We start from the raw sequence: 72,089 nt of genomic DNA on the forward strand, positions 1-72,089 counted from the left end.
TCTATTAACAACATTCTGGTATACTCAAATTCTGAGTGGCCAGGGTGCCTATTGATTATGGGGGAAACAAACTTAATGGGAAATTCTTGATAATAGGGGCAATGTAATAAAACGTTCTATAGTTATAATTTCCCCTAAACTGCAAGGACACACAACCTATCTTCCATCCAAACCTTTTTGTATCGCCCCTTTAGAACTGCAGAGAGGAGGGTTTGATGTCTTGCAAATGAGAATGCCCTCCTATGAATGGGTACCTCCAGTTGAGATAGATAAGTGGCCAGAGAGACAGACTACATACCTAGCAACTCTAGATTATTCTATGGGCCAGGTGAGGGGATTCCAAGGACCAGTGCTGCATCCACCGGCAAGAATTCTCAGGACATCACCTTCCCTAGATCCCCACTGGCTATAGAAATAACTTGTGAGTTGGAGAGAAGAAAAACAAACACCTCTTCTCTATGACCAGTGCCCTGTTCTTTGTTTCTCCCCACAGTAGTTGCTTCCTAGCTTGAGCACCGAGCCTGCCCTAGGTCTCGACTAGGGTTGCCCATTTCCAGGCAGAACCTGGAGTTCTTCTGGAATTTTGGCTAATCTCCATTTCTGGAGAAAAAGACGGGTTTGAAGGGCAGACTCTATGGCATCACGTCCTCATGTAGTTCCTCCCTCCCTTCCCCATACTCCACCCTCCCAAGGCAGTGCCTATAAATCCCCAGGTTTTTCCGAAGATAGAGTTGGCAACCCCAATCCAAAAACCAGAGTGGCCCAGCTATCAGCATCTTGGACTAGAAAATGTCTCTCTGTCTGCTCTGGTGACCCAGTTCCTAGCACACAAGAGGCAGAGAGTCTCTCTACACAAGACACCTCCATGCATGTTCATCAAGTGTTAACCGAGAAGTGTAGTTTTAATAGAGCCAGTGGACATTGCTCTTCAGAGGGTTGGTTAATTTCATCTTTGCCTCTGGAAGGCTTTGTCAATTTCACCTCTCCAGTCTAGAACTGTGTGGGATTGCAATCAGAGGGCAGCAAAAAATGGAAATAAGCTGAAGCTGTCTTCCAGAGCCAGGCTTGGACCTGGAGAGGTTATAATGGACTGGTTTCCCTTCTGGCATTTCACAGCCCCTTCACACAGCTCCAGTGTATAGCAAAGCCTTTGCCCTGCTGCCGGCTCTGTTTTAAACTACCCATCCTGACTAACAGTACATCTCCTGACACGTGTTCTTCACGTGTCAGATGTCTCATGTAGAGAGAGTTAGGCACAACATCAAGATGGCTAGAATATTATTAACAATTATCTCAACTGGAATAGGAGAGGAAACTTATATCTCTGGCATTTGAATTACTCTCCATTCACATGAATATTCAAATACCATCTGCACTTTGTGTTTTATTTGTTTCCTCCTAGCCTATTATAATTTTTATAATATGAAAGAATCCCCTTGCAGGCACACAGACAAACATGAAATCTGTCTTCCCCAGAAAACAGTTCCCCCCAGCACTAATCCATTACACAAGAGGACATCCAAAAGAATAAAGATCATTTTTACAATGATATGGTGCCTCATCTAAGATTAATATTTCAGATAAGTAGATAGAGCACTGGATGAGAACATGGTTCAAACAAAGGTTTCTGTTTGCAAGGAAAGGTGAAAGACAGATGGGTTGTTAAACATTGCCAGCATACTTCACCGGAGCCATTCAGCGGTCATTGCTAATGTTAACAGAGAGCATTGTGAACCAACCCCATTTACTAATTTAAGTTAAGCCAAAATTGAGGGAGGGGCTGTCTTTCTTGAATATTTTCACTCCTGTAAAAAGTGTCCCCTCCTCTGCAGTTTTTCAACAGAGCATAGGAGAGGGATAACACGTTTGATTCCACGCCCCTCCCCCAACACCCATCCAGGAAGTACTCGTTGCCTTGCCTGGTACATTCAGGTACTAGCATCTCTTCTCAGTTCTCATCTGCTGACACCATCTCACCACCTTTCCCTTCTGGCTATGTAAAGTCCCCATAGCCATTGCCCTCGCTGATGTTACTGCACATCTTACAAAGTTGCATAGTGGCCTGGAGGAAGAAGGCCAATTTGAAATTTGAAAATGGCACTGAAGTAGCAGAAAACTGATGCTACAAATAGGCTGACAATAATGTGAGTGAGGCGGTGGGATGTCAACTGTTAGGCCCACTTTCATGTCAAATATGTTTGGCTCTGACCATTCAGCAGACACCAATTAATTTCAGCTGATTGTATATAGTACTGTTAAAAGTGTATGTGAGAGAAAGAGAGAGAGAGAGAGAGAAAACACCTAAGGAATAATAATAATAGTATAATAACATATGATTTATATACTGCCTTTCAAGAAAAATTAATACCTACTTAGAGTGGTTTACAAAGTGTGTTATTATTATCCTTACGACAATCACGCTGTGAGGTGGGTAGGACTGAGAGAGCTCTGAGGGAGCTATGACTGACCCAAGGTCACCCAGCTGGCTTCAAGTGGAGAAGTGAGGAATCAAACCCGGTTCCTGCCACTCTTAACCACTACACCAAACTGGTTCTTGATATTTTCCAAGATTTGGATGTACATCTGCTTGCTTTTAATACCCTTCACCTAAAAATATATCTGAAGTATTCGCCTTTCAGGAATTATAGATGCATGAGTTTTCAAGTTAGCAATAAATAAACCTTCATGTGTGACACGGGGCCACAGTCAACATCAGAATCTCAGTTTGGGTTTTTCTTCCTCACTGATGTAACGTGCAATGGCATGATAAGGCTGATCTCATGCTGACATCTGAAAGTGGCAGCAAATACTGTGCAGTGGCAACAGAATATGGAGGTAATGGAATGATGTCAAGACATAGGCTAGTTTGTCGACAATGTTTTACACTAGCATAAAGGGTGTGTGTGTGATTTTTCTCTGATTCTCCCTTCCTGCTGCAGATCACTGATTTGCTCCTCATGCTGTTCCAGGGGGAAGGGGGACAGCACTGCCTCAACAAATGCTGGGGGATTGGATGGTGCCTGAGGAGGGTAGAGTTTAGGGAGCGTGTGCCATCTCTTCCAGGTAAAGTTCTAGGAATTCCCCCTAATCTCTATGGTAAAGCCCATAGAGACATAGGGAAATTCCCAGAGCATCACTATGCAGGCCATTTTCAGGCCATTGTTTCTCCCATTTTTCAATTTGTTGAGGGTGGAGATTTCCTGTCCCAAGCAGGCAAATGGCAAAGAACAGCATTTTGGGGGGATCAGTAGACTGCAGTGAGAGAGGGAGCCTGTCAGACTGTGGCTAGACAATGTCCTTCCTACAGGTTCTCCTCTCCAAGCAAACAAGAGTCCATTGTTTGAATAAGGAAACTTTACTGCAGAAATGGTTCATTATAGTCCACTGTCCTGAATAGGAGATTCAGGATGGTACAAGAGCATTGTTACCAATGAAGGGCAAAGCATGAGGTACAAAGTAACAGTTCCCAGCTGAACCAGCCTCCCCCCACAGTTCTCAAAACAACATCTTTCAGTCTTGGGAAGCTGGACTCTCCCAAGGCCAATCCTGGGTAGAACAGTGTTAGACAAAACAATCTCGTCCGGTGAGAAGTCTGCTTGGGAACGGGTGCACCTGTGGGGAAAGCACTTGAACACTAGAAGCATTAGAAAATGGAGTCAGTACAGTTCATATACACACTGAACCTGACATTCTGCCCCCCTTAAAATAAATCCCCCCCAGGTTTAGATGGGTAGCGAGTATGAAAAGCTTTGGTTAATCTAGGAGCATGAACATGTACAGAGTTCACCCACTCATCGAACCCAGAGTCAAAGTCCTTCCATCTGATGAGGTAAAACAGCTGATTGCGTTTGATTTTAGAGTCCAGAATTTGCTGTACCTCATAGTGTATTTGGTCATCTATCAATGTTGGAATGGGTGGAGCTTTGACATGCCATTTATCGTCTGATGGAGCCTTCTTCAACAGACTGACGTGGAATGTATCATGAACATGGCGCAGATTTTTGGGCAAATTTACAGCAACGGTCACTTTGTTGATCACTTTGCGCACTGGAAAAGGTCCAAGGAACTTTAATGCCAGTTTGCGGCTGATTTGTGCTAGTTTTAAATTCTTGGTGGAAATATAAACATGATCCCCAGGTTGTAAATCCCATTCGGCCGCACGGTGGCAATCGGCATACTTTTTGTAATCCTGTTTGGCTTTCTCGAGGTGTTTTTTGATGAGAGTCCATTGTTGGGCTGCCTCCCCCCACCATGAAGAGACATCTGGCGACGTTGAGGAGAAGGAAGGGGGAGCGTCCAACGGAAAAGGGTTAAAGTGGGCCCCATACACAATTTTGAAAGGGGCCTCTCCTGTAGAAGCATGTACGCTGTTGTTGTACGAAAACTCTGCTAGAGGGAGGAGGTCCACCCAGTTATCTTGTTGGAAGTTGATGTAGCAATGAAGGAATTGTTCTAAGATTTGATTAGTTTTTTCCGACTGCCCGTCGGTTTGAGGATGGTGACTTGAACTGATTCCTTGTTCAATATTTAACATTTGCAAAAGCTCCCGCCAGAAGTTGGCAACGAATTGTCCGCCGCGATCCGAAATTACCTTGGACGGAAAAGAATGTAATTTTACAATGTGTTTTAAGAATAGATCTGCCAGTTTTCGAGCGGTGGGGATAGTGGTACATGGAATGAAATGGGCTTGTTTGGAAAACAGATCTACGACTACTAAAATGCAGTTATGTCCTTTGGAAACTGGTAAATCGGTGATAAAGTCCATGGAGATCGTTTCCCAAGGTCTGCTGGGCGTTTCCAATGGTTGTAGTAGACCCGGAGGTTTCCCCTTGCGGGTTTTGGCGCTGAGGCAAATGGGGCAGGAGGCTACGTATTGGGAAATGTCTTTGCGCATGCCCGGCCACCAGAATTGCCGTTGTATTAAGTGTAACGTTTTCAAGTACCCATAGTGTCCGGCGGTGGGGGCATCATGACACCTCTGTAAGACCTCTATTCGCAGACTGTTGGGTACATAAAATCTGTTTCCTGATAACCAATCCCCCTGTGGGGATTGTTTCAGTTTGGATTTGGGCGCCTTATCCCCCTCCTTCTCCACCTCAGCCTTAAGTTTCGATTTCCATTCCTGGCTGTGCGGAAGGGGTTGGCTTGCGCGGCTGCGTGTAGTTACCACGCCTCCCAATTGCGTAGGTGAGAAGACTGTATCTATAGTCTCCTCCCGTTTGCTCTTATGTTGGGGCATGCGCGATAGGGCGTCCGCTAGAAAGTTAGTTTTGCCCGGGAGGTAATTCAAAGTGAAATTGAATTTGGAGAAAAATTCTGCCCACCGCAATTGCTTGGCATTCAATCGGCGAGGGCTTCGGAGGGCCTCTAGATTTTTATGATCTGTCCAAACCTCAAATGGGTGGCGTGCCCCTTCCAACCAATGCCGCCAGTTCGTAAGGGCGGCTTTTACTGCAAAGGCTTCCTTCTCCCACACATTCCAATTTCTTTCCGCATCAGAAAACTTTCTCGATAGGAATGCACAAGGCCGAAGCTTCCCGTCCTCCCCCTTCTGCAATAACACTCCTCCAATTGCAGTATCGCTGGCGTCGACCTGCACTATGAAGGGGTAGTTTTCATCGGGGTGGCAGAGAATGGGTTCTGTTACGAATTGCTGTTTTAAGCCTTCAAAGGCTGTTTGGCACTCGGGTGTCCATAGCAATTTGGAGGAGGGTTTTTTCGCTTGGTCCCCTTTATCCTTGGTTTTTAACAATTCCGTTAGGGGAAGCGTGATCTGTGCGAAATTTGCAATAAATTCCCTATAGAAGTTGGCAAATCCCAAGAAAGATTGCAATTCTTTACGGGTAGTGGGAGTTTGCCATTCTTGGATCGCCCGTATTTTGGCTGGATCCATTTTTAAGCCTTCTTGGGATATACAATAACCAAGGTAAGTGAGTTCAGTCTTATGGAATTCGAATTTAGACAGTTTGATGGGCAGTTTGTTATTCATTAAGGTTGCCAGGACTTTTTGAACCAATTGTACATGATCCTCCTCTGATTCTGAATAAATTAACACGTCATCAAGATACACCACCACTCCTTTATACAGGAATTCATGCAGTACTTCATTTATCATGGACATGAATACAGATGGGGCTCCAGTTAATCCAAAAGGCATAACTAAGTATTCATATTGTCCGAGGGGTGTATTAAACGTGGTTTTCCACTCATCCCCAGCTTTGATACGAACATGGAAGTAAGCATCTTTCAAATCTAATTTTGTAAAGATCTTACCTTGGGCCACGACGTTGAGAAGATCTCGGACGAGTGGGATGGGGTAGGCATTGTTGGTCGACACAGCATTAAGTCCTCTAAAGTCCGTGCATAGCCGAAGTCCTCCGTCTTTCTTCTTTACGAAAAGTACTGGTGCTGCGTGGGGACTATTGGCTGGACGGATGAACCCCCTCTGGAGATTGGTGTCGATGAATTTTCTAAGTTCTTCCCGTTCATAAAGACTCATAGGGTAGAGACGGCCTTTCGGTAGTGAGGCTCCCGGTAAAATTTCCACTGCACAATCGGTCCGTCTGTGCGGGGGCAGGGTATCGGCTTCTTCTTCAGAGAAAGCCGGTAAGTAGGACCAATAATATTCGGGTATTTGGTTTATTTCTTCCTGTGTAAGGAGAGCTTTCTCGGTGTGGATTGGATTGGTACCCCAGTTTTGATTCCATTGATGGTTTTCGCAGTTGGCGTGGCTGAAGGTGATGCTTCCTTCTGCCCAATTTATATAGGGGTTATGATCGCATAGCCACTTACTGCCCAGAATTAACGGGTATTTGGCCGTGGTGCTAATAACGAAAGATCTTTTTTCCCAGTGTTGGCCCATGCCCGTCACCACCGGGATTGTTTCCGTGGTGACGGGGTTCATATTGGTGCCATCCATTTGTTCGAAAATGACTGGGTTTTGTAATTCCCGCACTGGTAATACTAGTCCATTGACCAGGGCTGGGGCAATGATGTCTCTAGAGCAGCCTGAGTCAATTAAGGCTTGTACGCGGATGTGCATCTTCCTTTCAGGGTTTAACAAAGTCACTGGTATGAATAATATGGACCCGTGCGGCCGGTCCCTAGTTGGGACGGGTCGAGAGTGGATCTGCCGTTTGGGCCCTTTCACGACAGATCCATTTCGTTTCCCGACTGGGGGCTTTCCGGACTCTCTTCTACATTTAAGGTAGTGGGGTCGTATTCCATGAGTTCTTCCGCTTCTAACCCTCTGTCTGGGGCATTTCGTTGGGAAGTGCCGCAACCCCTACCCGATCTGGGAGCTGGTGTTGGGCGTTGCGATGTGGGAAACGGAGCAGGGGTTGGACGCCGTAATTGGAGCGGAGGTCTTTGCACAGGCCTGTAAGGGCATTGTGCTGCAAAGTGGCCAGCTTGCCCGCATTGCAAGCACAAGCCTTGTTGCCATCTAGCATCTCTCGCTCCTCGGGTAGCATATCCAGCGCCTCGTCTTCCCTTCTGCAAAGTCAAGGGCCGTCTTTGTCCTGATTGTTGTTGTTGCTCAACTAATCGGACTTCTAATATACGATTCTCAACTTCGCAGGTTAGTTGAATCCATCCTAACAGCGTAGGAGGATTGTCTTGCATGAGAGCCCTGTCCAGAAGCCTCGGGTTTAGCCCTTGTTTAAACAGTATTATTTTGGTGGATTCCTCACACCTAGGGCATTTGGCGGCCAGCTGTCGGAATTTTGTAACATAGTCTCTTGCCGACATGCTGCCTTGCTTAAGAGCTTGCAATTCTGTTCTGGCTCTGGTCTCTTCTAAGGGGTCTTCATATTGCGCCCTTATAGCATCCACCAACCCTTGTAAGGTATTGAGTTCTGGGGCCCCAACATTGTATAGTCCTACGTACCAGTCTGCCGCTTTGCCCTGAAGCCGTGAACCGAGATGTTCGATCTGGCTGGCCTCATTTCCGAATAGATGTCCCCATCGATTGAAGAACTGTACCACTTGTACTAGGAAAAATCCCAACTTGGAGGGATCTCCGTCAAAAGTGGCTTCCAGTTTCACCCAGCCCATCGGAAGATCTTGCCTTGGGGCCGGTGTAGGGTAATAGTCCAGCGGAGCATTTAATTGGGGTTGCGGCGTGATAAGAGGTTGCTGGGGTGGTGGGGGTAGTTGGGGCCAGGGTTGCGGCGGCAGTAATGGCTGCCCGGGACCCCCCGGCTGCGGCGTCAGATGCGGGGCCGGTTGTATTGGAGGGGGCCTCACTGGTTGGGTTGGCGGAGGTATTACCGGTTGAGCTGGCGGCGGCCGTACCGGTTGGGTTGGGGGTGGCCGAACAGGTTGGGCCAGAATTGGCCGCTGGGGCGCGGGTCGGTGCGGTCGAAGAGGGGGAGGCCTTACCGGTTGATCGGGAGGTGGTAACACCGGCTGTTGTGGAGGTATTTGTTGAGGTCGGAGCGGGAGGGGCCGCTGCGGCGAGGGCCTGATCGGTGCTGGGCCGCGCGGGCTTGCCCCTCCCGGCGTCGGTAATCTCAGACCCGGGAGTTGTCCTCGGGGTACGCTCTGCAGTGGTTGATCCCCCCCTGGGGGTTGTTGTACAGGAGTCGTTGTCGGCGGTTGGAGTGGTGTTTCCCCCCTTGGATGAGCTGGAGGTTCTTCTAGCTGATCCGGTTGGACGACTATCGGAGAAGTTGGAGGGGGTATTACCGGAGCTTCTGTCGGGCGGGTTGGCTCTTCTCCGTTCCCTCTTGGGACATCGGTTGGAGTGTCCCCGGGATCCGGGTCTTCGTCCGTCTTAGGGATCTCCTTTGGAGTCTCTCCAGGGCAGGGCTCCCCCTCTTCCTCCAATTCTGAGGCATCGTCAGGGCACTGGCTATCGGAGCAGGAATCCCCTTCACCTCCCGTCCCTGGGTTGTCCAAGGGCTGCGGCTGCAATGGGGCGGGCTCCCTCGGGTTAGAAATAACGCTTTGTAAGGTAGCTATTTGTATAGCCATCTCTTCGGGTGATGGTCTCTCTCCCGCCACCATTAATGAGAGTAGATGTATAGCATGAGCTAGGCTTTCTTCCATATCGACTAACCTAGCTTCTAGCAATTGCATTCTGCTTGGACCCGGTTGGTCCGTCGTGGAATCCCCGGCAGCAGCAGCCAACGGGGTATTCGGCCTCCAAGGTGGAGGGTCTCCTTGATCGTCTTGTGATCTCGCCGCTAGAATTCCTTTGGCCAGTCCAGTAACTGCCGTAATGCCGGAATCCACAGCCAGGGTACGGGTTTGCATCTGTACCCAACTTTGCTCGGAAATCTCTGGTTGCTCCGTCCACGGAGTGAGTTCCGAATAATCCCAACTTAGGACGCCGCGACGGGATGTTTCCCATTCTATCTGTTCGGTCGTCCTATTCCAAAACAGCCAGGGTTGGCTACTGTCCAGTTCAGGGACTGTTTCTAGGCTTCGGCGCCCATCCATGGGTAACGAATGGAGCACCCCACTGGCCCTGCGCTCTCTCGTTTCTCGGGGTCTGGGTCCCCACTCCGAGGGTGTGGGTACCGAGAACAAAGGTAGGGTGGTGGCCGTCGGCTTTTCACCTACACTGTCGAGATCGATGAGAGGAGGGGTGGTAGTTGAAGCTCCGTTCCCTGCTGGTGCAGGGCCTTGAGGTTGCAACTGTTGATCGCCGGGAGAAGCATACGGATCAAACAAAGGATCCCTGTTCGGGACTGCTTTGGATTCCGATGAGCCCGGCTTAGACATGATTGGTAACAAAATGTCAGACTGTGGCTAGACAATGTCCTTCCTACAGGTTCTCCTCTACAAGCAAACAAGAGTCCATTGTTTGAATAAGGAAACTTTACTGCAGAAATGGTTCATTATAGTCCACTGTCCTGAATAGGAGATTCAGGATGGTACAAGAGCATTGTTACCAATGAAGGGCAAAGCATGAGGTACAAAGTAACAGTTCCCAGCTGAACCAGCCTCCCCCCACAGTTCTCAAAACAACATCTTTCAGTCTTGGGAAGCTGGACTCTCCCAAGGCCAATCCTGGGTGGAACGGTGTTAGACAAAACAATCTCGTCCGGTGAGAAGTCTGCTTGGGAACGGGTGCACCTGTGGGGAAAGCACTTAAACACTAGAAGCATTAGAAAATGGAGTCAGTACAGTTCATCTACACACTGAACCTGACAGAGCCAAGGAATTCATTACTCTAACAGAAAGCCTTCCATTGGCAGAAATCATCATCAGGCTCCAGCCCATAAGATAAGTGTTCCTAAATATCACTGGGGAGAGAGGCAGAACTCAGCACTGCTGCATCATCCGTTGCCACCCAGAATGTGACATCCTGGCCCAAGCAAAACATTAAATCTCTTATGCTAAAGACATGACAGATTTTTTTTAAATGTTTTTTTTTACAAATTTACCAAATATAAACAAAAACATAAATGAATAGTTAACCAACTGAATAACTATTTACATGAATAACTATTTACCAGCTTACAAGCTGGTTGAGAAAGCATTAGTAAGTTGTGAGTGGAAGAGTCAGGGACATTCTTTTGGTTGTTATTGCATAGGTAGTCCAAAATGGTAGCCATTGTTCATAGAATCATAGAATCATAGAGTTGGAAGGGGCCATACAGACCATCTAGTCCAACCCCCTGCCCAGTGCAGGATCAGCCTAAAGCATCTCTGACAAAGATTCATCCAGCCTCTTCTTCAAAACTGCCAGTGAGGGGAGCTCACCACCTCCCTAGGCAGCTGATTCCACTTTTGAACTACTCTGACCGTGAAAAAGTTTTTCCTAATATCCAGCCAGTACCTTTGTGCATGTAATTTAAGCCCATTGCTTCAGGTCCTACCCTCTGCTGCCAACTGGAACAGCTCCTTGCCCTCCTCCAAATGACAGCCTTTCAAATATTTAAAGAGAGCAATCATGTCCCCCCTCAACCTCCTCTTCTCCAAACTAAACATTCCCAAGGCCCTCAGCCTTTCCTCATAGGGCTCAGTCTCCAGACCCCTGATCATCCTCGTCGCTCTCCTCTGCACCCTCTCGATTTTGTCCACATCCTTTTTGAAGTGAGGCCTCCAGAACTGCACACAATACTCCAGGTGCGGCCTGACCAAAGCAATATAGAGAGGGGCTATGACCTCCTGCAATTTCGACACTATGGCCCCTTTGATACAACCCAAGACTGAATTAGCTTTTTTTGCTACCGCAACACACTGACTGCTCATATTTAGTTTGCAGTCCACTCTTACCCCAAGATCCCTTTCACATATACTATTGCCCAGAAGTATATGTGAAAGGGATCTTGGGGTAAGAGTGAACTGTAAACTAAATATGAGCAGTCTGTGTGATGCAGTTCTAGGGGTGTTTGTTGGTGTTGGTGTTGTGAGTTGTCCAAATTGATAAGGTAGTTAGAAATTTTGTCCATAATGAAGAAGTCCCATAGTTTCTTGATCCAGCTTGACAAGGGTGGTAGATATTCCTTCTTCCAGGAGGAAGCTATCAGAGATTTTGCAGCAGAAAGCATTGTTGAAATGAGATCTTTCTTTATGATAGGAACCATGGGGTCTTCCCATAGGCCTAAAAAAATTATTTCTGGTTGCAAGGGTATGGTGTAACTAGTTAGAGATTTAATGCACAAAATAATTGATTTCCAGAATGATAGGATTTGGGGGCAACTCCACCAGCAATGAAAGAAATCTCCTATTGTGCCACATCGTCTCCAGCAATATAGTTGAAAAAGTTGGGTTGATGTGGTGGAGTTGAAGCAGGGTCATATACCACCTGGCTATGATTTTGAAAGGTTTGGTTTTGATGTTGATTACCCTGCTTTGGAGATTTTTGCTACGCCAGATCGATTTCCACTGGCTGTTTGTGAAGGTGGTATTTATGCCATTTTTTTGATACGGTAGAAGTGGGGGCATTGCTTTGGAGATCAGGGATTGGTAGATAAAGGAGACTAAGCCCTTACAAGGTATGATTGGTTGTTTTAGGAGAATTTCAAAATTGGTTAGGTCTCGTTTTAGAGCTTCTTTGATTTTAGGTGCTTTAATTGAAAAGATTAATAGATGCTTTAACTGAAAGTACTGGAACCAGGGAATTTTAATGTTGGTATTTCTTTCTATTTGTGATTTGGCTAAAAAGGCACCTTGTTTGCTAACGTCCATTAATCTTGTTTTCTGAATGGAATTCCATATTTTAGAGAAATAAGGATCCTTGCCAGGAAGAAACCAAGGTTGACCAAGAAACGAAGATAAAGGAGAGATTTCTGGGGCCAAGCGCTTTCTAGTTTTGTCCCAGATTTTAAGAGTAGTACTTAGGTATTCATTTTGCATTATTTGAGTGGGTCTTTCTGGATGTTTTAGCCAAATTATGTCACATATGTCTAATGACTGGATGTGAGCTGTTTCTATGTATGCCGAATCTGGGACTCTTCATTTGTTTAGTAAGGTGGTTAAGTTTACCAATTGGGAAGCTTCATAGTAGGATTTTAAATCTGGAATTGCCATACCATCTTTACTTGAGGGGGATTTCATGACCTGGTAGCTTATCCTTGGGCATTTATTTTCCCGTATGAATTTATTGAGGAGATTTTACCAGGTTCGTAGTTCAGAATTTTGAATTAGAATTGGGAGCATTCTAAAACTGAATATGAACAAGTGGGAGGATGATAGGTTTAATTAGATTGATATTTTCAGCTCAGGTTAGGGTTAGCTTCAGCCAGTCTTTAAATGAATTATTAACTTTGCTGATGAGCTCTGTGTAGTTACTGGCTTTAAGGTTATTTAAATCAAGTGGAATTGTAATACCTAGTTAGTACCAATGATTGGTTACCCAGCTATAGTCAAATGTAGCTGTGATATCATTATATTGACAGGGAGGAATTTCTATAGAGTATAATTCAGATTTTGTTGTATTAATTTTGAAGCCTGAGTTTTGACTGAAATGGAGTATAGTGGATTCCAGGGCTTTAAGTGAAAGAATAGGTTTTGTGACATATAGGACCATGTCATCTGCGAAGAGGCTGATTTTGAATTCATGACCATTTATATTGACTCCATGTATGTTGGAATTCTGCCTTATGGATTCTGCCAGTGGTTCTATAGATAAAGAAAAGAGTGGAAGGGAGAGGGGGCAGCCCTGTCTGGTGTCCCTGGTAAGTTCAAAGCCCCTGGAGCTTAGTCCATTGAGATTAATTTGAGCTTTGGGGGTTGAGTAGAATAGTTGTATTGCCTGGAGAACGTTTGGACCAAATCCCACAGCAGATAAGAGGTGCAGGAGATACTTTGGTTCAAGCCTACCAAAGGCTTTTTCTGCATCAAGGGAAAAGATGGTAGATATAATGTAATTTAAATTACAATATTTAATGATATTAAGTATTTTGTGAACGTTGTTGGTTATGTTCCTATTAGGCATAAATGCAGTTTGGTCATGGGAGACATCAGAACCTTGTAATTATGGGTGACTTCAACTTCCCGGATGTGTGCTGGGAGACAGGCTCAGCAAAGCATCACGAATCACGCAATTTCCTGACCTGCCTGGCCAAAAACTTCCTTTTTCAAAAGGTGGAGGAAGCTACAAGGGGCTCGGCCATACTAGACTTGATATTAACCAACAGGGAAGAATTGGTAGATGAGATGAAGGTGGTGGGGACCTTAGGGGGAAGTGACCATGTCCTCCTTGAATTCCAGTTGCTGTGGGGGGCCAAGGAAGTTCATAGCCAGACTCGTAGGTTAGATTTTCGTAGGGCCAACTTCGATGAACTCAGAGGCTTGATAAGAGTCATTCTGTGGGGGAGTGTGCTGGAAGGGAAAGGAGCGAGTGAAGGGTGGGCCCTTCTCAAACATGAGCTTTTGCAAGCTCAAGCCCTCACTATCCCAGCAAGATGGAAACATGGTAAGGGCTCCAAGAAACCGATGTGGATGTACAGAGAGCTCCAGAATAAGCTAAGGGAGAAAAAGGAAATGTTCAGGGAATGGAGAGAAGGACAGACCTCTAAAGAGGAGTATATGAGGGTTACTAGGTACTGCAGATCAGCCATCAGAGAGGCCAAAGCTCAGTACGAGCTGGGTCTGGCCAGGAGGGCTCGCTACAATAAGAAAAACTTCTACAGATACATGAGAAGCAAACGCAAGTTAAATGAGGCAATTGGACCGCTGTTGGGAGTAGATGGAGAAACTCTGATGCAGGACAGAGAAAAAGTAGACAGGCTTAATGACTTTTTTGCCTCTGTTTTCTCCCTGAAGAACTCAGGCACATCTAGAGATAGTAGAAAATGTGGCAGGACACCTGAGTGGCTAATTGACATTGACAGAGAGGTTGTGGAGAGGCATCTGGCTGCACTGGATGAATACAAATCCACTGGGCCGGATGGGGTGCACCCAAGAGTGCTGAAAGAACTTTCTAGAGAACTTGCAGAACCTCTGTCCATCATCTTCAAGGCCTCCTGGAGAACTGGGGATGTGCCACAAGATTGGAGAAGAGCGAATGTTATCCCAATCTTTAAGAAAGGGAAGAAGGATGACCCGGGAAACTACAGGCCGGTCAGTCTGACTTCTGTTGCTGGGAAGATATTAGAACAGATTTTAAAGGGATCTATCTGTAAGCATCTGAAGGACCGCTCAGTGATCTGGGGAATTCAGCATGGTTTTGGCCCTAACAGATCTTGCTAGACCAACCTGGTTTCCTTCCTTGATCGAGTGACCAGCTTACTGGATCGGGGGAGCTCTGTTGACGTGATTTATCTGGCTTTCAGTAAAACTTTTGATAAGGTCCCCCATGACATTCTGATGGGCAAACTGGAAGACTGTGGAGTGGACTATAGGACAGTTCAGTGGATAGGGAACTGGTTGGAGGACCGCACTCAAAGAGTGGTGGTCAATGGCGTTTCATCAGAATGGAGGATGATGTCCAGTGGGGTGCCGCGGGGCTCAGTTTTGGGCCCGGTACTTTTCAATATTTTTATCAATGATCTGGATGAAGGAGTGGAAGGGCTGCTCATTAAATTTGCTGATGATACTAAATTAGGAGGCGTAGCAAACACCCCAGAAGATAGAATTAAAATTCAACAAGACCTGAATTCTCTGGAGAAGTGGACAGCTGTGAATAGGATGCAATTTAACAAAGACAAGTGCACAGTATTACATCTGGGCCACAAAAATGAGAAGCACAAATACTGGATGGGGGATACACTTCTGGGCAGTAGTCTATGTGAAAGGGATCTAGGAGTAAGAGTGGAGTGTAATCTTAATATGAGCAGTCTGTGTGATGCGGTGGCAAAAAAGGCTAATTCAATCTTGGGATGTATCAAAGGGGCCATAGCATCGAAATCGCAGGAGGTCATAGCCCCTTTCTATACTGCCTTGGTCAGGCCACACCTGGAGTATTGTGTGCAGTTCTGGAGGCCTCACTTCAAAAAGGATGTGGACAAAATCGAGAGGGTGCAGAAGAGAGCAATGAGTATGATCAGGCGTCTGGAGACTGAGCCCTAAGAGGAAAGGCTGAGGGCCTTGGGAATGTTTAGTTTGGAGAAGAGGAGGTTGAGGGGGGACATGATTGCTCTCTTTAAATATTTGAAAGGCTGTCATTTGGAGGAGGGCAAAGAGCTGTTCCAGTTGGCAGCAGAGGGTAGGACCTGAAGCAATGGGCTTAAATTACATGCACAAAGGTACCGGCTGGATATTAGGAAAAACTTTTTCATGGTCAGAGTAGTTCAAAAGTGGAATCAGCTGCCTAGGGAGGTGGTGAGCTCCCCTCACTGGCAGTTTTGAAGAAGAGGCTGGATGAATCTTTGTCAGAGATGCTTTAGGCTGATCCTGCACTGGGCAGGGGGTTGGACTAGATGGTCTGTATGACCCCTTCCAACTCTATGATTCTATGATTCTATGATATATTTAGTTATGAATGAGTTTAATCGGTTTGCTAGGATGGCTGACATTATTTTTGAATCTTGATTTAATAAAGCAATAGGTCTGCATGAAGACGGGCAGGTTGTGTCTTTGCCTTTTTTAGGGATGACAATTATTGATGACTAGAAACAAAGCCTGTTGTGGGAAAAAATTCAACGGGCTCTAGAAAGCGGAGAGTGAGCAGGCAGGCATTCGCTCCTCCTCTGTCACTGATCCCAGCTGGTGAAGGAGTGGGGTGGGCATTGCCACCTCATCCAGACATGATCTCAGCAACATGAAGGGGTGGTGGGCTTTGCTACCTGCTGCACATCTGATATCCAGCACAGGCTGGGTAAAGGGGGGCAGGCATTACCACCTGCTCCATTCCTGATCCCAGCTGGGAGAAGGGAAAATGGGCATTGCCCACTGATTACGGCTGGGTGAAGGGGGGCAGGCATTGCTGCCTTCCCCAAGCCTGATCCCAGCAAGATGAAGGGGGGGGTGAGCATTGCCAACTGTTCCCTGCTGGGTGAAGGGAGGAGTGAGCACTACCTCCTGCTCCTCGCCTGATCCAGACAGGCAAAAGCAGGCAGTAGGCTTTGCTACATGCTGCGCTCCTGATACCAACTGGGTGAAGGGGGTGTAGGCATTGCCACCTTCTCTGCTACTCGTTCTGGCAGGTTGAAGAGAGGTGGAGATTGCTGCCTGCTTGGCGCCTGGGTGAAGATGGGATGGGCATCACCACCTGCTCCGTGCCTTATTCCAGTAGGTTGAAGAAGGCGGGCATTGCGACCAGCTCCAGTTCTTGTCCCAGCTGGGTGAAAGGAAGAAGGGAATTGCCTCCTGCTCTGTGCCTGATCCAACCAAGGTGAAGGTGCTGGGTGGGCATTGGCACCTGCACCACTCTTGATCCTAGCTGGGTGAAGGGGGCAGGCATTGGCACCTGCTCTGCTCCTGATCCCACTTGGGAGAGGGGGGTGAGCATTGCCACCTGATCTGCTCCTAATACCAGCTGGCTTAAGGCAGAGAGTGGGCACAGCCACCTGCTCCGCTCCTAATACCAGCTGGGTTAAGGCGAGGGGTGGGCATTGCCACCTGCTCCACTTCTACTGTCAGTTATGATAAGGTGGGGTGGGCATTGCCACCTACTCCACTCATAATACCAGCTGGGTTCAGGTAGAGCTGTGGGCATTGCCACCTGCTCTGTTCCTAATACCAGCTGGCTGAAGGGGGGTGGGCATTGCCACCTGCATCGCTCCTAACATCAGCTGGGTTAAGGCAGAGAGTGGACATAGGCACCTGCTCTGCTCCTGATCCCAGCTGGGTGAAGGGGGCGGGCATTGCCACCCTCTCCACTCCTAATACCAGCTAGGTAAAGGCAGGAGTGGGCATTGCCACCTGCTCCACTCCTACTGCCAGTTATGATAAGGTGGGGGTGGACATTGCCACCTGCTTCGTTCCTGATACCAGCTGGGTTAAGGCAGCGGCAGGCATTACCACCTGCTCCGCTCCTGATCCCAGCTGGCTGAGGGGGGGGGGGCGGGCATTGCCACATGCTCCACTCCTAATACCACCTGGGTTAAGGTGGGGATGGGCATTGCCACCTCCTGTGTTCCTAATACCAGCTGGGTTAGGGTGAGGGTGGGCATTGCCACCTGTTACACTTCTAATATCCGCTGCATTAAGGTGGGGGATGGGCATTGCTACCTTCTCCACTCACAATACTAGCTGGGTTAAGGTAGGGGGCGAGCATTGCCACCCGCTCCATTCCTAATACCAGCTGGCTGAAGGGGAGTGGGCATTGTCACCTGCTCCACTCCTAATACTAGCTTGGGTTAAGGCGGAGAGTGGGCATATCTACCTTCTCTGCTCCTGATCCCAGCTGGGTGAAGAGGGGGAGGACATTGCCACCTTCTCTGCTCCTGATCCCAGTTGGCTGAAGGGGAGTTGATATTTCACCTGCTCCACTCCTAATATCAGTTGGGTTAAGGTGGGGGGTGGGCATTGCCACCTGCTCTGCACCTAATACTAGCTGGGTTAAGGAACAGGGAGGGCATTGCCACCTTCTCCGCTCCTGTTCCCTACCTGGGTTTCCCACCACAGTATGTTTTCTGGAGTGATATGGTGAGTTACCTGGGCGTTCCTCTGTGGCAGCGCCCTCTGGTGGTGCACTAGGGTATAAAGTGAGTTGTCTGAAACACGCTTACTTAATTATATAGTAAGATTCAAACCAGGTCTGGGGGATTATTTGCTTTAGCAAAACTGAATTACATGTTTCTGTGAGAGGGCCTGAAAGAAGGTGGCAGAAAATTCATTTAAAATTCTGGGGGAAAGCTGTCTCTCCCCGGGGATGTGACACAGTTTTTAACAGAATTGAAAAAGGTCTAAGAGAGAGGTTTTGCTTCCTACGAGAAATGCACACATTTCTTTTTTTTCCTCCTCCCACAGTTACCTCTGTTCAAACATGTTTTAAATGCAAAAACCTCCCAAACCTGTTTATCAGGAGCAGGAGTGGGGTGATTAAATATTTCACAACCAGCAATCTTTCTTTCAGCCCATATTCAGCTCCACTTAAGGTTGCCAACTAATTGAGATTTTATAGGCCCATCTAGAATGTTCTCCTCTGGCAGGGATGCCAGAATCAAAAGATGCAGAGATGGGGGAAAAACTAGGTGAGCTGGTTTTACTGCCAGGGTACATTTTTGACCTGTCACAATACAACAATAGGCACTAAGCCATTATATGTGATATTGAATGTGCTGTAAACCCATGCTCATCGTATTGCCATGTGGCTGTATGGCCCTTCACATGAGTGTGCCTTCCAACATTTCACATATGGAAATAGGGACACAACTCCAGAATTCTCTTTGCTCACCTCAGAGTTCCCAACCTGAGCTTCCACTCTCCCAACTGATTATATGTTTCAATACCATCTTCTATCAGCAATTCAATCTCTTCTGGATTCAGAAGTAAGCAACATTTTAAGCTGACCGTTGCAGTGCCCTTTGGTGAAAATTTAAGAATGCTGAATCCCACCAGGGAACTGTTTATACCTATTATAGAATAGCTGGGTGTCAAGCACAACCAGTAACTTTTACTACCTGGAAAGGCAGTATGACTGAATTATTTAAGAGGGCTTTTTGCTCCCCAAATAGGCCTATACTTGAATCTTTGAGCTATTTGCGAACAGCAGCAAGGATAGTAACGGCAAGTAAATGGAAAGGTGAAGAATGCCCAAGCAAAGAAAACTGGAAAGTTAAAATGACAGAATACGTGGCAATGGCAAAATTAACAAATTATATAAATAGAAGACCTATCAGAGAATTTGAAAAGTAATGGGTAAATTAATTTGTCAATTGTTGATAAAAATGAGAAATAAAAGATAGAAATAAATAATGTAAACAAAGTAAATTTGAATAGGAGCTCAGATTGACAGAGGTTATTGAAATATTGTTTATTATAAACTTATATTATTTAACTTGATTAGTTTAGTATAGTTAGTATAGTTTGGTGCTTTGTAGTATAGTAATGAAATGTACAGATCATGGTGTGTTCTGAGCTATAGATTTTGAAGTGGAAGGGGTATAGCGGTAAATATTGTTAAATACTTTAAAATAATTGTTCTGGTTTAATAGCAAGACACAGTGGAAGAGAGAGGAAATGTCTCTGAGAATGGTTCTTGTGGAGTTGAACATAATAATTCAAATGATGTATAGTGATCATGTTCTAGATAATCTGTGTAAAGGGTATCTTAATATTCCAGAATACCTGGTGGCCCACCCCATCCCACCTCCAGTTGTCCCACAGGTTACCTGAGTGTTTAGTCCTAGCACGGGACGGCTCAAGGAATTGCTGTCAGGTGAGGAGAATCGGGGCAGGGGCTGATGCGGCTGGTGGATCCCCTCTACATGCACACCACACCAGAGCCTGGTGAAATTCCACTCCCCCCCCACACACACACAGGTGGGGCTTGCTGGTGACGGGCTTGGCTGAGGCAGCAGTGGTCTATGTAGGTGGCTGTGCCTAACGTGGTCTTTGGTGGGGGGCCCATGGAGGCCAGGTAGGCGGTGGCCTAAGGGCACGGGGTGGTGGAGGGGGCGCCGGAGGAGGCGCGGAGGGCGGGAGCACGCGCCATGGAGCTGCAGCCTCCCAGCCCACCCGCCCCGTGTTGCCGCCACCACCAGCACACGCCCCCGGCCAGGCTCAGCAGCCGCGGGCAGGCGTCTGCGGCGTTGCAGGGCAGCCACGGGCATGTGTCTGCTGCGGTGCAGGGCAGCCGCGGGCAGGCATCTGCTGCGGTGCAGGGCAACCGAGCGGGAGAGCTCGGAGGCCACCTGCGTGCCGTCCCAGCCACCCGCTACAGTGATGGGGCTGGCGCGCGTGTGCACCCGTGACGACGTCACACGCGACATCATCACGCAGGCCGGTGTGAGTGTGTGCGCGTGCACACAGGGGTGCCCGGCTCGCTGGCCGCTGCAGGCACCGAAAACTCTGGCACCGCCACTGTCTGGCCCCCATTCACTGAATAAGTGCTGTGGGTCGGATCCCAGGAGGCGGGGCATGGCCGAGTTGGGCAGGTGCCTGGGCTGGAGGACGGGCTGCCCGGGCGGCCACACCCTCTGAGCCCGGAGAGATCTCTTTTGCTGGCCTTATTCCCTGACAGGACGAGCCCATCAATGCACAGTGCCTTCTTCGAGGAGAGTTAGCCGTCGTCCGGGCAAGTGCTGCACCAGCGAAGTCTGCGTTGGAGGCGCCACTGCTCGTCCCATACATGGATTCCACCTCGGAGCCTTGCTCGGCAGCAAATGTCATGAGAGCTGGCACAATTGGCTAGTCGTGTGTCTGTTTCCATTGCAGGCAGGTTGCCATCTGTCAGGAAGAGCAAGGTGCACGGCCCTGGCCGCATTGGCCCATCTGAGCCTGTGTGTCAGGATGGGCCCGCCCACGGAGCATGCCCTGGAGCCCCACCCCTGAATGGGTGTGGCAAGGAGTCGCCTAGGCAGCCTGGGCCAATCGCCCTCCTCACTCAGGGGACATGGCACAGGCTCCCCCCCCAGCCCACTGGGCAGCTGCCATCACTGGTGGGTACCATGGCCACCCTATTGCTAGAGACCATGCCAGGTGAAGCAGGTCCGGCACACCTTCTAAGGTGCCACGCTCAAAGTGCCCTTGCCAGTTCTGCGACCAGCAAAGGAGGTGCCGTTCCTTGCGGATCTGGCAGAGGTCCCATGGACAGAACTCCCTTGACCTCATGTGCCAGCCTGGACGCGCATAGCCTCACCGTGTCGAGCCACCGCAAGTATGAGCCATCTAGGTGACTGGCCTGGCTGACCAGTGTGGTGGCAAGGGAACGGCGCCAGTCTCCCCCATGTGTCGAGGGGTCCTCACCATGGCCATCCAGGGGTAGCTGCCGTTAACCTGCTGGCCCCAATAGTGCAGCCACGGCAGGCAGGACCATGTGTGTGCCCGTGCCTTCCACCCCGTGCCCCGCACCCGTGCCTTCCTGGAGAGGCCAGCTGCCAGCGGGATGCTGGCGCATGTCCCAGTTACTGGCCCCCTCCCTGGCACCTGGCTGTCTGCTGATCAATGGGTTGTGGGGTCTCATTCCACAGGTGTCAGGGCTGGCGCCGGAGGGTGGGTCTTGCGGCCCTGCGGCCTGGGGCCTGCCCCCCCAGGCCCCTTGTTATCATGCCCTTCCTGGTTCTGCCCTAACACCACTGCCAGCCAACAGAGATGGAGGGAGACGGCTTGTGGGAGCAGTGGGCCTGCAGGGGGGGGGGCGGAGTTAGTGCTTGCCTCCTCACCATTCACCCCAGTCCACCTCCCTTTCCCCCATCCCCTTATCTAGCAGCCATCCTCTCCCATCCGAACACGACGACAGGAGCCTGTTAAGTTCGGAGGTGATGAAAATTTGGGTGTCGTGCTTGCTTCCCAGGAACTTGGCAATGAGGTCAGTGAAGATACCCTGATGGTCACATGCCGCCTGGGCATTGTTACTGTAGAATCTGTGCCGGTACCGGTAGACTCACGGGTCCTCTCTGGGTGCGCCGATGGCCACATGCGTACAGTCAACAGTGCCATTCACATTGGGGAAGCCTGTGAATGAGAAGAAACTTGCGTGGATGGGTTCCAACTCCGCCCCTGAGGTTGGGAAATGGACATGATTGTGGATGCAGCCAACTATCATGTCCAGGAAGGCATGTAGGCAGCAGCTGGCAGATAACTGTCCACCTCCAGGGCTTCGGCCATCATGCCCTGGAAGGAGTCGGTGTCCAGATAGTGGAAGGAGAGCAGCATTCTCTGGAGGACAGGAATACCCCTGAGGTGCAGGAGCCTGCCCTTGGAGTACAAATGCAAGCTCCTCGCACAGAGGATGGCTGTCCTATCCAGGTGAAACTGGTCCAGGCAGGCCACATCATCGAGGTGAAGGCATGGTACCTGCTCATGGTACCAGCGGCAGCTTCTAGCCCGGCATTGACTGAGGGCCAACAGAGCATACACGACGGGCAGGAGGTGGATAAGGTGGATGGCTGGGAGGCGATGTGAAATTGCTGGGTGCCAGACAGGGACAACCGGGTTCCTGTCTGAGGGAAGTGGAGGGTCAGCGACTTCAGTGGCCCAACGGGGTGGTGGCCACCCTGTCCATAAAGGGGGGCTTACCACTGTCAGTGCCACAGGGTGGATGATGGCCAGGACCTGGGGGCTGGCTGCTGCTCCGCTTGGCCTGGGTGGCCTTTCTCCTCCCAGCCCCCCACTAGCCTCTTCATCTTGGGATAGGAAGAGGTTGGCACATCGTCGGGCACCTGATTCCCACCACTTATCTTTGGGGCTGGACATTCCAGTGGTGGCGGGAGCCAGCGCCAGGTGAACTGGACCAATGCTGAGGAAGTTTTGCTGTTTGGCCTTGTAGTGGAGAATGCGGAGGTCACCCTGAGCGTGAACAGGGGAGCATCATCCCCGAACAGAAGACGGGCCTTTGGACAGATTGCTGCCAAAAGGGTATCTGCCCTGGGCAATACTTCCCACTCCGCCCACTCCAGGATGAAGTGCCGGAATGATGCCTTTGGGCCCATGCACAAATGTGTGCACTGTCAGGCTACGGATGACAGGATGCAGCAGACAGATCTCTGACCCATTTGCAGTAAGACACAAGTACTTAGTCAAACGGCTTTTATTCAGAAATCAGATCATTTCATCATCATCAGATCATCATCATCAGATTCATAGGACTACTTAGAAGCAAGCCAGACATCTAAGCAGTATGGGTAGAAGTTGACGGGAATGACATCATGTGAGATAAACTTTTCTTTTAACATTCTAGTTTACTCCTTTCTCCCCCCCTCCCAACCATAAACAATACGTTGGCGCTCTCTTGGTGTGAGAACGTTTCACATATTTGAGATATCATGTTGAGTTACTAGGAAGCAAGACACAGTACTGTCTGGGAATGAGTACAAGGTCATAAACACTGGAAGCTGTTACAGTCCAACAGATAAACAACTGTGAAAGCCTGTGAAAAGAATAGTTATGACATTAGCAAAGTGATATTGAGCTATAGCTAGATACACTGTGTTCAGCAGAACATAATCAAAATTGGCATGGATGGGGTTCAGACATGATGTCACATGGAGTTCCCTACAAGCGAGCCCTTGATGAGGGGCTCCTCGACCCAGAGGTGGTCATGTGATTGGTCATTCTGGAGGTGGTGGTGGGTGGCCTTGGCATTGAGGTCCTCCCCAGTTAATCCAGATGGGAAAGAGAGGGGCCCTGGGGCAGTTGGGCCACGGAATGCGGAGCCTGCTTGCGACCACACCTCTCTCTTGCACAAGTACGGCTGCCGAGGGCCCGTACCCATGTGAGGTGGAGGCTGAGCCAGCAGGGACTGCACCCTTCAGGTGACTAGCGACTCCCGGTCTCTGACTGGTCCCACCTGACTCAACCGGACCCTGACGTGGGAGATGAGGAGCCTGTGCCAGGCCCTTTGGGGGGATGTTCATGGTGCCAGAGGTGCCCGTAGAGGGGGCACTTCCTGGCACTGTGCTCGGGGGCCCCATCCCACCCAGTGGCTCCCCCCAACTCTTGCCGCAATGTGGGCAGCAATCGAAAGAGACCACTTAGAGACACACCGGGCATGGGAGAAGGCAGACACCCAAGATTGGGAGTTCATGGCTGCAATGGTGGAGGCAGCAGCTGGGTTCCATGCCTCTCAGGCTTGCACAGAGGCCCTACCTGAGGAGGCCCTTGCCAGAATTGCCCCCCCCACCTCTCCCCACAGCCCCCCTCGGGGCCAGCCACCTGTCCAGGGGCATGGCTGTGGATGCCACGGGATAGGGGCACTGGCTACACCAGTCAGGTCCCCATCCACCTCCCCGTTTCTGAGAGGATCCAGACCTGAGCCGCAAAGGTGTGCCCCGGCGGTGCAGGGGGGCCTCCTGGACGGTACAGGCCACGGCCCCAGGACAAGAAGCCAGGGTCGCATGGTCTGCTTTCCCAGGAACAACTGTATATACTTATGAATGTCATTTGATTAGCTCCTCAATCAGGGACAGGAGATCACATCACGGAAGAAGGGAAAGGAATGTATTAAGAGGGGATGACTCTGTGAGACCTTTGTTGCACTGGATTCCTTTGGGGCTGGAAGGATAGTAAATCCAATCGCCCCTCAGTCACTCTGCATTCCTGTGCAGCATTCCATGCATGCTGTGTTCTCCTGGGTGGGACTCAGCAACTATTAGAGGCTCTCTAGTGACAATACAGCAGCCGTTTTAACTCCAGAGGCCCGAACATCTTTAATATCACAAGCAGCCATATGCAGAACTGCTTATTAAAATGGCAGAGGCCAGGCCGACCACTTACAGACCAGAGTAAGTTAGGGGGCCAATGCCCACATGCAAGGGGGCTCAAGATGGGTCCCCTGGCCATGTGCTGAGGGACCGTGGCCAGGCTTATGGCCCCCATGCTCTCGGATAGCACCCTATCCCTCCCCTGGCTGAGGCTCCTTGGCCGCCATAGGTGGCCAACCCCACCTTTCCACCTGCTATGGGTTCCTTCTACAGGGGACAGGGATGAGCAGTGGTGTGCAGCCGTTGGTTGACCAGTTCTGGGTCATTGTGACCAAGGGGAAAGCAGTACAATTGAGTGAGTATTGGGGATGGTACAGGTTCTGTGGGTGGGCAACTGGGTTGCTGGGTCGCCAGAAATGTCAACACTCCCATTTCCCCCTGACCGGCCGCCCGCAGGGGCCGGCCATCATCCTTGACCATGGTAATTCAAGTTCAAGTTCTACTTGAAGTAATGCAAGTTCTACTTCATTGATTACTCTTTTTACTGGGAAGGGACCCATGCATTTGAGTCCTAGTTTTCTGCAGGGCTGATTACTTTTGAAGTTTTTAGTGGAGACATACACCCGGTCGCCGGGTTGCAGGTTCCATTGTTCAGTGCGATGCCGATCTGCATACCTTTTGTAACCCTTTTTGGCTTTCTTTAAGGTCTCCTGGATGATACTCCACTGAGCTGTTAAGGAGGACCACCATTCTCCTAGGTCTCCTGCCTTATGAGTTTCTGGGTTGGTGGCAAAGGGTAGGTCTTGTCCCTCATATCCGTGCACTATTTTAAAGGGGGAAACCCCCATGGAACTGTGTACTGTGTTGTTGTATGCATATTCAGCAAAATGGAGAAAGTTTATCCAGTTGTCTTGCTGATAATTGATGTAGCAGCATAGAAATTGTTCCAGTACTTGATTAGTGCATTCCGTTTGTCCGTCGGTTTTGGGATGATGGACGGAGCCTATTCCTTGCTCGATGCCGGCAACTTGGAGGAGCTCCCGCCAAAAGTTGGCCACAAATTGCACTCCCCGATCCAAGATCACTTTGACAGGAAATGAGTGGAGTCTCACTATATGTTTCATGAACAACTTGGCTGGCTTTTTGGCTGTTGGGATAGTTGTACAAGGGATGAAGTGTGCTTGTTTGGAAAACAGATCCACCACTACCAATATGCATGTGCACCCCTTGGAGGGTGGTAGATCGGTGATGAAGTCCATCAAGATCACCGCCCAAGGTCTGGAAGGAGTCTCTAGCGTTTGGAGTAGCCCTGGGGTTTTTCCTCTTCTGGATTTCCCCATTATGCAGACTGGGCAGGTGGACACGTATTGGGAGATGTCCCGTCTCATGTTGGGCCACCATAACTGGTGCTGAATTAGGTGGAGGGTTTTTAAGTTGCCGAAGTGACCAGCTAATTTGGCATCGTGATACTGTTGAAGAATTTCTTTGCGTAGACTGGGTGGAATATACAGTTTGTTGCCTTTGTACCACTCACCCGCTTCAGTCTGTGTGAGCTCATTGCGAGGCATGCCTTCGCCCTCCTTTTCCACTTCCTCTTTCACCCGCCTTCTTCAGTCAGAGAGATCAAGTTTCTTATTGAGTTGTTGTTTCACCATTTGGCTACAGGTTGTCACTGCCCCTCCCAGCTGGGTTGGTGAAAACACTGTGTCAATAATTTCTTCCCTCTGGCTGTCATGTTGGGGCGTTCTTGACAGGGCATCTGCTAGGAAGTTGGCTCGCCCTGGTAGGTAATTGAGTGTGAAATTAAACTTGGAGAAGAATTCAGCCCAGCGAAGTTGTTTAGCATCCAGCTTTCTGGGGGTGCGGAGAGCCTCTAAATTTTTATGATCAGTCCAAACTTCGAATGGGCTTCTAACCCCCTCCAGCCACTGCCTCCATGTAGTAAGAGCAAGTTTAACAACAAACGCTTCTTTTTCCCACACAGTTGCGTTCTTTTTCTCCCACAGTTGTGTTCTGCATCAGTAAATTTCTTGGATAGATAGGCACAGGGGCGGAGTTTGCCTTCTGTGTCAGGTTGTAGCAACACCCCCCACCCCGCTGCCGTGTCGCTGGAGTTGACTTGCACAATGAACTTGTGGTTTTCGTCTGGGTGCTGCAGCACGGGCTCCGAGACAAATTTTAATTTCAGCTTTTCAAACTGTTGCTGACACTCTGGGGTCCACTGTAATTTGGCTTGGGTTTTTTTCTCTTGTCCCCTCTTTCCCTAAGTTTTTAATAAGTCCATCAAAGGCACAGCTATTTGGGCAAAGTTTTCTATAAACGGTCTATAGAATTGGCAAATCCCAGGAAAGATTGCAATTGCCTTCTCGTTTGGGGTGCTTCCCACCCCTCCAGTGCCTGTACCTTAGCTGGGTCCATTTTTAGTCCTTGACTAGATATACAGTAGCCCAGGTAATCCAACTCCTCCTTGTGAAATTCACACTTGGATGGTTTGACAGGCAACTTATGCTTGATTAGGGCGCTTAGCACTTTCCGGACCAGTTCAACATGTGATTCCTTATCTGCTGTATAGACAAGAACGTCATCAAGGTAAACGACCACCCCTTTGTACAGGTATTCATGGAGCACTTCATGAATAAGCGTCATGTATACAGCTGGGGCGCCTAGGCATGACTAGGTATTCAAATTGTCCTAACAGCGTGTTAAAGGTGGTCTTCCATTTATCCCCCTCCCGTATTCTAATGCGGAAGTATGCATCTTTTAAATCCAGTTTTGAGAAGACTTTGCCTTGAGCTACTACGCTGAGCAGATCTCGAATCAAAGGGAGGGGGTAGGCATTTGACATGGAAACCGCATTGATGCCTCTAAAATATGTACATAGTCTCAACCCCCTGTCCTTCTTTTTGACGAACAAAACTGGGGTGGCATGCGGGGAGCTGGCTGGCCGGATAAACCCCCTCTCCAAATTTTTGTCTATGAACTTCTGTAGCTCCTGGCGCTCCACTGGGCTCATGGAGTACAGTTTGCCCTTGGGTAATTTCTCCCCGGGAATCAGTTCAATGGCATAGTCAGTGTTGCGGTGGGGGGGAAGCTCATCCGCCTCCTTTTCACTGAACGCTAGGCGGAGATCCCTGTACTCCCGGGATCATTTTCTCCTCCTCCTCGGCTAGTAAGGTGACGTTCAGGGGGGAGGGAGGTGTCCCGCCCCACTCCCTCATCCACGCATGCATACCACACTTACTTCCTTTGAATATGATAGCCCCCTCCGACCATTTGATGTAGGGGTCGTGGTCTCTTAGCCAGCGGCTACCCAGGATCAGAGGGTATTTAGCTGCATTGCTGACTACGTAGAGATGGGTCTCCCAGTGCTTCCTCATTCTCCTGGGCATGGGTTTGGTTTCAAAGGGGGCCGGACTCATGCTTGACCTGTCCATTTGTTCAAAAACTACTGGATCCTCCAGTTCATAGGTTTTCAAGCCTAATCCATTTACTAGGGCAGGTGGGAGCACCCGGAGTCTATGAGGGCTTGTATTCGAACATGAGTCCCTCGTTCAGGGTTTACAAGTACTACGGGCATGAACAATATGGCCCCTCTTTCTCTCACCTCGGAAGGGGTGGACTTGGTGACCTGCCACAGGGGCCCTTTTAAAGCAGGTCCTCCTCGTTTCCCAATGGGGTGTGTACCTCACCTTCGGGGGCAGCCAATTCCTCAGTTTCCAATCCGGTATCCTGCTTCCCTCACCTTACGGGGGCCTTGCGTTCCTCTTTCGGGGCTCGCGGCGCCGGTACAGGTCTTGGAGCTCCTCTTCCCAGAGGGGCTTTCAGGGGACATTGAGCTGCGAAATATCCAATATTTCCACACTGGAGACATAAGGCCTGCCTCCAGCAAGCATCCTGCAGTTCTCTGCCTGGCCCCGGTCCTCCTGGGGTGGGCTGGCCATGGGTAGGTGGGTTGGCTTGTCTCGTCCCCGAGAGCTGGTGTTTTACCAGGCGGACTACCTGGGTGCAGTTTTCGACCTCGCAGGCCAGTTGCACCCAGCCTAGGAAGGTGGGTGGATTATCCTGCATCAGGGCCCAATCTAATAGTTCAGGATTCATTCTGTTCCTGAACAGTTCTATCTTGATTTCTTCATGATAGGTTGGGCACTTGGCGGCAAGTTGGCGGAACTCGGTGGCATAGTCTCTTACCTGCCGGGAATCCTGCCGTATGGCCTGGAGCTTCGTGTGGGCTCTCTCCTCCTCCATGGGGTCCTCATATTAGGCTCATAACGCCGCAATAAAGGCTTGTAAATCATGCAACTCGGGGGCTCCAGTATTGTGAAGAGTCACGGACCATTCTGCCTCTAATCCTTCCAGCCGGGACCCCAGGTGGATAACACGGCTCTGTTCACAAGGGAACAGGTGGCCCCACTCATTAAAGAATTGCAGCGCTTGCACTATGAAAAAGCCCAGCTTTCGCGGCTCTCCGCTGAAAGAGGCTTCTAGTTTCACCCATCCCATCAGGATTTCCATAGGCCTCGCTTGAGCATCCAGATAGGTGTTGGCAGGAGGCGTTGGGTAGCTCTGTTCTACATGTGAGGGTGCTGGTGTTCTCCCGACCAAAGGGGCATTTGGTACAGCCTGCTGCAGCCGCGGCGAAGGGTCTGCACTAGGGGCCTCCCGCCGGGGATGGCTCTCGGAAGCGCCGTCGGCTGGGGCCTCGGCAGTCCCTGGTCGGGCCAGGGCCCCGGGGCTGTTATTATTGGTGGTCCCTGCCGGGGCCCGATGGCTCGCTTGGCACTGGAAACCACCAGTGCCACAGGAGGAGGAATGGGCTCAGTCTCAGTGGAGACAGAACTGGTCGCCGTGAGTGCAACCGGCGGTGGTGGTGGTGGCGGGGCAGTTGGAGCTGCTGGGGTTGCCATTATCTGTTCCACCAGCTGTGCCACATGCAACAGCTCTCCCCTTAAAGCCTGCACTGGGGCCTCCAGTGTGGCATAACGGGCTTCTTCGGCCTGGGCAGCCACGACAGTTTCCTCCCCTTCAGTAGCCCCGGGGGTGGGGGCAGTGACCTGGAGGATCTCCTGCTCCCAGGCACGCTGTAAGTCCCTCGCTCGCACCCACTCCTCGGCCGAGAAGTCCGGTTCTGGTGGGGCCCCTGAACTTTGGGTGGTGCCCACTACAACAAATGTCCCAGAAGCATCCTGGTAGTCGCTCGATCCCAATGAACTACCTTCCTGGGGCTCTTCGCCATCTTCACCGGCTAGCTCCAGTATTTGTACATCCCGTGGTGCCAATTGCACCACATCCAAGGAGACTGATGGGGCAGCTTGGTTTTTTAATGAGAAATCATAACTAAAGCGTATATATGTCCATAGGTTACACAGAAACAATTAAAAGCATCTGGCTGTACACAGAATTCTTGCTGAGAATGACGTATGGAATGCTTGCTACAAAGTTCCAGTCCCTCCCTGCAAGCCCCCCACTCTTGGTGCCCAACCAGCTGGGCATAGTCAGTGGGAGAATAGGACGGAACCGTCCCAAGGCCGCTGTGGTGAGCCATCCGAAATAAGCGTGCTGTCTTCCCAGGAGCTGGACGGCTTGTGTGAAAAACTACACACACACACAGAGGATGATTGCAAATGAAGGGAAGATGGAGGGACTGTGGGCAACAGACCTGACAGCTCACCACATCCCGTGCAGTTGCACCCCGGGAGGGGGGCTGCGGGAGGGCTGTCCTATGTGGTAGGTATCCCTCAGCTGGCCTCTACCTTCATGGCCACGTACCTTTCCCCCAACCACATGTGTGTCTGCTGGGAGGACCCTGCCTGAACATAGCAACCCACCACCCTCTGCCAGACCACCACATAGTGAATGGGCCATGCTAGCGGGAATGCCTTCAGAGCTCCCTGCGATCCTCATGGCAGGGGCCCTTTGTCTCCCCCGCCACCATCTTGGCATGCAGACCAGTGGCTGCCACAGGCCTGTTGACTCAGCACCATGTCTGTGGCCATCCCCTTGCCCTCTTTTGCTGCCCTCCAGGGTGGTAGCATGATGTACCAGGGGCTGGTGATGGGCCATTCCCAGTGGCTCTGCAGCCACATGCAGGCAGAGGGAGTGGGCAGTCTGTGTGCATCAGGAACACTGACATGCCAGTGGCTGCTGGACTCCTGGGGGGGCCAGTTTGCCGGCCTCTGCTAGGGACAGCCACCAGGTGACTCCAGCCTTTTGGGGTGGGAAGCCTGAGGGGTGGCTGGTGCAGCCACCAGTGGTGCATCCACCCACCCTGGATCTTCCTCGCCTGCTCCCATATGGCCGACCAGGAACGACAACACTGGAACCTCACCGCCCATGCCCTGGTCACTCTTCATCCCTTCTTCTCCATCCCCGTCTGATGCTGCGGGAGTTGCTATCCTGCGGCCACCACCAGCTTGCCAGTGAAGCGATCGGGCTGAGCACCTGGCAGACAGGAATCGCCTACAGCTGCTAGCGACTTATAGAATCATAGAATCATAGAGTTGGAAGGGGCCATACAGACCATCTAGTCCAACCCCCTGCCCAGTGCAGGATCAGCCTAAAGCATCTCTGACAAGTATTCATCCAGCCTCTTCTTGAAAACTGCCAGTGAGGGGGAGCTCACCACCTCCCTAGGCAGCTGATTCCACTTTTGAACTACTCTGACCGTGAAAAAGTTTTTCCTAATATCCAGCCGGTACCTTTGTGCATGTAGTTTTAGCCCATTGCTTCGCGTCCTACTCTCTGCTGCCAACTGGAACAGCTCTTTGCCCTCCTCCAAATGACAGCCTTTCAAATATTTAAAGAGAGCAATCATGTCCCCCCTCAACCTCCTCTTCTCCAAACTAAACATTCCCAAGGCTTTCCCTCAGACTTTCCTCGTAGGGCTCAGTCTCCAGACCCCTGATCATTCTTGTCACTCTCCTCTGCACCCTCTCGATTTTGTCCACATCCTTTTTGAAGTGAGGCCTCCAGAACTGCACACAATACTCCAGGTGTGGCCTGACCAAGGCAGTATAGAGAGGGGCTATGACCTCCTGCGATTTCGATGCTATGGCCCCTTTGATACAACCCAAGATTGAATTAGCCTTTTTTACTACCGCATCACACTGACTGCTCATATTCAGTTTACAGTCCACTCTTACCCCAAGATCCCTTTCACATATACTACTGCCCAGAAGTGTATCCCCCATCCAGTATTTGTGCTTCCCATTTTTGTGGCCCAGATGTAATACTGTGCACTTGTCTTTGTTGAATTGCATCGTATTCACAGCTTCCCACTTCTCCAGAGTATTCAGGTCTTGTTGAATTTTAATTCTATCTTCTTGGGTGTTTGCTACCACTCCCAATTTGGTATCATCAGCAAATTTAATGAGCAGCCCTTCCACTCCTTCCCCATCCATGTTCACCTCCCTCCCACCCAATTGCTGGCCTCACTGAAGAGGGGGGCCTGGACAATCTGCCAGTAACAGCTTCATGTGCCTGCCACTCCAGTGCATGCCCAGGTCACACCCCACTCACAGGCTGTGCCTCGCCTCGCCGCTTCCATAGCTGTCACATGATGGCTGCACCCATTGGCTGCTGCCTGCGGGCCATGCCCTTCACCCTGCCCACTAGGCTTTTCAACACTCTAGGTTTGCAATTCTGTGCTGCAGCCACTGCTACCACCTCAGCGCTACACGGCCACAGGTGCTGGTCCAGTGACGCCTCTGCTCCACCTCTGCAGCCATGCCTGCATTACTGCCAACCATAGGATTGCTCAGTAAAACTTACGGTAAAGAGTTAAGGATTGCAGTCTGTATTGTGGTGCTATATATAGTTTGTACAATCTGTTGCTGTAAGAAAGTTCCTACTATGCAATTTTTGCATCATTTAATGTGTCATGTTAGTACTTAATGCTTTGCTTCACCACTATTTCTGATCCTTTGTTGGTTCCAGATTTCTACAAGTCAAATCCGATTGCATTGTCGATTGGATGTCCCATCCTGTTGATTGTATTGATTTATTATGTGTAATTCACAGCAGATGTATTTATGCACAGATTTATGTGTACATGGTTTAGAAAGAAGACACATTTTCCTCCCATTGACTTCCAGAGATCCAGAGGAGTGGGCTGAAAGTTGTAGTATACATGTGAAATATTGTGTAGTATGCTATAGTATGGTACGATATAGTATGGTATGGTATCTATATTGTATATTATCCCTTTCTTATTCTAAGGAATGCATGGAAGCTTACATAGGATCTCCTCCTCCCCTTCTCACGACAACCCTGTGAAGTAGTTATAGCATATCCAAGTTGTTAAAGCACTTCACGTGCAATATCTTAGCAAGGACACCCAAATACTTGAAGAAGACAGCCCCCAGTTCAGCTCTCAGGCCACAACAGTACATCAGCTAGGAATGATGGAGCTGACTCTGTTCCAAAGCCTGTGGTCTTGTCCCAAGGTTTGTCTTGGGGACAGCTGCCATTCAGTGATAAGGGGAGTGGTGGATATAAGCAATTAAGCCTCAGATAGAAACTGTCACTCAGTAATGGGAGGGGAAGGCCAAGGAGAGGGCTTGTTGCTAGCATTCAGCTCTGATGTCTCCTCCTGCTTCTTCCTTCTCTCACTTTCCAAGAGTTCAGGAGAAAATGTAGATATAGGAGAATGCGTAAGTGGAGAGAAAAGCTGGCAAAGCTAAAATAGCAACACCCCCCCCCCCCGAAACAAACAGTGAATGTATAAGTGCCCCTGTGAGCAAGGAAGCAAAGAAGCATGGCTGGACGCATCCTGGCCCGCAGCCTTATCTGCTCAGCCACATTTAAAACCTTCCTCCACTGAGTGATACAGGATCCTGGACAAGATGGACGACTGGCCCAGGGCTCTTCCGAGACTCTTATGTTCAGATCAGCTCAAACTCTTTGCAGCTGAGCTAGTTTGTCCATTTATCTGGGTGGTATCAAGTAGTTGGCTATTAGGAATGGGCACAGGAATTGAATTTGCATTTGGTTCATTTTGATTTTTAGTATTTTTGTTTGTTGTCTGTTTGCACCTCTTCCATCTGTTCAGATTCTTTGATTCACTGATTTCAGTGGTTTTGGTTCAAACCTATAAAGCCCTTAGCTGAGAACAGCATATCTGTGGGACCAGCTCTCACCACATATGCCCCAGAGGGTGCTCCGATCAGCCGATAAAAAACTGCTGGTGGTCCCTCCCTAGCCCCAGGAACGTTCACTTGGCCTTGACCGGAACCCGGGCCTTCTTGGTCCTGGTGGAACTCTCTGCTGAAATCCAGGCCCAACAAGATCTGTTATCTTTTTGCCAGGCTTGTAAGACAGAAATGTTCTGCCTGGCATATGGATGAGGGTGGCCTGTGTGCGAACCTTCCTCCCAGTCTCCTCTGTGTGTGGGGGGGGGGTAGTGACTTCCCCCCCCCCTGATTTTTCCACCTGGTGGACCATCGCCACTGCTCCACTTCCCTCCCCATTGATTGTTTGGTTGGGGTTGGAAATATGGGCAGCCATCTAGAGCTGTTTTATCATTAAATTGTATGTTTTATTGTTTTTAAAGCAAATTTTACTGTAAATTTTAATGCTGATGTTATCCGCTTTGAGCCCATTCTCAGGGAGAGTGGATTATAAATTTAGTCAATCAATCAAATTAGTTGATCCACTGATTTCAATGAAATGCACATTTCTAATGGGCAGTCTTTTGCTTCCAGTTGAGAACCAGACCACTTGAGATAAAGTTTTCAGGTATTATACACTTTCCAAAAGGGATTCCCCATGTAAAATTTCAGGCACAGAAAAAATGCAATCTCTCTGTTCTGTAGAAAATTAGATTTCTTACTTGCACGTTGGGCAGAGGAAGACATGGCAATGTTGCCAAGCAAGTTTTCCCTCCTTCTCTGAGATCCTTACACAGGGGAAGAAGGGCAAGAAGGGACTACTTTTTTTAAAAAATGGAGCACATGGGAGCAAAACCATTTCCACACTTCTCTTATAACACCTTACTTCACTATGGTTGATTCCAGCATTTTTCTCCCACCTGGGAGTCCGAGCAGGCAGTAAAATTCTTCAAGCACCAGTGTAAGGCGTGGCAAGAGGTAAGGTTTAGTTTCCTAATTTATCTACTCCTCTTTGGTTTAAAAACAGACCCTACCTCTCCCACTTTCTTTGCACAAAATTACAGGAGGTTATTCTTTTCCTCTGCTGGCAGTACTCCTCTGGACAGGTGATTTGTATCAGATAAATGCTGAGGGCCACTTTTAGATTAAATTAAAGGTGCTGAGAGAGCTTAGACCCTTAATCAATGGTTCTGTCTCAAACTGTCATTTATGCCAGCATCCATGCCATTGTTGTGTCGTATGCCATTATTGTGTTCTGCAGGCACCCATACAATTGTTGTATTTTGCATTTATACTGAGAGTGATATAAGCATCCATGCCATCGTGTTGTACATCTTACACTCCATCTTATACTCATACTGCTATAATGCCAATATTCAGTACTGTATCTCATGCATTTTATATAAATCACCTGAAGGTGTCTAGATTGCTAATGCTAATTTCTAAGAGGGGGGGGCAAGTGGCCTCTTTGTTATCTCTAAGAAGTATGCACTTCCATTTCTGAGTGTCCTTGGGCTGAAGCTGCAGCTGTGTACTGAATTGTATCTTTTCACAGGAGGGAATGATTCCACTCTGTACTTTATTTAGACTAAACTGCTTTGTTCCCATGTAACTTTTTTGGTTTCACGCCTGAATGCAAAGGGGCGGGAACATCCCCCTATATCAGTAGTCCTATTGTTTTGAATAACTACTTCTGCCAACTTCTACCTATGAGTGAATACCTGAACTGAATAGATATATAAATAAAGTTTCTTCAACCAATGCACCTCCTTGCTTGCTGTGAGGGACTTGGGGTCTTACTGACAGGGACTGACACCCTAGGACTGACACAAACAGACATGATCCCTTCTTCCCATAGATTGCTTGTAGCTCTTCTAGATTAGTGTGAGTATGTGTTTGGTGTAGTGGTTAAGAGTGGCAAGAGACTAATCTGGAGAACCGGGTTTGATTCTCCACTCCTCCACTTGAAGCCAGCTGGGTGACCTTGGCTCAGTCACGGCTTCTCAGTGCTCTCTCAGCCCCACACACCTCACAGGGTGATTGTCGCGAGAATAATCATAGTACACTTTGTAAACCACTCTGAGCAGGTGTTAAGTTGTCCTAAAGGGCGGTATATAAATCAAATGTCATTATAATGTTATTGTTTTCAGTGTTGTGGAGAAAAGCCATAATCTCTGAATCTCCTCCCCTCAAAATCTGCAAAGCAAGAAAGCTGTCTCAGACTCCCTCCTCACTGTATGCAGCCCTCCCTACTTGCCAGATGGAGCAAACAAAGAATTTGTCTTCCTTGTTCCCAGCAGGTTATGCACATTTCCTGTTGCTAAGAGGGGAAACCTTGGCATCTACCTTTCCACCCTCTCCAGTCTATGCAGTTCTGTCTGGCTTCCCGCATGTAAGCATGCATTAGCAAAGCTTTTCTGCTGTCGAGCCTATCAAGTGCACCAATAGATTGCACAAAAAGGACTTAAGCTTTTATAGAATCACAAAGCTCTTGTGAAGGCAACAAGAAGGTACAATGATTGGTGGAAAGTGGCGACACTTTGCTCAAAATTCTGGTCTGGACAATTCTGTTTGGTGGGGTTATATGCAAATGTTTCTGTTTGGATAACACCCCTGTCATGCTCATATTTTTTGAATCACTTTTTCACTGTCCCTGTCCCTGTCCAGGATACTGAAAGCAGATAGTGAGCCACCAGAATAATTATTAGACCCAACCATTACTGATTTTGGAAATTATTGCTGTCAGTTTAGTTTTGCATCAGAAGAAGCAAGCTGAGTCCAAAAATGCTTATACTGGGTAAAATGTAGTTAGTCTTTAAGGTGTTGCAAGACTCTTGTTATTTCTTTCTTTTTTCTTTTGTGTGTGTGTGTGTGTGCGTGTTTTATTTTATTTTAAACAATAATAAACAGCACTAGACATTAAAATGTATACAGTGAATACAGACAGTAATGTCGTTTAGAAACAAAAAAGTTGTTTACAAATGTTTTAACTCCAAAATACTGTCATTGTTTAACCTTACAACTAGAAGTAAAATATACATTGCCTTTAAATTTGGTTTGTTTGTGGGACCACCTATTCAATTTTTACCGAATAACCATTCAACAAATATGTGCTTCTTCAAACATAGTTGAAATTATCCGTTATAGTGGCAAGAACACCACAATACACCACAATCTTTTAATAGTTAGACTTGATATGTAGGTGTCTACATTGTGAAGTAACCAGAGTTAGTTACTGTTTGCAAAATCTTTGATTTTGGTTGTAGCTTGTTTTCTTCTATATAGGTAAAAAGGGGAAACCATTTGTCAGTGAAGTTTGTTTCCTTAGGGAAATGTTCAGCTCTGTATAAATCATCATTTATCTTTTCAAGAATAAAGTTGTTCCAAAGTTTATCAAACCAATTCTCAATCGTCGGTGCTTGATTCACTTTCCACAGCGTAGCTATGGCACTTTTGGCCGCGACAAAAAACGTTGCAATAAGCTCTCTTCTGATTCTTGGGATTGCTAAATCTTCCCATTGGTCTAGGAAGATGATTTTGGGGTCTAGTACTTCTTTCCAAAAGTTAGAGATACAATCGCACTCCCACCAGCAGTGGGCGTAGGAACCGTCTTGTCCGCAATTCTTCCAACATAATGGGGATGAGGATGAGGAGATCAACGATAGCTTTTTAGGGGTTAGATACCACCTATGAATGATTTTGTATGTCTGCAGTTTCATTACATTTACATTTGAGTTGAATATGTAGACTCTTGTTATTTCTGAAGGCAGTGGCACATCTTGTCTATCCAGATATGAGCTGCTTCATTCTATGGAGCAGGTGTCCTGTGGAAGCAAAGCCGAACAATATTCATGTTAAGTGGAACGAACCTTTGGCAGCAAAAGCAATAATGATTAGCTAGGGACAAATCCAAGACCCTATGTTTTTGCTACATTTCCAGATGAATGGCACCTCACTGGCTTAGCTCTCCCATGAGCCCCCACATGCTGTCTTGTGGCTTATGCGTCTGCAACCCATCAGCAACCAATGTAGTTACATGAGTCACAGAATCACAGAGTTGGAAGGGGCCATACAGACCTACTCCAACCCCCTGCCCAATACAGGATGAGCCTAAAGCAACCCTGACAAATATTCATCCAGCTTCTTCTTCAAAACTGCCAGTGAAGGGGAGCTCACCACTTCCCTAGGCAGATGATTCCACCTTTGAACTACTCTGACCGTGAAAAAGTTTTTCCTAATATCCAACCGGTACCTTTGTGCATGTAATTTAAGCCCATTGCTTCGGGTCCTACCCTCTGCTGCCAACTGGAACAGCTCCTTGCCCTCCTCCAAATGACAGCCTTTCAAATATTTAAAGAGAGCAATCGTGTCCCCCCTCAATCTCCTCTTCTCCAAATGAAACATTCCCAAGGCCTTCAGCCTTTCCTCTTAGGGCTCAGTCTCCAGACCCCTGATCATCCTCGTCGCTCTCCTCTGCACCCTCTCGATTTTGTCCACATCCTTTTTGAAGTGAGGCCTCCAGAACTGCACACAATGCTCCAGGTGCGGCCTGACCAAGGCAATATAGAGAGGGGCTATGACCTCCTGCAATTTCGACGCTATGGCCCCTTTGATACAACCCAAGACTGAGTTTGCTTTTTTTTGCCACCGCATCACACTGACTGGATTTAGTTTACAATCCACTCTTACCCCAAGATCTCTTTCGCATACACTACTATCTAGAAATGTATCCCCCATCCTGTATTTGTACTTCACATTTTTGTGGTCCAGATGTAATACTATGCACTTATCTATGTTGAATTGCATCCTGTTCACAACAGCCCACATCTTCAGAGTATTCAGGTCTTGTTGAATTTTAACTCTATCTTCTTGGGTGTTCGCCACTCTTCCCAATTTGGTATCATCAGCAAATCGAATGAGTAGCCCACTTACCCCTTCATCTAGATCACTGATAAAATTATTGAAAAGTACCAGGCCCAAAAACGAGCCCTGCGGCACCCTACTGGACACCTCCTTCCAATCTGATGAAACGCCATTAACCACCACTCTTTGGGTGAGGTCCTCTAACCAGTTCACTATCCACCAAACTCTCCTATAGTCCAGTCTGCAGTTTTCCAGTTTACTCATTAGAATATCATGGGGAACCTTATCAAAAGCTTTACTGAAATCTTGGTAAATCACGTTGACAAAGTTCCATGATCCAGTAAGCTCGTCGCTCGATCAAAGAAGGAAACCAGGTTGGTCTGACAAGAACTGTTGGGGATAAAACCATGTTGACTTCCCCGGATCACAAAAAGGTCCTTCAGATGCTTACAGATCAATCCCTTTAAAATCTGCTCTAATATCTTCCCAGCAACAGAAGTCAGACTGACTGGCCTGTAGTTTCCCGGATCATCCTTCTTCCCTTTCGTAAAGATTGGGATAACATTGGCTCTTCTCCAATCTTGTGGCACATCCCCAGTCCTCCAGGAGGCCTTGAAGAGGATGGACAGAGGCTCTCTAGAAAGTTCTTTCAGCACTCTTGGGTGTACCCCATCCAGCCCAGGGGATTTGTATTCATCCAGTGCAGCCAGGTGCCTCTCCACAACCTCTCTGTCAATGTCAATTAGCCCCCCAGTGTCATGTCATGTCTACTACCATCTCTAGATGGGCTCAAGTTCTTCAGGGAGAAAACAGAGACAAAAAAGTCATTAAGCCTGCTTTTTCTTTGTCCTCCATCAGAGTTTCCCCTTCCACTCCCAACAGTGGTCCAATTGCCTCTTTTACCTTATGTTTGCTTCTCACATATCTGTAGAAGTTTTTCTTATTGTAGCAAGCCCTCCTGGCCACACTCAGCTCATACTGAGCTTTGGCTTCTCTGACGGCTGATCTGCAGTACCTAGTGACCCTCATATACTCCTCTTTAGAGGTCTGTCCTTCTCTCCATTTCCTGAACATTTCCTTTTTCTCCCTTAGCTTATTCTGGAGCTCTCTGTACATCCACATCGGTTTCTTGGAGCCCCTACCATGTTTCTATCTTGCTGGAATAGTGAGGGCTTGAGCTTGCAAAAGCTCATGTTTGAGAAGAGCCCACCCTTCATTCACTCCCTTGAGAAGAGCCTGTCAGGTCCAGTGTGTGTTTAAACTGTACTGACTCCATTTTCTAATGCTTCGAGTGTCTAAGTGCTTTCCCCGCAGGTGCACCAGTTCCCAGGCAGCTTTCCCACCGGAGGAGACTGTTTTGTCTAACACCGTTCCACCAAGCATTGGCCTTGAAGGAGAGCAGCTTCCCAAGACTGAAAGATGTTGTTTTGAGAACTGTGGGGGGAGGCTGATGCAGATGGGAACTGTTACTCTGTACCTCATGCTTTGCCCTTCATTGGTAACAATGACTGTGTACCATCCTGAGTCTTCTATTCAGGACAGTGGACTATAATGGACCTTTTCTGCAGTAAAGTTTCCTTATTCAATCAATGGACTCTTGTTTGCTTTTAAAGGGAACCTGTAGGAAGAGCCTTATCTAGCCACAGGCTGACATTTTGTTACCAATCATGCCGAAGTCCCCCATCTTTTTTCTTCACGAAGAGTACTGGAGCGGCATGGGGGCTATTGGCACCTGGGTCCATCTTATTCATGCCAGTGACTTTACTTAACCCGGAGAGGAAGATGCACATCCGAGTGCAAGCCCTCATCGACTCGGGCTGCTCAAGAGACATCATCGCCCCAGCCCTAGTCAACGGACTAGTTCTACCAACTCGTGAATTGCAAAATCCAGTAATTTTTGAACAAATGGATGGCACCAATATGAACCCTGTTACCACCGAAACCATTCCAGTAATCACCGGCATGGGCCAACACTGGGAGAAAAGGTCTTTTGTCATCAGCTCTACTGCCAAATACCCGTTAATTCTAGGCAGCAAGTGGCTATGTGATCACAATCCCTACATAAATTGGGCAGAAGGATGCGTCACTTTCAGTCACGCCAACTGTAAAAACCATCGCTGGAACCAAAACTGGGGTAGTGATCCAACTCACACCGAGAAGGCTCTTCTCACCCAAGAAGAAATAAACCAAATACCCGAACCGTACTGGCCCTTTCTGAATGCTTTCTCCGAAGAAGAAGCTGATACTTTACCCCCGCACCGACGAACCGACTGTGCGGTGGAAATTGTACCTGGAGCCTCATTGCCCAAAGGACGACTCTATCCCATGAGTCTCCATGAACGAGAGGAGCTCCGAAAATTCATCGACACCAATCTTCAAAGAGGGTTCATCCGCCCAGCCAATAGCCCCCATGCCGCTCCGGTACTCTTCGTGAAGAAAAAAGATGGGGGACTTCGGCTGTGCACGGACTTTAGAGGACTTAATGCTGTGTCCACCAACAACGCCTATCCCATCCCGCTTCTCCAATAACGGTTCGGCCGTTAACGGTTCGACCCTTCAATAACGGTTCGACCCTTCACTTGCTCCAAGCAACACATTTCTTGGAGTAGGGGATCTGGCCTGGACACATGACGTTCCATATTCCTGAGCCGAGAGTCCCTGATGACCACCACCTTCCGTTTTCTTCCACTTCTGTGTGGCCCCATACCCTCTTCACTTCCTTCTCCAGATTTTTGTGGTTCTCCTTCCACTCTCATCTCTGTCACCATCTCAAGCACCTCAAAACGATTCTTGAGCTCCAGTGGACCAGAGCGTCGCCTTAGTCCACGTCTTCTGGTTTGTACTGCAGAACTGAGAGGAGGCTCAGAAGGGAAATCAACTCTTCCTTCTTCTCTTGGACTCCTCTTGGACTCCCCTGGGCCGGATGGGGTGCACCCAAGAGTGCTGAAAGAACTTCCTAGAGAACTTGCAGAGCCTCTTTCCATCATCTTCAAGGCCTCCCAGAGGACTGGGGATGTGCCACAAGATTGGAGAAGAGCAAATGTTATCCCAATCTTTAAGAAAGGGAAGAAGGATGGCCGGGAAACTACAGGCCAGTCAGTCTGACTTCTGTTGCTGGGAAGATATTAGAACAGATTTTAAAGGGATCAATCTGTAAGCATCTGAAGGACCGCTCAGTGATCCGGGGAAGTCAGCATGGTTTTGTCCCTAACAAATCTTGCTAGACCAACCTGGTTTCCTTCTTTGATCGAGTGACCAGCTTACTGGATTGGGGGAACTCTGTTGACGTGATTTATCTGGCTTTCAGTAAAGTTTCTGATAAGGTCCCCCATGAAATTCTGACGGGCAAAGTGGAAGACTGTGGACTGGACTATAGGACAGTTCACTGGATAGGGAACTGGTTAGAGGACCGCACTCAAAGAGTGGTGGTCAACGGCATTTCATCAGATTGGAGGGAGGTGTCCAGTGGGGTTCTACAGGGCTTGGTTTTGGGCCCGGTACTTTTCAATATTTTTATCAATGATCTGGATGAAGGGGTAAATGGGCTGCTCATTAAATTTGCTGATGATACCAAATGGGGAGGAGTAGCAAACACCCCAGAAGATAAAATTCAACAAGACCTGAATACTCTGGAGAAGTGGGCAGCTGTGAATAGGATGCAATTCAACAAAGACAAGTGCACAGTATTACATCTGGGCCACAAAAATGGGAAGCACAAATACTGGGTGGGGGATTCATTTCTGGGCAGTAGTCTATGTGAAAGGGATCTTGGGGTAAGAGTGGGCTGTAAACTAAATATGAGCAGTCAGTGTGATGTGGTGGCAAAAAAGGCTAATTCCATCTTGGGTTGTATCAAAGGGGCCATAGCATCGAAATCGCAGGAGGTCATAGCCCCTCTCTATACTGCCTTGGTCAGGCCACACCTGGAGTATTGTGTGCAGTTCTGGAGGCCTCACTTCAAAAAGGATGTGGACAAAATTGAGAGGGTGCAGAGGAGAGCGACGAGGATGATCAGGGGTCTCGAGACTGAGCCCTACGAGGAAAGTCTGAGGGCCTTGAGAATGTTTAGTTTGGAGAAGAGGAGATTGAGGGGGGACATGATTGCTCTCTTTAAATATTTGAAAGGCTGTCATTTGGAGGAGGGCAAAGAGCTGTTCCAGTTGCAAGCAGAGGGTAGGACCCGAAGCAATGGGCTTAAATTACATGCAGAAAGGTACTGGCTGGATATTAGGAAAAACTTTTCCACGGTCAGAGTAGTTCAAAAGTGGAATCGGCTGCCTAGGGAGGTGGTGAGCTCCTCCTCACTGGCAGTTTTCAAGAAGAGGCTGGATGAGTATTTGTCAGAGATGCTTTAGGCTGATCCTGCACTGGGCAGGGGGTTGGACTAGATGGTCTGTATGGCCCCTTCCAACTCTATTTCTATGACTTATTTATTCATGCTTGTGCAGAGCCCCCAGGCTCTTCTCAATAAAATCCTCCCCTTCCTTGATTTCCTGAAGGGTGGTGATCCTCTCCTCCAGGCTCTGAATCTTCTCCTCCAAAAGCCTGACCAGCTTACACTTCTGACAAGTGAAGTCCATCTTCTCTTCTGGGAGGAAAACAAACATGACACACTCCATGCAGGTGACTGGAAAGGGGCCTTCTATCGACATCATCGCCTCCCAAGTATATTCCAAGAGTACTCTTCTAGCTGCAGATCCCTTTCCTTCTCCTTCTCAGAGCCCAGATGGCTGTGAAGTGCCTCTGGTGAGGAGGAGCCTAATTCAATGGAGGCTCACTCAGTAGAGGGCGGGGCCAGCAGTTAGCCCCAGGCAAAATAGACACTCTCCAATTAGTAACAATCCTCCTCTGCAATCAGCTCCAACTCATGCAAAAAAACCCAAACAGAAACACTCCATTTGCAGTAAGACACAAGTTCTTATTAAAATGGATTTTATTCAGAAATCAGATCAGTTCTATATACAGGTCCATAGAACTACTTAGTAGCAAAGCAGGAATCTAAGCAACATGAATAGAAGTTGACAGGAATGACATCATGTGAGAGAGACTTCTCTTTTACCATTCTGGTTTACTCTGTTCTCCCCCCTCCCAACTATAAACAGTACCTTGGTGCTTTCTTTGTGTGAGAACATTTCACATATTGGTGATATCATGATGAGTTACTAGGAGGCAAAACACAGCACTGTCTGGGAATGATTACAAAATCACAAACACTGGAAGCTGCTACAATTCAACAGATAACCACATGTGAAAGCCTGAGAAAGAATAGTTATGACACTAGCAAAGTGACATAGAGCTATAGCTATATACACTGTGTTCAGCAGAACAGAATCAAAATTGGCATGGATGGGGCTCAGACATGACACACCAGTTTACAGCAGGCTCTACACAACCCCAAACAGTGTCCTCCCACACACTAACCTCAGCAAATTCCCCCAGCAGTTAAGGAGGGCAACAGAAGAAGACTCGCCACTCCAGCAGCTCCCTTTCCTTTGGAGTGCTTTGGAAAGGGAGTCACGGAAGGAGAACAGCCTGTCTCTCTCTTTCCTCCGTCTGTTCCTCTGCAGCTACAGCAGGAAAGGAGGATGTGGAGGTTATTGCCTTCTTCTTGGTGAACTTCACCCGCATTGACGTGGTTTTCCTTTGGTATCCACTTGTACCCACCATTCCCTCTTCCCTGTCTGTTACTGTTATTAATTATGTCACGTCAAATTGCCTATGTTTTGTTCAAAATCATTTCAGCCCTGTATGAGATTTTTGATTCTTTTTAAATTTCTGAAATCTTTATCCTATTTTATTGTTAATTAAATGCCCCAGCTGTTGGTTACACTGCATTATGCTGTATCCTTGAGTCTCTATGAGAAAAGCAGGCTGTAAATAAATAAATAAATAAATAAATAAATAAATAAATAAATAAAGGAAGGAAGGAAGGAAGGAAGGAAGGAAGGAAGGAAGGAAGGAAGGAAGGAAGGAATCCTACTATGTAAAAGGCTAAGCGTATTCAAGACACTTCCTACCCTGGTGCATCTCCAGGGGGCGCTGCTGCGGAGAGAAGCCCAGATGAGGCAGTCAGATCTCCAGAAAGCATGCCACGGCAAGAAGCCCAGGCTGAAATCAGGCGGGGAGCAGGTGGCAATGCCTGCCCCCCACCTTCAGTCAGCTGGGATCCAGAGTGGAGCAGGTTGCAGTGCCCATCCCCTGCCTTCACTCAGCTGGAATGAGAAGTAAAGCAGGTGGCAATGCCCGCTCTCAGCATTCACCCTGCTGGGGTGAGGAGCAAAGCAGGTAGCAATGCCCACCTACTCTTCACTCAGCTGGGATCAGGAGTGGAGCAGGTGGCAATGCCCACCCCCTTTAACCAGTTGGGATCAGGTGTTGAGTAGGTGCAATGCCTGCCACCCACCATCACCCAGTTGGGATCAGGAGTGGAGCAGGTGGAAATGCTCATCCCCTCTTCCCCCAGCTCAAATCAGGAGCAAAGCAGGTTGCAGTCTCCACTCCCCCCTTCGCTCGGCTGAGACCAGGAGTGGAGAAGGTGATGATATCTGCAATATCTCAGCTGATATCAGGAGCAGAGAGTGGGCAATGCCTGCCCCCCACCTTCACTCATCTGGGATCAGGAGCGGAGCAGGTGGCAATGCCCGACCCTTGCCTTCACCCAGTTGAGATCAGGAGCAAAGCAGATGGCAATGCCCACACACACCCTGTCTTCAACCAGCTGGGATCAGAAGCGGAACAGGTGGCAATGCCTGCCCCCCCCCCCCCCGCCTTCACTCAGCTGGGATCAAAAGGGCAGGTGGTAATGCATTCCTCATGCATTCCCCCAGCTGGGATTAGAGCAGAGTAGATGGCAATGCCTGCCTGCCACCCTCACCCAGCTGGGATCAGAAGCAGAGCAGGTGGAAACACCCATCCCCTCTTCACCCAGCTCGGATCAGGAGCAAAACAGGTGGCAATGCTCGCCCCCCGCCTTCACCCACGCCTGTAATGAAGGACGGATGCTGAGAGACTTTGCATGAAATTTCATTGATTGTTGTACTAGATTGTCTTTATGCTATTAACAACTGCCTGGATGAAGAATATGTGTTGAAACGGGTTTATTTTGCTGACTTCCCATCGCAGTTATTATCAGCAATTAATTTCATCCCTGGATTTCCACAGAAAAGTGTTCTACAAATAATTTAAGAAGGATGTTATATGACTCTGTGTGATGCTTTTTGTACATTGATTGTTCTTTTTGCACCGTCTCTTTAAATTTATATAATGACTACTGTTTATAAACAGTCTACTGGAGTGGTATTATATTTCATGGTTACACTTAATACCATTTAGGTTGTTGTAAAATAGGCACTAGCACTTTATATATGGAAATTGGAATGTTTATACTGTACCTTGCACTTTAACTAGACTGAGTTAAAGTTAAGAATGATCTATTTGATCCTTGCCTTTAAATTGTAACCTGTTTTCAAATTTCTGTATATGCCACTCCTTCTGTGTATATATATATATATATATATATATATATATATATATATATATATATATATATATATATATATATATATATATATATATATATATATATATATATATATATATATATATATATATATATATATATATATATATATATATATATATATATATATATATATATATATATATATATATATATTAGTGTATATATATAATACTGAAAAAATATATGTTGATATTTTTTAAAATTGTAGTAGTTAGTACATCATGGCGTTTGTCCTTAGGAAAAGGAGCAGAGCAGGCGGCAATGCTCATCCCACTTCACCCAGCCAGGATCAGGAGCAGAGCAGGCGGCAATGCTCATCCCACTTCACCCAGCCAGGATCAGGAGCAGAGCAGGCGGCAATGCTCATCCCACTTCAGCCAGCCAGGATCAGGAGCAGAGCAGGTGGCAATGCCCACCCCCTTCACTCAGCTGGGATCAGGCGCAGAGCAGGTGTCAATGCCCACCCCCTTCACTCAGCTGGGATCAGGTGCAGAGCAGGTGTCAATGCCCACCCACCACTTCACTCAGCTGTGATCAGGTGCAGTGAAAGTGGCCATGCCCGCCCCCTTGTCTTCATCTGGCCAGGATCTGTGATGGAGGAGAGGGACTGCCCCCCGTCTGCCCTTCTCTTTCTAGAGCCTGTTGTATTTTTTCCCACAATGGGCTTTGTTGCTAGTAAATAAATAAATAGAATATTTAATGTATAGTACACTTTAGTATTCTGGTTAGGTCCGTTGGCTGGGGAGTATTTCTGATTCTGCTTGCACATTTTTTTGTACCATATTCTATTACAAATTGCACAGTGAAAATCACAAATTAAAATTATTCTTTATTAATCCTGTCCCTTTTGCTTTACTGCTTCTTACCTAAGAAAGCCAAGTGATTTGTTTTGTTATGGTGTTTAATTTGAATCAGGTTCATGGGAAGGGAGGCAGGGTCAGATGGGATCTTTGTCCTGTGGTAGCTCCTGGCGGCCCTGAGCCTAAGGAGACTTCCAGAAATGAAAAAGCCTCCTTCGGTTGGAGGAAGGTTCCACACAGGGCCATCCAATGCAGATTTTCCCCATTCTGAGTCTCTCAACGCATTTAGAAGCATGTCAGTCTGCTCAGGATGGCATTGTTAGTCTGGAGGAAGGCTTGAGACTTGGCAGAGCAGAGTGGCAGGATGCAAGCCAATCTTATTCAAGTGCTGGAATGGCCGTCACGGGCAGCCCACTGTTAAGGCCACAGACAAATTTTGCACCTTGGAGTTCTGCTGGCTCTGGTCATCAACACAAAGCAGGTCACCTTTTACAAGCCACACCCTTGAGTTGTTCTGAAACATAATTCAGTTGCCAGGTCTATGGTTCAAGTAGCATTAACAAAAATGCACTGGGAAAGGTGAGGTTACGGAGCCCCCTTGGAAGTCACGGTTGCTGCCTGCTGTTGCTTCAGTGGTCCTTCAGCTCTCCTTTGAAGTCCCTGGCCGCACCCCTCACCTTCTTTTCATGGAGGTCCAGGCTTCTGATTTAGGCAGAGAACAAGCTGTTCAAAGCAACAGAAGGAACTTGGCAGAGAGGGGACAGGGAGCCTCGATTGCAGGATTTATTGCAAGTTGTTTTACAACAAGCTTTTCTGATTGTTTTCATTAACATATTTGAACAGAAGAAACAGTTGGAACAAAATTGGTACTTCCTTTGATACCAATACAGGTTGTTCAATAGAGAGCACAGTTTCCTAGCATTCCTATAGCTTATGCACTCTTTTTCTGAATTGAAAACAGATGCATGCTTCACTCTTACTCTTGAAAAGATTTAACTGTAGGCTTCCTAAGGTTAGGGGAGGGAAGGTGGCATGGTATAGGCCAATCTTGTCAGATCTCAGAAGCTAAGCAGGGTTAGTATCTGGATGGGGATCCTGTCCCAGGGTAGATTCTGGAGAGGAAGGCAATGGCACACCACCTATACTTCTCACCTGCACTGAAAGCCCTCTGCTGGGTTCACCATAAATGAGTTGCAATTTGTTAGTTTGCAAGGTTTTTTATCTGACAGCACATACATACATAAGGATAAGATGCCTCCTGTGCTTCTGCATGAGCCATTGTTCAGAGTGGTGCTTCCTTAGAAGGTAAGTAATTCCAATGAGCCAATGAATCTGGAATGGCTGAGTGAAGCAATTGCATATAATGAATAGATGCAGTAGTGTCTGAGCATTGACTCATGCAGAGTTTTAATGGGCATCTTCCTCTGAGGTCAGGCAATTCAATTGGATCTGTGCATCAGGAATGAATGATCTCACCAAATGCAGAAACACAGCAGAATTTTCTGCCCAAGCAGAAGCAAGGCCAGGGCAGTAAATCATACAGAAATGTAGCAGTAGCCTCCTTTTAGCAATGGCATTCAGAGATCTACTGCCTCCGAACACAGAGGTTCCCTTTAGTCACCATAACTAGTCTCCTTTTAAAGTCATCTACGTGGGTGTCCGTCATGATGTCCAGTGGCAGGGAATTCCACAATTTAATTACTCATTGTGTTAAATAGTCCTTGCCTTTCTGTAATGAATCTATTGCCCATCAACTTCATTAGGTGTCCCTGAATTCTGCTCATGTTTTGACCAAATTGGGAGTAAATGCAGCAATAAGTGTGTATTAACTATATTTTCTCTCCACAGACTGAGATACTTCCATGTCCAAAAGAATGCTATATGTATGGCAGCTACTCCTCTCTCTTCAATAAGCTAAGTGGGAGAGAAAGGGAGAAGAGATTTGGAGTGCAATCCAAAGCAGAGTTCTACTTTCCTAAAGGTAGGTAAGCAATCTTTGTAGGAGGGAACCAGCAAGGGGTAATGGTTAGTAGGGTATTGTCAGACTAGGATAGGGTTGCCAGGTCTCCTTACCATCCTGGTTGGAGAGAGGACCCAGAACTCACCTTTTTCGACAGCTTTGCATGGATGTGCTCTGGGGTGGCACAATGACATTGCTTCTAGGAAGTGACATCAATGCCTCGCCCCAGGATTCTGCTCTCCCCGCAAGCAGGCTCAGAATGGATCAAAAAACACAATAAATACAATAAAAACATGGTAGCATAGTTTAAACCTACTCCACAGGGCTCCTGGAATTCTACCCCAGGTTCAGTTGAACACACAGAGCAGAGGATATATGAAGGAATACCCCTTCTGGTTACAGTGTAGGACAGAACAACAGTCTCTGTCACAGAAAGGTCCGCCCAGCTTTATGAAACATTCACCCTCACTTAACTGATTATCATCTCTCCATGACTCATGGCTGGGAAAGTTAAGAGATGTTGGCTGATTCAGAAGGAGCCTTCAAGGGGGAGCAGCCTCTTGGCACAGTTAAAATACAGTCACAGCCGAGGCTATAATAAATAATCTAGAAGTCCTGTAAAGGCTTGTGCATTGATATGGGGGCTGCATCCGCAGAGACAACGAAGCCGTTACCATTAATGCCTCAGTGCGGTTGATCATAGGCTACCTTCCAACTTCAACATTTCGGTGCAGTTACAGCTAAGTCATTTGAAAATAATGTGTGCACAGGTTATGTTTCAAAGGTATTTATCCTCCCAATTGTGTGCATGTCACTGTGAACTCTTATACCTTGGAAAGCAGTACAGATGTAGTTCCATGAAAACAGAAGCATTTTCTGGAGACATTCTCTGGCCTTGGTTGTTGTGGGTTTTCCGGGCTGTATTGCCGTGGTCTTGGCATTGTAGTTCCTGACGTTTCGCCAGCAGCTGTGGCTGGCATCTTCAGAGGTGTAGCACCAAAAGACTTTTGGTGCTACACCTCTGAAGATGCCAGCCACAGCTGCTGGCGAAACGTCAGGAACTACAATGCCAAGACCACGGCAATACAGCCCGAAAAACCCACAACAACCATCGTTCTCCGGCCATGAAAGCCTTCGACAATACATTCTCTGGCCTGATTCACTGATTTCAGTGGCATTGCATTCCATGTAAGACATCAATGTATCATGACTGGAATGTGCTAGTGGATGGGTATGAGTTGTTCAAGAAAAAACGGAAGGGTAGAAGAGGAGGTGGAGTGGTGTTGTATGTGAGGAGAGGACTTGATTGTCAAGAAGTTATGGAGAATGCGGCGGACAACCCAGTGGAAAGCATATGGGTAGTGGACGGATGGAGAAACTCTGATGCAGGACAGAGAAAAAGCAGACAGGCTTAATGACTTTTTTGCCTCTGTTTTCTCCCTGAAGAACTCAGGCACATCTAGAGATAGTAGAAAATGTGGCAGGACACCTGAGTGGCTAATTGACATTGACAGAGAGGTTATGGAGAGGCATCTGGCTGCAATGGATGAATACAAATCTCCTGGGCCGGATGGGGTGCACCCAAGAGTGCTGAAATAACTTTCTAGAGAACTTGCAGAACCCATGTCCATCATCTTGAAGGCCTCCTGGAGGACTGGGGATGTGCCACAAGATTGGAGAAGAGCGAATGTTATCCCAATCTTTAAGAAAGGGAAGAAGGATGACCCAGGAAACTACAGGCCGGTCAGTCTGACTTCTGTTGCTGGCAAGATATTAGAACAGATTTTAAAGGGATCGATCTGTAAGCATCTGAAGGACCGCTCAGTGATCCGGGGAATTCAGCATGGTTTTGTCCCTAACAGATCTTGCCAGACCAACCTGGTTTCCTTCCTTGACCGAGTGACCAGCTTACTGGATCGGGGGAACTCTGTTGACGTGATTTATCTGGCTTTCAGTAAAGCTTTTGATAAGGTCCCCCATGACATTCTGATGGGCAAACTGGAAGACTGTGGAGTGGACTATAGGACAGTTCGGTGGATAGGGAACTGGTTGGAGAACAACACTCAAAGAGTGGTGGTCAACGGCGTTTCATCAGATTGGAGGGAGGTGTCCAGTGGCTAGGATCACCTATCCAGGAAGCACTGCACTCATTTCAGATTGCCTTTAGTAGCATTGGCATGTTGCCACATCTGATTGCTGGGTAGTATGGTGGCATTGCATTCATTATGTAATCCCCTGATTGACCTTCGGAGCTTTATGGGACTTACAAGTCCTCAAACATTAGATCAAATTATTAATTCAAGAAAGCTGGAACTAAAACAAATTTTCCTCTACCTCCGTCTCTTTAAAAAAGAACTGTCCTCTTCAAAAGTTCTTACTGAATATTCTGTGGATGGATAAATCTACCCAATATTAATCTTACATATGATATTATTCTTCAGTAACAGTCAGCACTGGTGGTATCTAATACATAGCTGACAAAGTTTGATGTATCTCATGGCTACCTTGCAGAAGCATTTAGTAAATTTTATGATAATCTTGTATATTCATTTAGCCAGCCAGGAAAGATTCCTGTGAATGGAGGAAAAAAAAAAAAACATCAGCCAGTACAAGTTTTTGAAATTTGAATGTCATATTTGAGGGAAGATTTCAAAAGCTAGTTAATAAAGACTAAATCATAATCAGAGTTCAAGATTCCCCCCCCCCCAAATTTTGTTTCAATCCCTACATAGCTCAGTCCATTGAACAGCTGCCCCTGAGGAAGTTTTGCTGTAGCTTTCCTGGATCCCCAGACTTTAAAGGTCCAAAGCCTGCTGCATATAAATCCACCTCTGAAGTAATTATAGTAATCCTGTGAAACTGGGAGTAGTTAAAACTACAGCAAAATGGGCTCATATTTGGCTTTGGACCCCCTGTTCCCTGGCTACAAACTATTTCATAAGTATTGAATGGTTTCATAGCATCACATTCCTCTCCATTCATAATATGGGAGGAGGCCCTGTCCATCCATCCATCCATCCACCCATCCAGAGAGTTTTATTGCAATCATTTGTCATTCCCTCCCCAAAGTTTTGCTAACTACTGACAGTATCTCATCACTGATGACATTCTTCCTCTTTAGGTACTCACATGCCTTTGTACTTCTGAGTGGAGATACACCCCAAAAAGTTTTCATTTCAGAGGTTGTATTCATTTCTTCTTCTGTAGATTTCAGACACAGTAATAATTAGTTTATATCTTCTTTTTTCCCATTCAACTGGATGAGATTCTCAGGGATCATCTAATTCTACCAAAATTCAGACAGATAGAAAAATTGGTACCATTTTCATAAATGAAATAACACATGCTCTGGACGATATCTTTGTTTTCCATTATATTTGAATGATATTCTCAAAGATTAATGTGGATGCAATTCTCAAGGAATGTTCCCTTGATTCAAGGGATTATCATTCAAATGGGGTTCAACTGATTCTATTTGACTAGGAAGGAGTCCAGTAGCACCATTAACACTAACCAACTTTATTGTAGCATAAGCTTTCGAGAACCACAGCTCTCTTCTGGACTCTTTACGATTGGACTCTTAACTGGACTCTTTACTATTGGACTCTTTACTACTGGACTCTTTACTGTTTTGCAACTACAGACTAACACAGCTAACTCCTTTGGATATTTGACTAGGAATATCTCTACACAAAACATCATATACGAGGAGGATCAAGTGAAAGATCTTACACTTGTTCTCCCATTGTGGATACACGAGTACTGCTAGGTAGACAGAGTACACTTGAATATAAGACCACACAGAAAGTGAGTCACTTGAGCATCCCTGAGTAAAATATCTTGTGTAGAGAGATTCTCAGTGAGGGGTCTTGAGTTATGTAGGATTCAGTGTTTTCACTGGAGAAACAGGTTCAGTTTTGGTCTAAGGGTGTCTTTTTTTCAATTAACATGGAAGTTGGCTGTCCTCCTCAGTTCAGCTGTCCTGTCCTTGCTGTGTCCTATGCCACAGTAACTGCAAGAAGAGGTTATTGTAATTGCACTCTTCCAGGAACTGTCCTCGAAGACAGTCCTTAGCAGGTAGTAGTAGTAGTAGCAGGTTTAATTGTATATGGCCAAAGGCCGTCACAATACAAAGTTAAGAACAGTAAAAATAGAAATCTATCTTACAAGCATAAAATACAGTTATTAAAATAATAAAAATAAAATACAATTAAAATGCAACCTTAATAAATACCAGATAGTTATGAAAAAAGTTAGGTTTCTGAGGAAACAATCTTGGCCCTAATCTTTTTTGCACCTAAGGCAAACAGGAATACTCTGCAAGTGACAAATGAATCAGATAATCAGATTAAAAAAAACTAATTTGTCAATATCAGAGGTAAAGTTATGCCCCACTAACAAGTTAGCAAGAAATTTAGCTCTAACCTTAGCAGGTAGACACCCCTCCCCAAGTTCTCCACAGCAAACACGCACGTGTATTGGTTGAAGTAACTTTATTAGATATCCATCAAGTTCAAGGTGCTCAGACAACTGTATTGGCAGAAGTGACGTAAATGGGGTTGGTAGTGTTAGTTATAGGGAAGATTCCCGCCCATATACTCTAAGATTAAGTAACCTACACAATGAACGTATTTAGAATCTGTTTTCAATTCATTAGATTCTTTATTTTTGCCAACTAGTCACTGCATTTTTTGCAATGAGGTCCCTTTAATTGTACTGCGCTGAGGAAGTAAGAAATGTTTAAGAATGGGTTCAGGTGCTAATTGAAGGCACGAGTTAGTGAAAGAGCGAGCACCGTTCTCTGGGTAATATACATTTTGTCAATGTGGAAGGTGAGCCTTTATATAAATAATGGGTGAGATATGGATGTTGTTTTTTATTTATTTATTGCTACAAGATATTCTGTATTTGTAGTAATTGAAGTAGTGGACTGTGCCAATGCCCCTGAGGAAGTCCGTTGGACGAAATCTGCGACATCTGATAGCCGGCCCCAGATAGGGCTTGGAATTCAGGTCGGCGTCCATTACGACATCTGTAAAAGAAAAGAAAGGAGAGATAACAGTCAAATAAGGAATTCACCACTTCTAGAAAACTTACTTGTTGGATTTATCATTCCCAGAATTGTTTCTCTGCTACCTCTGTGGAAAGACTGTTTACAGGGGGGCTTAGTGTCGGGTCTGAACATATTTTGTATTCCAAAGTTATTGTATTTTTGTACTTGATTACTATATGAAGCACTTTAATATTTGTTCACATTAATTTGTGTAATAAGAAGTTTACTTGATTAGAACATATTGGAAAGGTTTTTTTCTCCTGGTTGGAGTTCCCTCACGTGTTTTCAGTTTCAAATAGCCAGCTCAAGGTTGACTCAGCCTTCTATCCTTCCGAGGTCAGTAAAACAAGTACCCAGTTTCCTGGGGGTAAAGTGTAGATTACTGGGGAAGACAATGGCAAACCACCCCATAACAAAAAAAGTCTGTCAAGAAAACGTTGTGATGTGATGTCCCCCCATGGGTCAGTAATGACTCGGTGCTTGCACAGGGTGCTTGTACCTTTACCTTTTAATTTTGCTATGTACCCAGGAAAGTATTAAAGGGGGAATCAGGATCTTATTCCCAGATGATCAGCTGGATGTCTGATTCTTCTAACCTCCCATCATGGAAACTGTCCCCTTGGGAGTGGGGGATGATGAGAAGCCCAGCAGGTTTCCCTTCTCTTCTCTCCACTGCAAGTTGTCTTGGACAGCAGAGAAAAGGAGATGAACCAGCTCTTTCTCCTTTTCTTTTTGCAATGCAGAGATAAAAAGCATTTCATCTGTTTCTGTCCAATTCGGAGGGAGAGGAGAAAGGAACTCTTTTGTCCTTCCCTTTTGTAATGCATAGATCAATAGCATTGCTTCTGTCCTTTCCGAGCATCAATGAAAAGGAAGAGCTCCTTTTTGCAACTTCACTACGCAGCTATTTTGTTGAGGTGTGTATGAGAATAAGAACTGGACTCCCAAATGATCCCTTATCAGCTGTGAGCCAGCTGCTGACCATGGGGCAGTTGCAAAGTTGTTCTGCTGCTATCTAAATGCTGTCTGAGGATATCCCTCATCAGCTCACAATCTTATCACAAATGCTGAACAAGGTGCGTTCTTCAGTTGAACCGATTCACTGATATTCCTGCCATCCCTACAACAGGCAGTGCTTAACTTCTTAGTGGATGAATGCATGCTGAAGCCCTAAGCTATGTCACATTTAAGAGGTTTCACAGCATTACCAAAACGCCAATTTAGTAATCATTCTGCATTTTTGAGGCTCTTTATATTCTGAGACCCTTTACTGTCATTTACTTTGCTTGGCATAAATCTATCTCTGGTTTCCTCTAAAGTTGGTCATCACTGCCACACCGCTCCCCTATTTTTAGCACATTGCATCAAATGTATTGGGCAAAATTTTATCCCTGAAGCAGTAAGGGATAAAATGAGAGGTGACCTGAAAGTTTGCATTTTGAAATCCATCCAAATTTCTAATGACCGCATTCAGATTTTGAATACATTTGGGATTTGAAAATCAAAATTTGGCTTTTAACTTTTTTACCTCAAAATCAGAAAGTGGAAGTCTGAATGCTGTGCTACCTGCCCTGATCTTAGGCATGCTAACTCAGAAGTAAGCTCCATGGAATTTACTCCCAAGTAGGAAGAATTTACTCCCAAGTAGGGTTGCAATCTCTTCCTGAAGCTTCAAGAAAAGCTGGATTTTGCAATGAATTTAACAATGCCATCCTAAGGAAAGTTACACCCGTCTAAGTCCTTTGAAGTCAAGTCCACTGAACTTAACTTAGGACAGCACTGCAAAGTAAGCAGATTTGGGTCATTTCTCTTACTTTAAGTCCTTTTTTTCTCCAGTTTTTTTCTCATTCAGCATAATTAATACATAGGACTGTAGCCTTAGACATCACTTTACTGCTGAGTGTGTGTTTGTTAAGAGAAAAAGAGTGGGAGTATGTGTGTGAGAGAGAGAAGAACATGCAGACTAGAACAAGGGAAACCTGGGTTCAAATCCCTACAGCCGTAAAGCTGGTTGGGTGACCCTGTGCCAGTAACTTCCATAGTTTTGAGGATAAAAAGAAGTCCTGAGACCCTTGGAGGAAGGTCGCAATAAATATGTGATATCTACCTGAAAACCCCACCAAGGGTTGCCATAAGTCAGTTATGACTTGAGGGCACTAGCCACCACAACCACCCACAACCCTACATGTTCAAAGGTACTCTTGTGATTTAAAAGGCTATATTCTAGTGATGGGGGCACAAAGCATACAATAGTCATGTGGCTCTTTTAATTGATGAGGATTGCCAGTGCGTCTCTCTCTCTCTCTCTCTCTCTCTCTCTCTCTCTCTCTCTCTCTCTCTCCCTCCCTCCCCCCACCCCCGATCCATGGAGTGAGGACCTTTGGTGGAGTTTGATTGTGGTTTAGAAGGCCTCCATACAGTTGCATGACACGTCATTTTTGTCTCAACGGCAACATCCCAAATCCTGTGAAAACAATTGCCCCACTTGCCGCAGGTTTTTCTTCCTATAGTGGTTGTGGCCATTTCCATACTATTAGCAACTCGCTGGAATTTCTAGATATATAATGTCACAAATAGCTTATAAGTACATACAGAAGATCAGCAGGGATTAGACAGCTGTCATTGTTTGCAGAGGAGAATTTATGACGGTAGCTTTGATTCAGCTCTTGACAAAGTTAGAAGCAAATCAAAATGATGACTGAGGATCAGGTTGCGATCTCTTTGCAAGGCTTCAAGAAAGGCTAGACTTTGCAATGAATATAACAATGCCATCCTAAGCAGATTTATGCCCATTGAAGTCAAGTCCACTGAACTTGACTTAGGATGGCTTGCAAAGTTTGGGTCATTGCTGTTAGTTTAAGTAATTTTTTCCTGCAGTTTTTCCCATTCTGCATAATTGATTCTACTTTTTCTAATCAAGGTAAGACTCAAGGAGTTCTAAAAGACTCTGGACACAGCTCTCCTGACAAATTGATATCTTTCCCAGCAATTCCTCAAGCAGCTGAGATTTCAGCATACAATCGTACCCAAACGAGCTAGAAACTTGCTTGAGGGGCAGATGAGTGGCAAGTTTCTCAGCAAGGTGATATCCATGCTAAATACTGCAATTAAAGCTGGCCAATTTAGGTCTACTTACTTAGTTAGCATCTCCACTTAAATCCCAGAGTGTCTCCTTGCAATTTCGAACCATGCAAACAGCCCTTTTGGATGGCTGCTACTCTCACACCCCAATAGAGCACTGTGTTTGTATCAGTAGGTCACTTGCAGTTGAGGATCTGACCTATTACATTATTTCCTGTCCACTATATAGGGCACCAAGAGACAGTATTACATCTGGGCCACAAAAATGAGAAGCACAAATACTGGATGGGGGATACACTTCTGGGCAGTAGTATATGTGAAAGGGATCTTGGGGTAAGAGTGGACTGTAAACTGAATATGAGCAGTCAGTATGATGCAGTGGCAAAAAAGGCTAATTCAATCCTGGGTTGTATCAAAGGGGCCATAGCATCGAAATCGCAGGAGGTCATAGCCCCTCTCTATACTGCCTTGGTCAGGCCACACCTGGAGTATTGTGTGCAGTTCTGGAGGCCTCACTTCAAAAAGGATGTGGACAAAATCGAGAGGGTGCAGAGGAGAGCGACGAGGATGATCAGGGGTCTGGAGACAGCCCTACGAGGAAAGGCTGATGGCCTTGGGAATGTTTAGTTTGGAGAAGAGGAGGTTGAGGGGGGACATGATTGCTCTCTTTAAATATTGGAAAGGCTGTCATTTGGAGGAGGGCAGGGAGCTGTTCCAGTTGGCAGCAGAGAGTAGGACGCGAAGCAATGGGCTAAAACTACATGCACAAAGGTACCGACTGGATATTAGGAAAAACTTTTTCACGGTCAGAGTAGTTCAAAAGTGGAATCAGCTGCCTAGGGAGGTGGTGAGCTCCCCCTCACTGGCAGTTTTCAAGAAGAGGCTGGATGAATACTTATCAGAGATGCTTTAGGTTGATCCTGCACTGGGCAGGGGGTTGGACTAGATGGTCTGTATGGCCCCTTCCAACTCTATGATTCTATGATTCTATGATTCTATTAAATGTTTGGCATTTATCTGCCATAAATGCATATCCTGAATCTGAGAAGATCATGTTTCTATTATCAGATAATGAGACGTATCCTACAGAGTCCTTCAGTTTGCCCTCGCAGACCGAAAGATTTGATCTAGGGCAGCATTAACTGGGGCAGTTTCATGAATCATGATCTTCTGGTTGGAATAGTCTATTTTATTTTTTTAACTGTTTTGAACTAAGCTATTGTACCTTATGGTTCTGTAAACTTGTAATGGCCAACAGCCAAATACAGTAAAATTCTGATTCTGAAATACTGCACACTGTAGCTATTCTGTGCTTTCACAGACCTGCAGCATTACACAGAATCTTGCCCATAGCAGTATGGATCCAGACCAAGAATATTGCAGGCCGAAGAAGAGAAGGTGACTTTAGCAGACTGGAGCTCTTTTATATCATGCAAAAGAAGGACCTGTTGAGGTCCTTTCACCAAAGAAAAGTTCCTATTCCAGCCTGTCAGAGCTTATGAATTTTTATCCAGTTTAACCGTGAAGATTTAAAATGTCACCTGCGTGGAAGTCCTGATTAAAACCTTATCCTGATCATATTTCTTAAAAATGCATTCTCAATGCTGTATTGATTTAAGTGTCAACCTTAATTTAAATCCGCCATAACTATATTTGCTCCCTTAAATTCATTCATTAGGAGCACGGCAACCTCTCCCTCTCTTTTTACCGACTGTTTTGGAAATTAGCATCCTAAGTAACTAGTTATCAGGATCATTCAGCAAGCTTTCATGTCTCATTAATTAGCCTGTCTTAGATGCTAAAAAGGGAGGCCCACAAAATGAAAGATAGTTTTGTTCTTTCTTCCTCAAGTATGGAATAGCTTCAGCAGCTGGTGAAACAGTCCAAGGATTTTTTTTATTGACATACTGTCATTGGGTAACCAACATTTTAAACCAGCAAAGTAACACTGTAGTACTTGTGGAGCAGAGAGAGGAGGCTTATGTTGTCGTAACTGAGGTGTGTGTACCCAAAGTCTGTTTTTGTACACTGCACATAGAGATGTATTTCACCCAGCAAGGAATCCTTTTTAGGCAGAACAAGACTACTAGGAGACCTGTTTCTCCTTGTACAGCCATGGTCTTTTCTCTCTCCAAAAGCAGCATTGTTTCTCACAGGTGCGAATGGCAGCCATTTAATTATATCACAACAAAAGAGTCCCTCATGCTACTCCTCACAATAGCCTGGCCAGTTTCAGCCCATTTATACAGTCCTATAAAACTTAACAGGAATCCATAAGAGCTAAACTGAGCACTGACTGTAGCAGTATCTTGGGGACTGACTTTGGGGTCAATAAATAGGGAGAGGGGAAAGAGCACGCAAGAGAGAAATTTCTATTCTTCACATGAGGTTATTTATTTATATTTATTTAGTTCATTTGTACCCCGCCTTTCTACCCATTAGGGACCCAAAGCAGCTTACCTTGTTCTCCTCTCCTCCATTTATCCTCACAACAACCCTGTGAGGTAGGATAGGTTGAGAGTGTGTGGCTGGCCCAAGATCACACAGTATGCTTCCAAAGCAGATTCGAACCCCAGTCTCTGGCTCCTTGTCCGACATTCTAGCCACTATACCACACTGGTTCTCATATTGTCCTCACAACAACATAGCAAGGTAGGTTAGGCTAAGAGATAATGACTTTCTTAAGGCATTTCCACCTCTTTCCCCCTTTTTTCTTAAACATACTTTTTCTAAAATCCAGTCTGAGGAACAGCTCTGGTGAACTCGAACATTTGAACACTGTTATGTGTCATTTGGTTGGTCCTGACAAAAGATATTACAGAGACGGTGTTCTGATTTTTAAAAATTTTACTTTGGGGGGATTATACAGCTTCTGTCTTAAGGCTACCTGGTGACCTTCATGTCTGATCAGAATCTGAACCCCAGGCTCCTGCCCCCATTCAACACACTGTTCATTACAAGCACTCAAAGAGTCTCCCTACACAAGACATCTTACATGGGGACACTCAAGTGAAAGATCTTACACTTGTTCTCCCATTGTGGATACACATGCACGGCTAGGGAGACAGAGTACACTTGAATATAAGACCACACAGAAAGTAAGTCACTTGAGGGTCCCTGTGTAAGATGTCTTGTGTAGAAAAGCTCAAAGAATGCTTGTCTTGAAGATTAAAGTTACCCTTCCCTCAAATGATTCAATGAAGCATACATGTGTGTGCGTGCATGTGTATACATATATATGTGTGTGTGTTATGTGCCATCAAGTCGCCTCTGACCTATGGTGACCCTATGAAGGAAAGGCCTCCAAAATGTTCTATTATTAACAGACTTGGTCAGAATACATATACATACACACATATATATGCATACGCACACATGCACATGCACACACACATTCTTCAGGGGCCCTGGCCAATGTACAAGCCATGTCTTTGTTCCTAGCTGTACTTTCTCTATACTGCAGAGTACTAGGAGACAGTTAAGCATATGTAATTCCCCCACTGAAATCAATGGGTTGGGGCAGGGCTTAACTTGGATGGCTCATGTCCATTGTACACACATTCATAATAAAATACATATTTTAGGAGATAGTCCAAGTTGAGTCCCCTGGGTTTCTATTGGTTGATTCTCTTTCCCAGTGAACACTATATGAGATTTTTTTTAAGTACTTCAAATTCATAATAAATTATGCATAATGCTTTAAAAATCACTAAAAGCCACACTGATTTGGTGAAGGAGGACGGGATATTATCATCTCCGGGAAAATAAGAAATGATAAATATGCACACCCACCCACCCACACGTACATACCCTATAATGTAGTTGTATATTGCGCAATACCTCATGTGCTGGCTGTTCAGTCTGCATCACTATCTGCTGGATCAAGATGGGTAGCCGTGTTAGTCTATCTGTAGCAGTAGAAAAGAGCAAGAGTCCAGTAGTATCTATAAGACAATGCATCCACACCCACTACCCCTCTGCATAGCCCACCCTATCCAATCATGCCTGCTATTGTCATTCACCAGCTATTGTCATTCATCTTCTGTAATCACTTCACACTTCTAGATGTAAGGACAGATGGACTCACATTCTAGCTGTATCTGAAGAAGTGAGCTGTAACTCACAAAAACTCATATCCTACCACAAACTTTATTAGTCTTATAGGTACTACTGGACTCTTGCTCTTTTCTATCATTATCTGCTGGTCTTAGTTGCAGGAATAACTCCACTGAGCTTGGTTTAAATAGATGACCATGTCCCAGAGGAACCCCACCTCTCCCCCTAACCAATATCAGGGCCCCTCATGCTAAAATGGCTCTAATCCTATGAATCACCACTGGGGAACAACTGTAGAGCTGGGTGGAGTAAGTGCATCACGAAGTGGTGCCAATCGTTTCGGGTGGGTAGCCATGTTGCTCTGTAGTAGAAAAATAAGATTCAGGTCCAATAGCACCTTAGAAACCAAATAAATTTCCAGAGCGTGAGCTTTCAAGTCAGAACTCTCTTTGTCAGATATCTGAGGAGGGAGCTTTGACTCTCAAAAGCTCACATCCTGGAAATCTAGTTGGTAACAGGGATAAGTTGCGTGGAAGAAGGGGAAACAGGATGAAATCCATAGTGTATTCTGCATAGTTCAGCCCCCTGGCCAGAGAAGTGTCTTTAGACAGTTTCTCTTGCTGGATCAAAAAACCTCAGATTAGAAGGACATGCGTGTCTGGAAGCACTCAGCGTTGCAATGAGCCGTCAGGGCATTCAATGCAGTCCCATTTCCCTCAGCTGTGGGAACAAGGCAAGCAATTCTAACTACATTGCACTCGATCATTCTCCCTTAACCACATTCTTGAGCTGTGTATACACCATTGGGCACAGCTGTATCTAGATCAAGGATGGTGTGTTTTTCAAAGCATTTTTAGTGTTTCTTCCCCCACTTTCTCTCTCACAGGGAAGATCCTTTCTGTGTGGGGGCAGCATGCAGTTCACAGAAGCAGAGGGTAACTGGAGATAAACAGGTGCTTTCTTCTTTTTAGAGGCACGTGAGGTCAGCTCTTAAAACATAGCCAAGACAATGGGAATCCTTTTGCCTTTCAGCCTTTCCTCCTGACCACCCAGTAGAAGAAAAATCCCTGAGGTTTCAGAGATTTGGCGCTGCAAAAAGCAGTGTGCAAACTGCAAGGTGGCTCCTTGACTGAAAATGTTCAATGTGATCTCAGTAAACCAATCCCTATTTCCTTATTTTTAATAAAATGCCTTTTTGCCACAGGCATCCATTCCCGTTAAATTGACCTTCTTTTTAAAAAGTATTAAGATGATATCCGAGGTCTAGATTTAGAGGGAGGAGTAATTTGGTATGTAAATAAATATAGATTTTGGAACAGGATTTTTTTTTTTTTTGCAAATCTTGTTCCATAGTGTCCATTGAAGGTCCTACAGAAATTAGAATAATCCTTAAAACCATTCTGTGAATGGTTTTATATGGGTTATATGAAAAGAAATTTCCATCTCATGTACCTTGCACAAATAATTAACATTTGAACCGCACCGTGCAGATTTGCCAGAAGATCAGATACCCATCAATTACTTCCTCCACCATATATTTTAAAAAATAACCCTTGTATTTCTAAAAAGAAGAAGAAGAAGAAGAAGAAAGCAGAAGGAACTTACAAAGACTTGCAGGTGCAACCAATTCATACTTTACATTCTAAAAAGGGGGACAAAAAAGTACTATGTTTAAATGGCAAAAAATTGTTTTGGTGTCCCCAGAATAAGTATGGAGGGGGATACTTACTGTTATTTCCATTTCAATTGTAAGAAAACCTGGCCATTTCAAGCTATGGGCACCACTCGTGAATGATAGTGCTATGCATATATTTATTTTACCATTTAAGCTTTTCTATACATGACTGTGAATTTTGCTTTTAGAACAAAACAGACAATTTATTCCAGATATGAAATTCATCTTTCCCTTGAAATTATGCCCCTGTGTTCACATGTGCCTGTCGTATGTGTAACACGTTGTGTGCACAAATGCTTTTGGAAGCATGACAGTTTATGGTTTCATTCATCTACAATTCCATATACTCGGTTTGTATGCATGAGGGAGGTAGTTATCTCACCCTGTGTTTCAGAGTGTGTGGGATTATTAATCAGGAACATTTCATCAGCTGTGAGCTCTTCAAAAACAACCACCACAAATGATCTTTAAAATACACTATTTCTTATCAGTTTAATTTTGAATATATATTCAAGAGCAGTTCTTTGAACTTTGCGCTGACTCTCATCCCCCTCTGCTGAAATCGCCACAACTACTGAAATCTGAAATGGTGCCCTGCTGAGCCGTTTATACATCCTACGTGCATTTCACATGATAGCCTTTCAAGGGTTCCCCCCCCTTCTTTAAAAATAATTAATAACTAAACAGCACTTTAAAAAGTAGCAGAATCTGAAAGACAAGAAAGCTGTGATCCCAAATATACTCTTTTGTTTCAGAGTAGACCTGCATAGGATCACATGGGCATGACTGAGCCCATTGACTGCCATGACCAAGATTTAAGCTTGAGCACAAATCTCTTTTTTAAAACTGTTGGGACACAAATGGCTTAGCTTTGGCTTAATTCTTCTCCAACGGCAGCCAGAAATTCAGCTGAGAATTTAGTGTGTCTCCCTCTGGAAGACAACATGAGGATTCCAAAGTCATGAAAAAATAAATGGCCATTTTAAAACTTTCCACTGAATATGGCTCTGTTTTGGAGCAGGAAGAGAGCATCTGATCGAAAAAAATGAGATGAGTTTCGGCATAAATAAATACAGCCCACATGACCTGAGACTTCTGTGAATAAATCCAGGCCCAAAGTTAGCCGGAATCGCCACAGCTGGGTTCTTATCTGGCTGGAGGAAGGATAGCAACAACAAAGAGACTCAAAAGTCCTAGCTGATGCCTGGGAAAGTCATTGGCCGGCAATTGTGGCTGCCCTTCTGCTGAGCAAATAGTTCAAACTGTTCATTCGCATTTCCTATTCTCTCCCCGGCACATTGTTTGTGCCTGTGCATTTCATTCTGCAAGGAAGATTGCTCTCTGGGCCTATAAGCAAACAGTCCAGAAAAAGAGCCAACTCGCCTTCTCTTCTCCCTGGAGAACTAGCATTTTTAGTTCCAGCTCCAAGCTGTCAGTGAGCTGGAGAGTTAATGTCAGTATCCTGAATTAATTGCTTTAAGCTGGAACAGCCAAAATGTGCCACCAAATGCCCAGAAGATGTTTATTAATAATGTTTCCCTTTTTCTGTTTTGAGGTGGGCGGATAATTGCTTCAAGCTGTCACATGCCATGGCCCCCTTTCCTCTGCGTGAACAGCCAGCCCAGCAGTAGGTTACACTGGCTAAACGCAAAGCACTTATGGGGAATTATGAACGGCTCGCAGGGTATCATCCAGAGGAGAGAGAGAAACACTTACATGTTCCAAGCCCACAACTGCCGATGCCACCGTGTCAGAAATCCTACATTAGATCCTTGACTGTCGGAAGAAGGTGAACGAGGAAGGACTCAGGGAGAGGCAAGATCATGTTTTCACATAAATATCTTTGAAAATTAACACTTCCACCCCCAACAGTGTGGGAATTACAAGGGGAGGGGAAGAGCACAGGAATGGGAAATGGATTTTATGTTTAACTATGCTATATTTTAAAGTGCTCCCCTGTGTGAATGGCCCTCTTTAAAAGAATGAAATAATAAACCAATTTATATACCAATAGACAGCTAAGATCCTGAGTGCCGTTGTGTAAATTTTCCCCCTTGACTTTTCATTACCTACCTGTGCAAAATCAATCTATATGTATGGGATCAACATACAATTGGCGAGATAAAAGAAGAAATAAAATGTGCTTTGCATATCCCCGAGATAACATGCACTGCTCCTCCATCTCCTCTACTTTCCAGACAGATGCATTTTATTTTATTTTTAAAAAATAAGGTTGTAAAGGTAAAGGAGGAAGACAGAACAGTATGGGGAATGTTTGCTTCTTTGCCTGAAATATTGATTCTGTTAAATGAACTGTGGTTAATCAGTAACTGAGAAAATACCAGCTCAGTTGTACCCTTAATTTATCCATATTACAGGAGAGAGAAAAGCATCTGCCCTTTTCCTTTTTTTATAGGGTACATTGCATTCATTTTAAAAGAAAATGTCTATAAAACACAATCTATGGGCAACACTAAGTCTGGTCAAATGTGACAGAAGAGGATTAAACACCAGCTGTTTCCAACAGATGGAGAACTTAAATGTACTTCACTTGGGCTAGGTTGTGTTGCAAGCACCTTCAAGGTAAAAGGGTGCAGCTAGGGGAAAGTAACACACTGCTGCTCCATTGAAAATCCCATGGGTACTTTTGAAGGTCTACCCTAATCTGGATAGCCCAGGTGAGCCTGACCTCATCAGATCTCAGGGTCGGCCTTGGTTAGTAATTGGATGGTAGACTTCCAACAAAGACCAGGGTTGCAGAGGCAGGCAATGGCAAAACACCTCTGTTAGTCTCTTGCCGTGAAATCCCTGCCAGAGATCTCCATAAGTCAACTATGACTTGAGGGCACTCTCTACCACCACCACACTTTTGAAGGTCTACCTGGCACTCAGGAGGGAAAGCAGCATGGTATAGGACAATACTGTCAGAAGCTAAGCAGGGTCAGTACTTGGATGGACAACCACCTAGGAAGACTCTGCAGAGGAAGACAATGGCAAACCACCTCTGCTTCTCACTTGTTTTGAAAGCCCCTTGCTTGGGGTTGTCATTAGTTGGTTGCAACTTGATGGCACATAAGTAAATAAGTCTGATCTTCTCATCAATGCTTCCTGTAGGATTCCCATTTCTGAGGACGAGATGCCCAACATCAAATATAGAGGGCAGGATATGCCTTTACTACAGTTTCTCCAGTGCAGTGTTTTTAGTCTCCCCTATAGGGATCTCTGGTTGCCTTCTGTAATGATAGAAGAATACAGGGTATCTTGATCAATGCTCAGAGACACTTTGGTCTCCAATTTCCTCAGATTTCATGCTAAGAATAGATGATTTTTCCTTTATAGAGACAAAAATGGTTGGATAGAGTTGACTTTTGACTCACCTGCCAGGAAGGGGCAAGATAGATGGTTATTTGGGTATCTTGAGGTGGGTCATAAAAGGTTTGGGGATGTGTGCCTTGAGGGTCAGCCAGAGAATCTTCTGTGAGAGGAAGTAATGTTTATGAAGCACTTTTAGTCTTTGGACTAAAGTGGGGAAAACCAGCAATAACTCCTGCTTAGACTTGAGAGATCTGGGAATTATAGTAGGCCAAGGAAGTGGGTAAAAAGGAGTCTCCCCTTCAGCACCAGGAAAAGGGTTATAGCTCATAATTATAATGCCTGCCCAGAATCTAGCAAGGGTTTGACTCAGTGGAGCACCCTAAGGTTTGGAGGAGGGAAAATTGTGCTGTGTTTGTGTGTAAAAAGTAAAACATTTGTGAAGCAGTGCCAGCCTCTCAAAGAAACCAAGTGTTTTGTGCCTCACACCAGTGAAGTTGCTGTACAAAAATCTTTCTGTTACTTCAGTTCAAACACCTGTTTACCTGCCTTCTGACTTCACCTGCTGTAAATAAACCTTCTGTTATATTTTGAACCTCCCCAATCCTTGTGTGTCAGTTTCTGCTAAAGAGAAGTGCAAACCCCTGATCTGTCCCCTTACTAAGGGCCAAGCTACACATGACGAATGACACTTGAACGGCAAGTGGATTGAGTGGAGGGCAAGTGAACAGGGAGAAATACACTTGCTGTTCAAGTGTCATTCGTCATGTGTAGCTTGGCCCTAAGACTTGGCTGGGTAACCATTTTTAATATTCCATAAGGGTGGGACAAAAACGAAAGTTGAAGCTACACATCAACCACACTACCAGAGGCTTCCCAGCCCAGTATACAGCTTCATAGGCTTAAAGAGGAGAAGTTTTACCTCAGGGTAGGGGAAGGTAAGCCCAAGCCGGAGTTTGATGTGGGTTTATGGCACCTGCATAGACCAGAAACTCCTGAATGGGTTGATAGGTTGTGAAACAGTTCACACACAGATAGGGCCGGATCTAGGGTTGCCGGTGCCCAGGGCACCCCTAGTTTGACCCCATGTGCACGTGCGCGCAGCGCGCGCGCTCCCAGCGCTGCATGATGATGTCACTTCTGTGACATCATCATGCAGGGCGGAGCGTGCCGCACGCGTGGTGCGCCAGTGGAGGCAGTGTGCAGGGCTGGGAAACCGCCCGCGCCGTTCACCTCCCCACAGGACAGGAGGCAGTCGGCCGCCCCCTGTCCTGCAAGGCAGGCAAATAGTGCGGGTGGCCTTGCAGCCCCCCACACTGCCTTTCGCCTGCCCTGCAGGACAGGGGGCACGCAGCAAGCTGGTCACCCCCTGTCCTACGGGGGACACGAAAGGCAGCACGGGGGGCTGGGAGGCTGCCTGTGCTGCCGCCCGCGCACTACTGGCAGCTGGCAGCTGCTCCTGGTGCCCCCTCCCTGGCAGTGCCAGGGGCAGACCATCCCCCCTGCCCCCCTTGATCTGGCCCTGCACACAGATAAAAGCATTTCTATCTACCCCTCCAGCAGTGAATAATGAAAGAAAAGGAAGATTTTGATTGGTGGTAGCTGCCCAAATAAGGCAGGAGGGAGGGAGGCAAGGAGGGGGTAAGTCCTCTCTCACATACACAAACCGCCAACACTTTTCAAATACTCTCGGGCAAGGAGAGTAGAAGGGAGGTTGTCCTGGGCCATACTTGCTTCCTTTAATTCCTAGGCAACATCCATATTCTACTGAAATTGCTAATTCCAAAGCCACAATGCATTTACTATGCAGCAGTCCTTATTGCATGAACGTTTGTATTGAAAAAAGATGACATGGGTTTTGAAATGGAGAAAGCTTCCCAGTTTCAAAAATCCAGTTGACAGGTCCATTTGTTCCCTTTGAGTCAAATTCCGCACACTGGAAAAACATTCATATAAAGTCCTCCTTCCATTTTCCATATTCCTTGAGATTTGCTTTACTCAGAGTACAAATTTACTCATTTTATTGAAAATTTGATTTCTCTGATCTAATCATAATCAAACTAAGATGATCAGTTGAAGCAAGCAAATCAAAGATGGTGTCAAAGCAGAGTCTGGTATTTTTTGGATATTCTTGGAGCAGACAAGGTAGAAAGTAACTTACATTTCTTGCCACTAATGTTACTTGGAGGGTGGGAGGCTTACAGCAGAAGGGGTTTTTTTTAACTTGCAGAGGATTTTTAAAATGAGGAAACATTCAAAACTGGCACCCAGCTTGCAATCTGAAGTGGTACATTCTACTCTACCACGTCCAGATTATATCACTTTAACCTGCTATGTGGATAAATGAGACTTCACACTATGCTACTGCTTTTGTTTTTGAGCTACTTTTATTTATGAATGTATTTATTTTGTTTATTATTGAGTTTTATTGAGGCTAAAAGTAGATTACATGCTTTTAAAAAAAAGAACTATAATACATACAACAAACAATGCAATTAAAATGGATTTTTAATCAAACATTATTTCCAGTATAAATGTACTTTAATTTCCTTTAAAACTGTTTTATCTCCAAATAGAGCATGCACAGTATCCCATTGTATTAACAGAGCAAGATTTGGGTCCAGTAGCACCTTAGCGAGTTGCCATAAGTCAGTTATGACTTGAGGGCACTCTAAGGGGTTGCCAGCCTCCAGGTGGCAGCTGGAAATCTCCCAGAATTACAACTGATCTCCAGCCGACAGATATCAGTTCCACCGGAGAAAGTGGCTGCTTTGGAGGGTGAACTCTATGGCATTATATCCTGCTGAGGCCCCTCCCTTCTCCAAACCCCACCATCCACAGGCTCCCCTCCCCCCAAAAAATCTCCAGGAATTTCTCAGTACAGAGCTGGCAACCCTCTCTCCACTACCAGCACCTTAGAGACCATCTAGATTTCCAAGGTATCTAATATGAGGGGCTTTGACTCTTGAAAGCAAATAGCCTGGAAATCTAGTTGGTCTTTAAGGTGCTATTGGACTAAGATCTTGCTCTTCTACTACAGATCAACCTACCCACCTGAAACATTCTATTAAAACATTTCCCTACTTTTAAACATACTCAGCTCTTCAGATTTAAGTCCAGGGGCATCTTAGGGACCAATGAGATATTCAGGGTCTAAGCTTTCAAGAGTTAGAGCTCTCTTCTTCAGACATGAAGAAGTTCAGACATGAAGAAGTGTCTGACCAAGGGAGCTCCAACTCTCGAAAGCTTACACTCTGAAAATCTTGTTGGTCTCTAAGGTACCACTGGACTCAAAGCCTGCCGTTCTACCGTAGACCAACATGGCTACCCACCTGATCCATTTTTGGGGACACACTAACAAAGGGACTCTATACTACCCAGCAGAAAATACAAGCATCTCATATAAATTTACACTGAACAAGTTTGCATTTTCTTTTTCTTTGTATTTATAAAGATATCACATTACTGAGCAATACGCTATATTTCATAGCTATTTTGCACTTTACACAGAAGTAATTGTAAATTTCCCAGATCCTCCTCCTCCCTCTGTTCCCCCATTCTTCCTCTTCCCTCCTGGCCTTGCAATCCACCTGAAAAAAAGGAGAGCCAGTTTGGCGTAGTGGTTAAGATTGGCAGGACTCTAATCTGGAGAGCCGGGTTTGATTCCCCACTCCTCCACCTGAAGCCAGCTGGGTGACCTTGGGTCAGTCACAGCACTTCCAGAGGTCTCTCAGCCCTGCCTACCTCATAGGGTGTTGCGTTGTGGGGATAATAATCACACACTTTGTAAACCGCTCTGAGAGGGCATTTAGTTGTCCTGAAGGGTGGTATAAAAATCAGATGTTATTATATTATTTTGGATTGTGACCCACAGTTTGAGAACAAAGCCCTGGAAGTACCAAGCCCAGCTAAGCCCTGCAAATAAAAACTTGGCATTAATATTTACCCAGAGAGATACAATAATGTTTTTTTTTTCAAAAATTCAACATTTTTATTTTGGCAGGCATCAATACAAAAACTCACAAGCTGCTAAAGGTGAAATGTTGCCAGACACCAAACACCATTGTGTTTTACTCTTCAAACACCTGTCAAAATGGTACCTATTGTTACATGCCAACAATGAAATACAATCAAATTCAAAGCAGTGTTGAATGCTATCGAACACGGCCATATGCTAAATATCATTAAATGTTAGCCATTAATTATTTTTCCATCTGCAGGTATGAAATCAACTATCACCTATGATAAAAACCCAATAGCCAACTGGATAGAAACTATCCAACTGTACCTCAGCATTCACAGAGGAAAATTCTAAGTAGAATTTCTTGGAGGAAGTCTGTGCCTATTGTACAGTACGTGCGTGCAGTCATGTAGCCACTGACATAGATGATGGCTTTCAAGCATCTAACTTGAAATATATTTTTGTAATTTTGAACAGAATCTGTCCTCATGCCAACCAAGGACAGAAGTGGGGTGCTTGAATGCCCACCAGTTCAGTTAGCATCCTGTTCACCTAGTGTGAGCAGAAACCTGGTTTTTCAGTGATCAGTTGGCGTGTTCATTAATCTGTCAGTTTTCAACAGGTTGCTTCACAGTTTTCCTTCACTGTCTTCCTTCCTAACCAATTGAGTGCTACACACACACCCCTTGCTGCATGAGTGCACCATCAAAGGCATCATTAGCTCACTCACAACTCCTATAAACCAGTCGTCAATAATTGTGGAGTTTCAAAAAATTACTGGCCTTCAGCGATCATCAAAGTAGTCTATAGTGACACTAATGGCAGCTGATCAGTTTGAATCGGCAACATCTTTGCTCACGAGCGGTCTTGCAGAAACCAGTTTGGCAGGCATTTGCAGCTGTTCAGCATGAACCTAACAGATCGGGAGATCAGGACAGACACCTCCAAGCACAGCAAGTTCAGCTGTTGAACACATTCATGGCAAAATTCCCAGCATCCCTACATATATGACAACGGCCATTTTCACACATCTTACTGGCCGTGCAAAATCGCGCAAAACTCCTGGAGCAATGGTGTCTTCCTGGTGCAATTTCCCGTCATGACTCTGCTTTGTGGCACAAATTGACAGGAAATCGCACCAGGAAAATGCCATCGTTTATGTTATCCTGATCTTCAAGAAAAGGAAAAAGGACGATCTAGGGAACTACAGGGCAGTCAGCCTGATCTTGGTCCCAGGGAAGATGCTAGAGTAGATATTAAAAGCATCAGTCTGTAAGCATCTGATGGACAACATGGTGATACGGGGAAGTCAGCATGGATTTGTCCCCAACAGGTCCTCCCAGACCAGCCTCTTCTCCTTCTATGACCAAGTGACAGGCTTACTGGATTGTGGAAATGCTGTCAATGCAGTTTATCTAAATTTCAGTAAAGCTTTTAACAAGGTTCCTCATGATGTTCTGATGGGTAGACTAAAGGACTATGGACTGGACTCTAAGATGGTTCGATGGATAGAGAACTAGCTGGACAAGCACACCCAAAGAGTAGTTGTCAATGGCATCACATCTGATTGGAGGAAGGTATCCAGTAGAGTGCCATTGGGATCGGTTCTGGGCCCAGTGCTTTTCAATTTTTTTAAAAAATTAGGGTGTGAAGGGACTACTCATTAAATTTGCAGATGACACCAAACTGGGAGGAGTGGCAAAGCCCCTTGAAGACAGGGACAGAACTCAATGAGATCCGAACACACTGGGGAAACTGGGCAGATTTGAACTGGATGCGATTTAGTATGGATAAGTGCCAGGTTCTCCATACTGGATGAGGGATACACATTTGGGTAGCTGTGTGTGTGTGAACAAGATCTTGGGATATGGGTGGATGGGAAGCTAAATATCAGCAGCCAGTGTGATGCAGCAGCAAAAAAGGCAAATGCAATCTTGGGGTGTATCATCAAAGACATAACATCCAAATCACAGGATGTCATTGTCCTACTATATACCCCATTGGTCAGGCCCCATCTGGAATACTGGGTGCAGTTCTGGAGACCTCATTTCAAAA

Source organism: Eublepharis macularius, chromosome 7, assembly GCF_028583425.1.
Source record: "Eublepharis macularius isolate TG4126 chromosome 7, MPM_Emac_v1.0, whole genome shotgun sequence".
NCBI classification, from domain to species: Eukaryota; Metazoa; Chordata; class Lepidosauria; order Squamata; family Eublepharidae; genus Eublepharis; species Eublepharis macularius.